The sequence below is a fragment of the Chanodichthys erythropterus genome, chromosome 19 (genome assembly GCF_024489055.1).
Source record: "Chanodichthys erythropterus isolate Z2021 chromosome 19, ASM2448905v1, whole genome shotgun sequence".
Classification (NCBI taxonomy): Eukaryota; Metazoa; Chordata; class Actinopteri; order Cypriniformes; family Xenocyprididae; genus Chanodichthys; species Chanodichthys erythropterus.
Genome location: NC_090239.1, coordinates 11356471 through 11428559, shown reverse-complemented (window position 1 = coordinate 11428559; position 72089 = coordinate 11356471). Strand labels below are relative to the sequence as shown.

Below are 72089 nucleotides of genomic sequence, written 5' to 3'. Positions count from 1 at the left end.
CTGGATATCTAAAAAGAGGAAGCGGCGACAGCCGACGTCATACAGCCAATGTAGACGTCATAACGCACACAATTAAAACCTCTATCCACGTCATACAACCACGAGTAGGCTATACTTTGGTACTGGCACATATAAAAACAGTGTAATCGAAAAACAAAGTAAAATCACCTTTGCCTCAGGGATAACCAAGGCCACGGACACGCCACAGCCCCTTGTGATGATTAGCTGACAATGACAATTGATATTCATCGCACGCACTCTCCAGCTTCCAGAGCCACCAGTGCGGTTACCCTCTGACTAAATCCCTTCTACACAATCTCTACCATTTTCAGAGATTCAAAGACAGTGCGTCGACTAAACGTAATTGAATAAAGTTAATTTAACAGTGCAGCGATATTGAACGAGCGTCTGGCACTACAACAAATGGATGCTCTTTCTCTGCCCCTGAGAAAATGCAACGTTAATCTATGATGCGATGCCATTGTGAGGCATCGCTTTAATTTCGTATATCACATCGAAGATCAATGTTACTGCCCACCGCAAACGCCCGTTTGTTGTGTGAAAAAAACTCTCAATTCACTGCTATTACTAAAAAGTGAAACAGTTGGTCATATCAGCGAAAGTTTGTGTGTGTGTGTGTGTGTGGATAACATAGCTATTAAGAGACAGCAAAGTTTTACCTCGTAACATGAACAGCCCTAAACTGTAACTAAAAATATAAATTAGGTGCTTGGAATCACTCACCATCAGATCCGCAAAGTTAAGGTCCAGCTTTAGTGCAATAGTATCAAGTATCACAGTCGGTTATGATGTGGCCATCTGGCGCGTGGCCCTTGTGCACGCGGAGAGAAACGGCATTCCGACAGGAGCTGAGGGGGGGTCATTCTCCAACAGGAGAGGCTGCAGAACATCCGAGAAAAAGCAAAAAACAAAGCGAACATCAACACGAACCATTCCTCGTTAAAAGTAGGCTCAGAATTATTGAACTTAAGTCCTTTGCGGCGATTTCCTTTAGGCACGTGCGCATTCGCCGTGACGTAAGTCTTTGTAAATATCACTCGTGCAAATGTTAAAGCACAAGCATCCCAGAAAAAGAGCAAGATGACCTCTTCACAACGTAGGCAGGTTTTAAAAATAGTCTTTCTGCTATTTGAGAGCCCTAAGAACGGTTTGACACTCTCGTGTCTCCAAAATCGTAATCCTATGACGAGCAAACAAAGCCAACACCCCTTACCTATACCAAAATGGCACACTCAAGACTTTTATCGGAAAATGTTTTTAAATGAACGTAGGTGCGTGAATTCGTGAGCTACCCTATTTTGTGAATATCACTTAGGCTACAGTATCAGAACGACATTGCCAATGCTATCTAAAACGTAACGTTTACTGCATCCTTACCTATTTTAAAGAGAGCAACTGGTGTCGTACCCCATCTTTACGTCCCGCTATCTGAAAGGCTTGGCGAGCGTGAGCCCATGTAATACACTCCATCTCTAAGGAAGACAAAAATCAGGTCTTGGGTTGTGAACCGAGAACCGAAGAACCGGTTCCATTTTTCAAACAAAACAGCAGAACCAAATGATTTTCATTTCCGTTAACGGTTCGTGAATCTGCATTGTTCCGCCAATGCAGAAGGAACACCGTGGCGAAATACTCTGACAGGGTTTCCCGTACTATCATGCACAGCAACACCGCCACTGAATCAGCAGGAGACATGCTACAGCGCGACCAATGTTTAACGAAAGAGCCGGTTCTTTTAGTGATTCAAAAACGTATACCACAAGAGGCTAGTTCGATTCTCGAACAAATGACTCTTATGAGCCGGTTCATTATTCTGAATCAAAACACTTTTGATCATTGTTACTGAAATTGTGACTCACTTGCTGAACCCCAAGGTAATACTTTCCTGATGTCCGATTAGAAATGAACAAAGAACTGTTAGTTAGTAGGCTCGTGAGACTGGTGACTTGTTCACATGATGCGTTTGATTGTAATCAGTAATATTTTACAAAAACTTAATGAATACATGACAATGTTATCACATGTTTTGTATTCATTTGTCACCTCTAAGAACCTGTAAAAAGGTAACTTTGAAGTAGGCCTGTTCGTAAACATACCTTATTTGGATTAATTCTGATTTGGCTATCTGTTTCTGGAATCTGAAAAGATCCATCATTAGCAACAGGCTGCCTTGAATTTGAAATGGAAACAGCTGCTATTAAAGCAATAACATATGAAGGGGAGAAAAGTAAAACAGTTTCTCCAGAAATAGTGGGTCGAATTCTTTGTAAATGTATTCTATCCCCCTAGAAGGCGTCTGATAAGTTTTCACTTTAGCGTGGGATCTACCTATCTGTAGAAGAGAGAATGTGAGTGGAAACTGAATGTCATCGGTCGCGTGAGAGGCGCTGTTGAGCGCGCGCGATTAAAGTTACCCACTGCAGAGGTGGAAATGGTTGTAACCATCTAAGCTCGCGGGCACTTCAGCGCTGATTTAAAGAGACAACCTACCAGGTTTTACCCTTCGCAAGCAGCGCATTTTGTAGAGTCGCATCGGGAGGTTTCACCCCACACTGTTATTGCTTAAAAGCCACACTGAAGTGTGCGTTTCTTAATCATCCTTAAGATTTCTATTTGTGTTTGCCTGCTTAGCCTATATATGAAGTGACATGACATGTGGCCAAGTATGGTGACCCATACTCGGAATTTGACATACAGCCTATGCGTGTGTGAGTGTAAAAGTGAGAGAGGGTTTTTTCGGAAAAGTTTGCGTTACATAGTAACTTTTGGCACCAGCTGTGCCATGCAAATGACACAGCTGACTTAATGTCACCATGGAATCAAAATGGACTTTTTATGGAGTATTGCAGTTTTTATTGTAAATTATTTATCTGTGCGTATGATTTTTTTATTTTTTTAAAATCATGTGCCCTCATAAACTTTAATCAAAATAACTTCCCCTCCCTCTTGCAGAAACATCTCTTCTGATGACGTGTTTTTCGGCTAGTGGGCGGGACAACCTGTCACTCACATGAGATAGCGGCAAGTTCAACATTCAGGTTCCGGAAGTAAACTCCATTAATTTTCTCCATAGTAAAATTGATTTTTAATGATAACTTACTGTGAGCTACAAGTTTAATCGATGGTATATGCTTCTGTTGAAGCTGTAAGCCTGCATTATTTCAACTTATTTTTTAAAATAACCATGTTTAACAGTGGAGTTTGTGGTGAAAAACTACATTACCCATGATTCTGTACAGAAAATTCCACCAATCAGAGAGTCGAAACAAGCCAAAAGAGCTCTTGAGCTCGGTCTACTCCCATGAAGCACTGCGAACGACGTAATCGAGTTGGTCTCCCTACACTCAAAATACTGAAATATTTGTATGTATATGCATATTTTGCATAGAACTTAAAATATGCTGTTTCCATAGATAATCAACATTTTTTAAATGAGTAATTTTATATTTCTACATCGTTTTTAATTTGATAATGTTGTTCACTATGCTTCATGGGATTGTAGTTCTTTTCCTCACTAAGGTTGTTAAAGGTTCTCTAAGCAATCCTGGCTGGAGTAACTTCCTGTTGACATTCGAAGTGTTATCAAACAAAACAGAGGCTAGCTAGACCCTCCCTCCTCCTCCTCCTCCCCCTCCCCTCCGTGCTTCCTGAAACAGTCATGAACATGCATTTAAAATCATTCTTGTTGGTTATTGGCTGGAGCATGTTTATTATGCTAAGTGGTCCAGGCTGCACCAGTTTGTTTTTATTGTCATTTTCGGAGCTTGTGGTGACTACAAAGACCGCGTTTTTTTTTACAGTGTGTTCAGGGGACAGGCAGCTAGCGGATAGTGAGGAGATGTTTGCTGTATGTGACAAAAAATGTTTTGGCCTAAAAACGCTTGACATCACTTAGAGCACCTTTAAGCTATACACAGTCTTGTACCTTCATATCTTTGTCCAATTTTCAAAAAATGTTTGCTTTAAATCAAAGTTTGTAATGTTATGATTCACCTCATAGATGGTTGGCTTGGTTCATGGCTTTACGAAGCCTTACAAGCCAACAGTTAACTTTTTTTTTAAAAAAATCCCTATGGGAGAAATACTGCTGAAAAAATGGGCAGGCACTGTTGCACTGTATAGCAAACTGCAAAAATCCAACAATCCAATCAATTCCCAGTAGACAAAATCAAGCCCTGCCCTATTTTTTGTTGTTTGAGAAGGCGTTTCACTCAGATATATATCACAAAAGGGAAGAAAAGACATGCCCACTTTAATAGTAATAATAATATCCAATATCCCACAACAACCCACAGTTCCCATGTCACATGCCACCAATAACATGCAAAAACACAATATTAAATACATAAAGTAGCTTTATATAAATAACTCCTATAAAGCCGTAGAAAATAAGCAATAAACATAAGCTTATATGCTTGGGGAGAAAAGTTATTTAGGAATTTACATTCAAATGTGTAGCCTTTTCTAATCCATAGTTACACTCATGTGAGTAAAAGCTTCTTCCAATTATCTATAAGCTACTTAGTTGCTCAAAAAATGTGATAAAGTTGAACATATGCCAGAAGATATCTGTCATTCCATACTAAACTTTTATATCCAGTTTAAGGTTAGAAGCAAAATATAGATAGGACTACTACAAAGACATCTATATATAAACCACAGATGTGTTGTTGTTTTTTCCTGATGCGGTAAGTCTGTACCTTCTTTAAATTCCTCTTAAACTATGACCACCCACTTGTTCTGTACCATGTTAGGTATCAGTATTGCAATGGGGGCACACTTCTACCCTGTCACCCACGTCATTAAATGAAAACAGTCCCCAACTAAACATTTACCTGTTTTATCAGCAGTGGAACAGCTGCTAGCTTTCATGCAATGCCCTCATGATTTTTTCACAAGTGTTCCTAGTATTTTGTTGTTGTTGTTATTGTTTTCTCTAAGACTCATTATATGCAGTTACACTACAATGGCATTCAATATGGTTATATTAGCATGCTAATTGAAATTTATAAAGCAATTGCCCTAGAGAATGCTGAAAGGTCCCTGATCCAGTCGTTGTTGTGTTAAAAGCATAACTAGCCAAGCGTAATTAAACCCTGTAACTTGGTTTCTATGCCAACAATATCCCTATTGACTGTTTTCCATTTAAGACAAGATGAAATAATTGCTTCTAGGAAAATTCTTGGCAATTCCGATGTATTAGATTGTGCAAAAAGATATTAAATAAACTGACCTATCATTTTTCCAGACAAGCACACATTCAGATTGGTTAGATAAATGGTAATATCGTCAGTCTGGGTGAATCGAATCTGATTTTATATTCTGAAAGTGCTGTTTATATGAACTATAAACTTTGCAGTCCGATTCACATTTTTGTTTACATGTGCATTATATGTATTCTGAACAAAACTTAAGCACATGAGCAGTGCCCAGCACTTACAGAACAGGAGAAAACCATCGCAATAATGTCACTGGAGCTACAGTGAGTATAATTGTCATTTTTGCCTTGAGGACATCTAAAAAGAAACCTGACATAAATGACAGAATAGCTTTTATTAGGATGTAAATATTCAATCTCTAAACATAAAGATCATGGTGCTGCGTACATGCACAAGGTATTTTTGAATCCTATTGAGAAAATAGTCAGATTCAAGCATTTACATGCTTAATTTTTCCTGTTGAGCAGATTATTTTAGGTCTACACCATGCCTGCCAATCCGAAATTTAATTCAGATCAACCTCAATCAGGGCTGCGTTTCTCAAAGGAATCGTGGGCTAAGTTGATTGTAAAGACCATTGGTGCCAATGGTTCCACCATCTACTTAAGCTTACAATGCTTTTGAGAAACACAGCCCAGATCGATTTAGACATTTACATGAAGGCTTTTCAGTATTATCGAGCCATCAATGCTAATGGATTATTTGGTTGCATGTAAATTTAGCCATTGATGCATACCAAGCACAATTTATAAATCATTTGTTGACTTTGTTGATGAATGTTTTAAGAACTAATTGCCTTGGCTTAACTTGGCTCGTACTGATGGTTTTGACAGTATGAAATGCAGAAAAGAGTCAGTGCGCATGACAGAATGAATTGTGAAATTATTACATGATTAAATCCAAACTGTTTACTACTCAAACTGTGCAACATCTGCCAGAAAAAAATCTGTATTTCTTTTAGCATAATGGCTCATAAAATTCTTACTATATTGCTAGATCATCAAAATGGGACACTGACTGACATTCTAAAACCTCATTTGGAATTTTGTGGCTTATAATTAATCTCTGTTAGGTGTGAGAATTATCTACTGTATATATGCTAGTGTAAGCCTTACAGTCATTGTTTTAAAGGGAAACTAGACCAAAATGATGACTCTTTCCCTTTCCTTCGCCTTCCCCTTCGCCTTGCAACAAACAAACAAACATAAACAGTAAGCTGGTAAAATATCTATTAGCCTATATCAATTTGGTATTCTGTGGCCTTGCTCCTCCACATGAGGCTGCAACTCAGTGACAGCATTGTCTTGGACAGGAATTGCCTGTCAACTGTCACATATGATTTACAGGCAGGTTAAATATTTTGGAGAGGCTGCCTATTCTCTAGAAACATGCATTGTGCTACTGTTAAAATACAATAGGCTGGTGACTGCTGTGATGACAGGCTGGATGGGTCATCAACCTCCCAGCACAGCTCTGTGAGTGTCACACCCCAGAATAAAATCATTCTGTAGATATGGATCACTGTGCAAGCTTCAACAGAGAGGGGTGCAATTTGAAAGTTAGTTTAAATGCACTAACAAAACCCAAATGCAAACTCGCCTGCTAACAATCAAAATGCCATTATATGTTAAGCATGAGAGCTATTTGGTGTTTTGTTCATCTTTATCAGTAGCATAACAGTATTGTGGATGCATTGTTATTTTGGGATTTTCTCTGGAGACTGTGCTAAATGTTGGGCAGTAAGCCAAAGTAATGAATGCACAATAACTAGCTGGTGGCAGCACTATGAGTGTATAGGAGAGAATTTCCTATTCATCAAAGAATCCTAAAAAAAAAATGTATCACGGTTTTCACAAAAAAAAAAAAAAGAAGAACCCCACTGAAAGTCTCTAGAGCAAAGCTAAATTTTAGACTACAAATGTCTAATTTAACAAGAATTCAACCACAGGTGAGTCTAATTACTCATTACACAGGTGTCCAGCAGACAGTTGACTATAAAAGGGTGTTAAAACCCCTTCCCATTTCATGCTGTCAGCAATGGCACCACATGGAAGAGAAATGTCACAAGACCTGAGAAAGAAAATAATTTCTTTACACCAGAAAGGTGAAGGCTACAAGAAGATCAGCAAAGCTTTACTTATCAGTCAGAATACTGTTGCAAAAGTGGTACAAAAATGTTAAAAACAGAACTGCAACCATCTCACAGAGACGTCCAGGTCGTCCACGGAAGTTAACAGAAAATTGGCATGCAAGTTCACTGCAGTTATCAAAAGAAGTAGAAAGCCAAACTGGGGTGACACAATACGGTGTACACTGCAGAGGAATGGCATGCATGGGTGCCATCCACGAAAGAAGACTTTCCTAAAGCCTTTCCTGGTGCCTACAGTGAAACATGGTGGTGTCAGTGTCCTTATGTAGGGCTGCATGAGTGCTGCTGGTGTCGGGGAGCTGCATTTCATTGATGGCATCATGAATTCACAGATGTACTGCTCTATATTGAAAGAGAAGATGCCACCATCACTCCGTGCCCTTGGTCGTCGTGCACTTTTCCAACATGACAATGATCCTAAACACACATCTAAGGCCACTGTTGGATTTCTGAAGAAGAAGAGGGTGAAAGTGATTCAGTGGCTCCTGATCTGAACCCAATCGAACACCTATGGGGATTTCTGAAGAGACAAGTTGAGCATCACTCTCCATCCAGCATCCAGTCTCTAAAAGAGGTCATTCTTGAAGAATGGAAAAAGATTGATGTTGAAAAATGTCGCCAACTTGTTTATTCCATGCATGCCTAGAAGACTTGGTGCTGTCATTAAAAATCATGGAGGCCATACAAAGTACTAGATGTAGTAGTTTTTGTTGTGGGGTGTACTCTTTTTTGCATCACCCTAATTTAAGTAAAACTGAAAAATGTGTAATCTAAGTTATATTATTAACCTTACTTTCATGTTATAAGTTAAACAGATGTTATATTAAACTTAGTCTTGTCAACATTTTGGAATAATTGTTGTCAACAATTGTTTTTGTGTTCATTGAGATATTGTTTAAAATGTTACTTTTCAAGAGGGGTGTACTCATTTACGCTGAGCACTGTAATTTATGATTTTTTTAAACTTCAAACACTGATTGTTAATATCATCGTAACATATTCAGCAAGGATGAGCAGAAGAAGGGATGCGCTATAGTCTTTTAATCAAATGAAATGCAATTATCCAGAAATCATAACAGCTTGTATAAATATACACAAGACAATACCAGATGAGAAACAGAACCAAACTTGGGACATAAATACTAAGGAGATAACAATGAACTAAATAAGGCAAATCTTTTAATTATAAGTAACCATAGTAAAGAAAAGAGGGACATAATCAGGCTGAATCCAAAATCGCCCTCTAAACCCTCAATTAGTATTCCCAATTGTTAACCTTTTACCATATGTCTTGGAGTATCGCAAAAATATTGTTTTGTGAGTTCAGTATTGTGATATGTGTCGAATCATGACATGAGGATATCATTACACCCTTATAATCCATTAATTCATTTTACTTGAAAGAGTGAATGAAACAAGTGAGCACGCTCTAACAGCCATTTAGTGAAGATTGGTTGTACACTCGTTAGTTTGGTGCATTGTGGGATTGAATGAGTGCACTTGATAATGTCCACTTTAATTTTGGACACCACTACAAATGGCTGTCCCCTCAAATAATGCCCTAACTGAAGGAAATAGGGGGCAATTTCAGAATCAGCCTCAGAAACAAGGAAACCAAAACTAAACAGAGCAGGGAAACAGGAACTAAGGGAAACAAAATAGAACATCAAAATAAGAGTCCACAACCATGACAATCATCTAAAATTTCAAAAAAAAAAAAAAAAAAAAAATCAGTAAATTATAATGGATTATGACTAAAGCAGTTAAATTTAATTTCATATTATATTTAGCATTTGAACTGCACTTTTAAATGGCATTCTGCCTCGAGTTTTTCGATTTTGATATACATAACCTTAATACCTATGAGCAGCCAAATTCGTTATGGAAGACTAAATGGTTTTTTGGTCCTTGGTGGCTAAATATGAGAGCATTCTGAACTAACTGATTGCACACAGTTTCATAAATGTCAAGAATAAAAGAATCCCTTATAAATGATTCAAATTACTTTCAACGAAGCAAAGCATGTGCTGTCACAGTAAAACAGCAAGGCAACAGCATGACTGAGAGGTGATGATATGGTTAAGCGACAGGCAATGTCACCTGGGACAGTGAATCACAGTTCATTTTCTACATGGATCCGCACCTATCTTTGTTACTATGGAAACAAGGTCAAATGAGGTCAGGGGTCAACAAAGTTCGAGATTGATATGTTAAGGTTCCTTGTCAGATCAGATGGTGAAAACAAGTGCCATGACAACACTTCCCAAACAGTCAAAGAGCACTTAGGAGACAGCATGTGATTGAAGGGTTTTTACTGTACATCAGTCCATCTCAGTGATTTAAAAAGTCATTAATATTGTATGAGAAAGTGTTGAAAGATGCAATGACACACAAGCACGAGAACATACACTCTGACACATAAGTAAACAAACCCCTGAAAATGGACGTTACTCTAACATTTTAAGACACGGATAAAGCTTGAATGAGCATCGCCGCTGCACTGTCAGTAGTAAGATGAGTCAAAGAGATAGCTTGACAGGGTTTTAAAACCTCAGGTGAGATGCATCTAAAGATTTCAGAAGGATAAATCACCTCCAATAAAAATAAGGAACTCAAAGTATAAAATTAAACTCAAACCAACTCAGTAGGGCTTCTAAAAATGCAACATTGGGGACAGGAAAATCTGCTTAATGCAATAAGCAATTTTCTTTGTAAACAGAGTTAACCCACTTTCTACAAGGTATTTGTTATCAGATTTCACAATGATTCATGCTGATTACAATGAAGAGTGCAGAGCTCTCTAAACATATGTGTAATGATTTCTGTGGTATTATTCCCCTAAGCACATCAATTTAGAAAGCTCTTTGTGGATAAATTGTGTGAACTTTTAGAGAAATATAATAAAACAATGGTGGCTCATCTAATCAGAATTTAGGCCTCTTTTATAATGTAATTAAAGAGTGATGAATCACTACTAAACATTATTCAAATGTTGGCTACCTAGTGAATAATAGCACTGTACTGCTAACATTAATACTTGTACAATTCTCCCTTTTTCATAATTTGGTCAAGAGGACTGATATCCTATAATGCAGATACCCTGCATTTTGGCACGGAAACAAGAAAGTACTCTTATTCTTCAAAGAGAGAGAGAGTGAAAGAGTGCTGGAGGGCAGAATGTACATCACCATGCAAGTGTCAGTGCTGATGGCAGATAAGTGCACTGATAGCTATGCACAGTTTTACTTAATCATGTAATGAGAATGGTGAAAGGGGGCAAACCCTGAGAGCAGCAGCAGCAAGAAATTAATACAAATGAAGAGCTTGTTCAGCATACAGCAAAATATAGCCACTGACATGTTCCCACCAATAAAATTATAACAAGAGGTTCTGTAAAAAGTGTTGTATCTTCAGTGGTCATTATTTTCAGGTTTCTTACAGGAAAGCAAAATCTATTAGCAGAATTAAACAGTAACAAATTCTTATTTGGTAAATGTTTTTAACACAAAAATATTGAAGGGAACCGGACTGTTGACAGTAGCCACTGACTTCCATGGTATTTATTTTTTCCCCCCAAAAAAAATAGATTTTTTGATGCTGTTCAGTTTATTTAAACAATTATTTTGATTCAACACCATTGTATCAGGTTTCTGGTTTAAATGTGATTGATTCATGTTAAATTGACTTGAAACGATTACTCTTTGACTTAACTTGATGTTTTCATATTGGAATAACATGTTTAAATCAAGTAAACCCAACCAGGACTCAATCAAACAGGATTTTCACTTCCCATCATGCTTTGCAAAGGGACCGAACTAGGAGTGTAAATGTTGAAATAAAGTGTTATTTTAAGCAGTTTTTAGGAAGATGAGAAAATGGAAAGACTTTTGAATGTTTACTGTTCTATTATGTTGGTATTTAAAGTTTCTGTTAATTAATAGTTTTGGGGTTACCATTGTGGTGAATTGTTGCACTTGTGCTTGGGTTGAGGACCTGCTAACAAAATTTCAAATTACTTCAATAAGAAAGTAATCACTGTAGGAGTGCTTTGGGTTGCATTTCCCAAAAGCATTGTAAGCGTATGTCGATTGTAAGTCCATTGCCACCAATGGACTTATATGATCAATTTAGGTTTTGCAATGTTTTTGTTTAAGGCAATTTAGGATGAATCCAGTATCACATCTAGATTTCTAACATAAAACATCACAAAAGTTATATAAATCACAAAATTAAACAAGAAGGTTTTTTTAAAATATCAATGTATATGAAAACTATTTATTTAACTATTTATTATTTTCCAAAACATTGCAAATTAGTTGGGCTGACACTGTGAAATTAAGCTGTGTCCAACAATAGTAAATAAGTTGAATCAACCTTTATAAATTAAGTTGACCCAACGTAAGTACATTAAATTGGAATAACCGAATTGCATAATGCTGAAATAAAGCAACTTAATCATGTGGAAATCCTTTCCATGATTTTTTTATGTTCGTTCAAAGAGTTATTTTTTTGAGTGTCCTATTGAAGTCAATGGCAACCGTCAACTGTTTGATTACCAACATTCTTCAAAATCTTCTTTTGTGTCCAACAGAAGAAAGAAACTCATACAATTTTGAAACAACTTGAGGGTAAATGATGACAAAATGTTCATTTTTGGGTGAACTATCCCTTTAATGACTTATCTAGAAAAGCAATTTTGAAGAATGTTTCAATTATATTTTTGTCTAATGAAAGTCAGTGGGGTCCAAAACAATATTGGACTTTTGAATTTCACAGAAGAAGCAAAGTCCCACATGATAATGACAAATGTTTCATTTTTAATACAGCCAAATTGGAAACCGACTGCCTGAGAGTTAATCATACAGTTTCTTTTTTAATTATTAAAAAATATTTTACCTCAGAATGCCACAACTGACCAATCAGAATAAAGTATTTCAGTGAAAAAATTAATAATATCTTTTAATTTACTCATATGTTGCATCAAAATTTCATTTTCATGAATCATTAGCATCTTTGAAACACTGGCTACACTGCAGTGGTGGACAGCTGATAATATGTTAATCTATTGATTTGCAATGAGCTTGTTAACTGTAGTTAAACCATATTGTGGACCAGAGCTGGGGCTTCTGTGGGATTTCTCTCATGGTGCCCCGAAAAAAAGTACATTTCTATAATGTACTTAAAGTGCTCTATTTTCACACACTAATTTTGTAATTTAATATACTAAAAATTTGTTTTTTGTACTTCTTAAGATAATCTTAAGAACAGTACTCAACTGTGCTATTTTGAGACACCATGAAATATGAACTAAACCCTGGACCACAAAACCAAGGGTCAATTTTTGGAAACTGAGATGTTTAAATCATCTGAAAGCTGAATAAATAAGCTTTCCATTGATGTGGAAAATTTGTTAGGAGAATATTTAGTCGAGATACAACTGTTTGAAAATCTGGAACCTGAGGGTGCAAAAAAATCAAAATATTGAGAAAACCAAAAAGTCCTTAGCAATGCATATCCACTCACAAAAAAATATATTTTTTATATATATATTTACAGTAGGAAATTTGCAAAATATCTTCAAGGAAAATGATCTTTATTTAATATTCTAATGATTTTTGGCATAAAAAAAAAATTGATAATTTTGACCCATACAATGTATTGTTGGCTATTGCTACAAATATACCCATGCGACTTATGACTGGTGTTGTGGCCCAGGGTCACAAATGTGCTTTTAACATACTATCTCTGTATTTAAAAAATGTATATAGCTACCACTTATAGTACTCTTGAGCCCATAGTGTACTACAAGTGGTAACTAAATACATTTTTTAATACAAATATAGTATGTTAAAAGCACATTTAAGTTCATATACATGGTGTCTCAAAATAGCACAGTTGAGTACACTTAGATGTTCTTAAGATTATCTTAAGAAGTACTAAAGAAGAATTTTTAGTATATTAAGTACAAAATTAGTGTGTGAAAATAGAGCACATTAACTAGAATTGTACTTTTTTTCCACTTGGGTGCAGGAGAAGCGTTATAGATTAGATATTTGCATTGGATAATGTGTGAAAGGATTATCAGTGTCCTGTGGCAGTCACAGCAATCAATTCATTAAACTATCAAGAGATGTTACTTGTTTTCTTTCAGAAATGCAGTTGGCAGAAGCTTGGTAATTAAGGAACAACATCTGTTCCTGTTGTTATGAGGTCAACATCATGCACAATCTGTAGCATTAGTTAAACCTCAAAAGAGCACAGAGGTGCTAAAAGGTTGTGACATAATGCCAGAGGGCCAGGTTTTGTCTTAAAAACATCACTTGGTTGCAGAAAGAGAAAGTAGTGGTGAATATTACAAAATTGATGTTCAAATATTCAAATGATATCACAGGACACTTTAATTAAATTATTTGGATGACAGAGTCCTTTGATGCAAAGCAAAATAAAAACAGTAGTAAAATGCAACAGGAAAAAGTCAAGATAACGCTTTATACAATACAGATTGTTTCAAAGCATTTTTACGGTGGTAAACAGGAAAATAGTGATGCAACCGAAATTCAATTCTGCAGCCTTAAAAATACAATAGTAAACGGTCATTGTTCAGTTGCATTCAGTTCAGTGTTGATTCAGTTTGGTTCAATAACTGTGTCAAGTTCATCAATTATGGAATGAGTTCAACTAGAAAACAGTGATGTCATCATCCAGCTTAGTTCGGTTCTCATCCAATAGTGTCAGTGCATTCAGGTCAATAATATTGCAGAATATTAACTGTCCCCAACTAAGCAAGCCAAAAGGTGACAGGAACCCAAAATCCATTAGTGACCAAAAACCTTGTGAGAAACCAGGCTCAGTCCAGGGGGAGGGCAGGGGGTCAGTTCTTCTCTGTCCAAACGAACGAACATAAGCCCTATTCGTACAGGATTAGTTTTACATGGAGAGGTGGGGTAAAGTAATTATTACCAGAGCTTCACAGTGATTTTAGCTCTGTCCGAAAGTGCTAACTCAGTAATCGTTATGGACAATGTCAGTACACTCTAAAAAAATGCTGGGTTGTTTCAACATAAATTTGGGTCAAATATGGACAAACCTAACCGCTGTGTTAAAAATTAAATGATAAAATTTAACCCAATGGCTGGGTTTGTCCACAATTGATTTGGGTTGGGTTTTAGAGTGTTCCAGTTTCTATGGGAGATTTAAAAAAAAAAGTCTCGGATTTCATCAAATATATCTTAATTTGTGTTCCGAAGATGATGAAAGAAGATCTTGCGGGTTTGGAATGACATGAGGGTCACATATTGACAGAAATTAATTTTTTGGTGATCTAACCCTTTAATTTTCAAAGTACGGGTCATTTTTAGAAACATATTAGTATTTGTTTATAGATTCGCAATAACTACAGCACTTGGCATATATGTACAATATTACACAAGCATTAGATAGATTTCCCGACTTTCTCATGATCAGGGTCATCACAGTCATTCCAACACAAACTCTAATGCCCTTAGTTCAAGGGCTGTGACAAAAGCCTTCGGCTCAGCTCTGCTAATTAAATTAGTCTCAACCTCGAAGCGTGCAGAGAGGCAATGAGGGAACATTAGTTATTTTATCTTGATGCCTCTCCCTTCTGTCTCTCCCTGATGTATTAATTGGAGGATTGAGAGAGTGAACAAAACTGTTGTTTTTAACACTGTATCTGGCAGATTCTACAGGATGGTCAGCTGACATTTAAAATGATCTCATCAGCTGGCATTTTTTTCAGCCCTAGATGCAATGAGTCATAGACCAGGATGGTCAGTCATTAGATCAACCAAGAAATTCATTGCAAAACTAAATGATTTCATTAACTACAATAAGTCTACAATCTGATGCATATTGCACTATGGAAAGTGCTGGCTGAAACTGCCAGTTTTAATAGAATAAGTTACAATGAGGAATGGACTTTATCCAATTTTTTCAGAATTCTGGCTACCTGAGCCTATACGCTGAGTGTAGTACTTGTGAAAATATGAGGTGAGTCCTCAGATGGGTTTACAGTAAGTGTAACTGCATTACTTCTTGCACTCCGGTGGTACCCACAGTGTTCTGCATGTTCCCATCACTTCTGTTCAATTCATCCAATGCAAGAAACATGTCTCAGCTAGTTACCTTTGCAAGTCCAGCACATAGTTTAAGGGGATCCGCTGTCATCATCTATCATTAGACATGTCGTACACGATCAGTCATATAAATCTCTCCATCACTCTCTATCTGCATTCTCTTGCTCCTGTCTGCATTTATATATGCTGTTTGCAAATATAAACACATTTCTGGGTCAGTACAAAGAGTCAACATGAGGGCAAGTGTTCAGACATTCGCATGATCAAAATCTGGTCTGTGCTCTTCCAAAAATAACAACACAGCCACCCTGACAGAATGTGTGAGCTTAAGTGTGTGTGTGTGTGTGTGTGTGTGTGTGTGGGCAATGAGCATCTATGTAATGTTATGCATGAAATAACAATAAACTCTTTCTCTCTCTTTGGACTCGCTCCTACAATGGTAATGGGAGCAGCCCATGTCTCTTCGCCTTTCTCCTTACAAAGGTTAATCTCTTCATTTGGTGCTGCTCTAAAAAATAAAGGTCTAAAAATCAGCATAAAATGCCATTTGCAATCCATTTTATTTATATAATATGTATTACCAAGTGAACTAGCGTATTAAAAGAGAAAACATAAATCATGAATTAATTTTTCCCATTTTACATTGGCTGGTGAAAAATGGGGGTTATGTACCAGAATGGAACCTAAAACGCTATAGCTATTCAACTGTTGCTTGAAATAGGCCTATGTGTTGGTAGTCAAAAACAAAAATTTTTTGCTGCTGTACTGAGGAAACATACATACACTTACGACACAAGTCTGAACGCAAAGCTGAACAGGCAGAGGTGAACAAACAGCGCTGAAACGTCTTTTGTGACATTTGAATTTTCCACTGTAATGTGATCTCACGCATAATACAATGCAGTAATTGGATTAAAAGAGTTCATTTAAGAAACTGATGACGTAGACACGTACTCTCCAGCTATGCCAGCCAATATCCACCAATCACCAAATTAACACATATCTACAGTGGCATGAAAAAGTATGTGAACCCCTTGCAGAATCTGTGAAAATGAGAATTATTTTAATAAAATAAGAGGGATAATAAAAAATGCATGTTATTTTTTGTTTAGTACTGTCCTGAGTAAGATATTTTACATAAAAGATGTTTCCATTTAGTTCACAAGACAAAACAATAGCTGAATTTATTAAAATAACCCCATTCATAAGTATGTGAACCATTGATTCTCAATACTGTGTGTGGTTACCTGATGATCCATGACTGTTTTTGTGTTTTGTGATGGTTGTTCATGAGTCTCTTGTTTGTCCTGAGCAGTTAAACTGAGCTCTGTTCTTCAGAAAATTCCTCCAGCTCCTGCAGATTCATCAGTTTTCAAGCATTTTTGCATATTTGAACCTTTTCCAGCAGTGACTGTAGGATTTTGAGATCTGTGTTTTCATACTGAGGGACTCAAACACAACTATTAAAAAAGGTTCAAACATTCACTGATGCTCCAGAAGGAAACACGATGCATTAAGAGTCGGGGTGTGAAAACTTTTGAACAGGATGAAGATGTCACAATTTTTCTTATTTTGTTTAAATATCATTGTTTTTCATTTAGTACTGCCATTCAGAAGCAACAGAAGATACTTGCATGTTTCCCGGCAGAAACATTAAGTAAAATTTACCTTGATATTTGAATTCAAAAGTTTTCACACCCCGACACTTAATGCATCGTGTTTTCTTCTGGAGCATCAGTGAATGTTTGAACCTTTTTTAGTAGTTGTGTTTGAGTCTCTCAATTGTCCTCAGTGTGAAAAGATGAATCTCAAAATCCTACAGTCACTGCTGGAAAGGGTTCAAATATGCAAAAATGCTTGAAAACTGATGAATCTGCAGGAGCTGGAGGAATTTTCTGAAGAACAGAGCTCAGTTTAACTGCTCAGGACAAACAAGAGACTCATGAACAACCATCACAAAACACAAAAACAGTCGTGGATCATCAGGTAACCACACACAGTATTGAGAACTTATCGGTTACTAACGTAACCTCGGTTCCCTGAGATACGGAACGAGTACTGCGTATGGGGGAAAAGTCTCCCTTTTTCCCCGCTACTGAAGCCTTTTCAATAACGCAGTGCAGCTGCATCGTCATTGGTTCACTCATTGCAAGTCGTTGAACCAATGACGGCGCAGCTTTGCTGCGCAGCCTATGGCGACAAAGCGCGTGAACTTTCCCGCCGAAATGGGCGGGGAAAGGCCCTATATAAGTGAGCATTTCGCCATAGGCAACTCAGGCCATATCGACTGAAGCGACGACACTGAGCCGCAACCTAGTGGCACGGCAAGTAACGAAGTACTCGTTCCGTATCTCAGGGAACTGAGGTTACGTTAGTAACCGATAAGTTCCCTTTCGATACTTCACTTGTACTGCGTATGGGGGAACGAATTCAACCACGCCGTGCCACTGCTGGGGGAACGACTGGACTTGACCGGACACCGCGAGGGGACCGAGTGTCAAGTGAGAAGGCCGAAGCCGCCGTAACCCTTGTGCACTACGAGGGAGAGACTCCCGGGTTTTGCGTAAAACGCAGAACTATGATGGCTGCGTAATTACGCCGAGAGGACCCGAGCCTGTAAGGTCGGAATGTCCAACTGATAAAATCTGGCAAAAGTAGACGGCGAGGACCAGCCGGCCGCCTCACAAATGTCTTTTCCACTGGACCAGGCCCAAGATGAGGCCATACCCCTAGTGGAGTGGGCTCTTACTCCTATGGAGCAAGGGGTCCCCACCGAGGAATAACAGAGCGTGATAGCGTCGACAATCCAACGCGAAAGACGTTGCTTTGAGACCGGAAACCCTTTGGTGCGGCCGCCAAAGCAAACAAAGAGCTGATCAGACTGCCGGAAGGGTTGTGATCGCTCAATGTAAATGTGCAGTGCCCTGACAGGGCAAAGTAATTCCTGCTCCTGCTCGCCCGGTATAGGGGGAAACGCAGAGAGCGAAATGACCTGCGATCTGAAAGGTGTGGAAAGCACATTGGGAATGTAGCCCACCTTAGGTTTCAGCACGACTCTAGAGTCGTCTGGCCCGAACTCGAGGCATGCAGGGCTAACAGAAAGGGCCTGCAAATTGCCAACACGCTTGATCGACGCCAGTGCGAGAAGCAGGGCGGTTTTAAGCGTCAGGGGCCTAAGGTCTGCTTGGCGCAGTGGCTCAAAGGGCGGGCCCTTTAGAGCTTTGAGGACCAAATGGAGATCCCAGGAAGGAACTGTAGGGGTCCGTGGTGGATGCAACAGCCTGGAACCCCTTAGAAACCTAACAACGAGGTTGTTCCGACCTACAGACTGGCCAGCAATAGGAGCGTGAAACGCTGCGATGGCTGCTACATACACTTTGAGCGTGGAGGGGGCTCGCCCCGCTCCTGGAGGAAGGACAGTATATCGGCTACGTCACATTCCTCACGGTCTATGCGGGGGAAAAGCGTAGAGAAGGGTGTTGGGCCAAGAGTGGGCCAGCGCGTCTTCCTTGTTCGAAAAATAAATTGGGCAATGAGAGTTGTCTTGAGAGGCGAAGAGGTCTACCTCTGCCTTCCCGAATAACTCCCAAATGGTGTAAACTATCTGGGGATGGAGCGTCCACCCGTCTGAGGGGACGTTGCTCCAGGACAGCATGTCTGCTCCCAGGTTGTTCTTTCCGGGAATGTGGGTCGCTCTGAGCGACCGAACCCGTGAAGAAGCCCATTCTAGCAGTCTTTTCGCCAGGGCGCATAGGCGGCTGGACGAGAGACCTCCTTGGCGGTTGATATATGACACCACTGTCATGCTGTCCGATTGGACTAAGACGTGGCGATCCGTCAAATGAGCCTGAAAGGCCTGTAGGGCTCGAATTACTGCCAGCATCTCGAGGCAGTTGATGTGCAGATGGCTTTCCTCGTGGGACCACGAGCCGAAGGCCGGACTGCCCTCGCACAGAGCGCCCCAACCCAGGTTGGACGCATCCGTGGAAAGCACCGTCCTCCGTGACACCGCCTGTAGGGGTACTCCAAGACTGAACCAAGAGGGGTTCGTCCAGGGCCTCAGGGCTGCTACACAGGCCTGATTGACCTTGAGGCGCAAGCGGGCGTGCCGCCATGCGTGAGGAGGGACCCGAAATTTCAGCCAGTACTGAAGAGGCCGCATTCGTAGCAGGCCTAGCTGCAGCACCGGGGAGGCGGAAGCCATCAGCCCTAGCAACCTCTGGAATAGCTTCAGAGGGTGGTAGGCTTTGTTCTTGATGGAGGCCACGAGCTGCTGAATGGTCAGAGCACGCTCTGACGAGACTACTGCCGTCATACTGACAGAGTCGAGAACTGCACCCAGGAACGAGATACGTTGAGTGGGAAGCAGCGAGCTCTTGGCTAAATTGACCCTGAGACCCAGACACTGCAGGTGGCTGAGAAGCACGGATCTGTGGTGCTCCAACTCCGACCACGAGCTGGCTAGGATGAGCCAGTCGTCGAGATAGTTCAGAACGCGTATACCCATCTGTCTGAGAGGGGAGAGCGCAGCGTTCATGCACTTCGTGAAAGTGCGAGGAGCTAGGGACAACCCGAAGGGAAGGACCGTATACTGGTAAGCCACACCCTCGAACGCGAATCTCAAGTATCGCCTGTGCTTGGGGGCTATCTGGATATGAAAGTAAGCATCTTTCAGGTCCAGCGAGCAGAACCAGTCCCCGTGACATACTTGTGCGAGGATCTGTTTCAGCGTTAGTACTTTGATCTTTCGCTTCATGAGGGAAAGGTTCAGAAGTCTGAGGTCCAGAATTGGTCTGAGACCGCCGTCTTTCTTTGGAACCAGGAAGTAACGGCTGTAGAAGCCCGACTCGCTCTGCGAAGGGGGCACTAATTCTATAGCGCCTTTTCTCAGAAGAGTTAAAACCTCGGCCCGGAGGACATGAGCGTCGTCCGGTTGTACCGTAGTTTGAATCACCCCGCCAAAGCGTGGGGGCCTTCTGGCAAACTGGAGCGAGTAGCCTAGGCTTATGGTTCTCAGAATCCAACTTGATACACCGGGGATGGCTCGCCAAGCCTCGACCCGGGCATCAAGGGGTAGAATGACATCGGACGGCGACCCGCTTAGAAGGGGGTCGCACACCGGTATGGTAGGAAGTGGAAATAAGCTCTTTTGAGGAGTGTGTAAAAATTGGGTCGCCGTGATAACGGCGGTTGTTAAGGACGCAGCAAGTGTGGGTCCTGTTACTGCAGGTTGCATTTGTCCCACGCCCAGAGATAAACAAGGCGGAGGGGAGCATGTGCGAGCGAGCTTTCGGGGTGGTCCGGCCGTGGCGAGACGTGCCCCGATTCTCTTCCTTTCTGGCTGATCAGGATGACTTCTGAGGCGCCGGGTCCAGCACGATCTTGGGCCGGGGTCCCTGGCATTTCGGGAAGGTTGTGCGCTTAGCAGAGCGCGAGCGGTGGCGGTGCTCTTTGGGCGGCGCAGCCTGAGAGGCAGAAGGGGCTGGTTTCGTCTGCTGAGCCGGCGCAGGCCTGGGGCAGCTAGGAGCAGATGCTGAGCTTGAACGTTTGGGCAGGAAGTGTCTCATCGCTTGAGAAGACTTCTGTGCTGCCGTGAAACGCTCTGTGAAACCTTCCACTGCCGGTCCAAAGAGTCCTGACGGGGAAACAGGCGCATCAAGGAAGGCCGTCTTGTCCTGATCTTTGATTTCCGTCAGGTTAAGCCATAAATGGCGCTCCAGCACCACCAGGCTGGCCATCGATCTGCCGATGGCTTGGGCTGCTGCCTTTGTGGCCCGCAGGGCTAAATCAGTTGCGCTGCGGAGATCCCTGAAGGCGGTCTCTTCAGTGCCAGACTCGTCCATGGTGCGGAGAAGTTTTGCCTGGAAGACCTGGAAGATGGCCATAGAATGGAGCGCTGAGGCGGCTTGGCCAGCAGATGCATACGCTCGTCCTGCAAGGGCGGAAGTGGTCCTGCAGGGTTTAGATGGAAGGGAACGCTTCGTCTTCCAGCCCACGGCCGCGGGCGGACAGAGGTGAGCGGCCACTGCTTCATCCAGGGGAGGCAGGTGTTCGTAACCCTTCTCCTCCGAACCATCAACTGAGGCGAGGACTGAGCGGTGAGAAGTGTGCAGGCGGGCTGAATAGGGGGCGCGCCATGACTTCGCCAGCTCCTGATGAACCTCAGGAAAGAACGGGGCCGAGCGTTACTGAGGAGCTTGACGGCGGCCTGGGAGGAACCACTCATCCAGGCGGCTTCGTGATGGCTCTTCTGGTGGAGCCCAGTCGAGGTCCAATTCCTCCACGGCTTTAGACAGGACGCGGAAAAGTTCGGCGTCCATACCCGCGCCGCGATCAATGGGCTCCAGGGGAGGCAGGGGGGCGGGGTCGTGAGACTCGCCCAGCCAGTGCTCCGGCTCAGAGGCTGCCAGAGACACGGAGTCATCGAGCTGCTCTTCGTCGGATCCGCCGAAGGAAACAAGGTCGCTTGCATCAACCGAGGGACGTTGTTCAGGGCGGGAGAACAGCACTGGGGACTGTTCTCTGCTGAGAGAGGGCGAAGCACTCGGGCAGTGGGCCGGCGTGAGCTCGCTCAGCTCAGCGCGCTGAGCCGGTCTTCCCCGCTGTCTCTTCCTAGTCGGCTCGCGGGAGGAAGGAGAGAGGAGGGCGTGATCGACGGGGTCATTTTCCATGAAGAAAGAAGCCCGTGAGCGCAACAATGCCAGGCTCATAGACTCGCAGTGCGAGCATGAGCCTCCAGCAAGCGCGTCATCTGCGTGGGGCTTGCCCAGACATCCGACGCACTCGCCGTGGCCGTCTGCATCGAGCAGAGGGGCTCTGCACGTAGTGCAGTGGTGAGGCATTGAAAAATGCCGGGGCGCCGTGAAAACGGCGATTGTGGTGCTCTTAACGGCGAGGGCCGTAAGCGGTGAAAACCGCTGTGGAAAGTGCTCTCAATGCGGTGTGAGAACCGCGGAAAAATGCTCTATAGATGCGCCGGATGGCGGCAGGAGACGCGCTGAGTCCGGGCCGGAAGCGGGAGGCGGCGGCTCGTCGACGGCGAAGGCGCTGGCGAATCCGGCGACTCAGCTGGGTCCGCTGCGGGGCCTCTTCGACGGCAGCAGAGCTTCTTCTCAGGCGGCGAGCTTCTTTCCAGGCGAGCAGGCTTTTGCGAGGATCAGCGAGGAGAAGACGAGTCGTCGCTGAATGAGAAAGGACTGAGTTGCCTATGGCGAAATGCTCACTTATATAGGGCCTTTCCCCGCCCATTTCGGCGGGAAAGTTCGCGCGCTTTGTCGCCATAGGCTGCGCAGCAAAGCCGCGCCGTCATTGGTTCAACGACTTGCAATGAGTGAACCAATGACGATGCAGCTGCACTGCGTTATTGAAAAGGCTTCAGTAGCGGGGAAAAAGGGAGACTTTTCCCCCATACGCAGTACGAGTGAAGTATCGAAAGGGAATCAATGGTTCACATACTTATGAATGGGGTTATTTTAATAAATTCAGCTATTGTTTTGTCTTGTGAACTTAATGGAAACATCTTTTATGTAAAATATCTTACTCAGGACAGTACTAAACAAAACATAACATGCAATTTTTATTATCCCTCTTATTTTATTAAAATTATTTTCACAGATTCTGCAAGGGGTTCACATACTTTTTCATGCCACTGTACCTCACTTTTCGCGGCGTTGGTTCAGCTTTACTTTTTAAACCGGAAGAACAAAATAGTTCAGAAAAATGAAAAATAACCACTTTTCCCTTAATAATATACATAATAAGTGATATTGTTGTGTTCATTGATCTGCAATGTGTACATATCTGTTAACATCTCAAAAAAATGTGTTTTAGGGTTTCATGAAATCATTTGTGACATAATATTGATTATCATAATTGTTCTGTCTTTTCTTTAAATTAAAAAAAAAAAAAAAAGAATATTCTGGGTTACAGTAAGTCACTTTACAATGGAATGCCAATTCGCAAACATTAATGTTGTGAGCTATGTAACACGTTACATAGCTCACATGTGTAAGTTCCAATTTTACAACTTTGTCTCCATGACAATAAAATGCTGTAAAGTGTAAACCAAAAAACTACTGCAAAAATGACTGCTCAAATAATACACGTTTTAACAGAAGAATTAATGTTTTTTGTTGTTGTTGTTATTATATGCTTCCCATTTCTCTTTTTAAATAATCCAAAACTTGCCCCATTCATTTTCATTATAAGTGCCTTGCTGTAACATTGATTTTTGTCTCTCTCTTTTTTTTTTTTAAGAAAACAAGGGACAAGTTAAAATGATTTTTGTGCTAATCAAAATATTACCACAAATGCTGCTGATTGAGTTTAATTTGTACCGAGATTTACTGTTAACATTTTCCAATAGCTTGTTTTCCAATAGCTTAAAGGATGTCAGATAAAAATGAAAATCATTTCAGAGGAAGGATTATTGTATTATATTTTGATTAAAGCTTATAAAGATTTTTTCCTTTAGAATAAGCAACATAACCAATTAATCGTTCATAATAAGACCAAGAGCATGCGCTAAGACAGTAAATAGGTTCAATTTTGATTCAGCACTCTGTTATACCACAATAATGGTTTCCATTTATATAACAAGACCTTTTAAACGCATTTTTAAAAAAAAATCGAAATGTGTGGACCCCTGAAAGATGATGTTCTGATCTGAAAACATCCATGAAATCAATGTTTCACAGCCTAGGAAAAATGCTTACAGTTCCAGTGAGGCAATTACTACAGCGCCCTCAATGTTATAGCTCAGTTTTTCTTTTCATTAAAACAGAAAACAATATCATAAGCCAACGGTCACCTATGCTCAATCTAATTAGTATAAATATCCAATATACTCTGATACCCTAAGATATATTTTTACTACCCAGGCAGATATACTTCCTCATATGAATCACCATTTGCAGTGGTGAACCACACTGACTTCCTTCTAATTAATACTGTCCTGCTCAACAGTGCTCGCCCCCTCCCCCGTCCACAAAATGTTTGCATCATACTGCACAAGCTAGAATGTCGAGATATATCCATGGAAACAGGGCCCTCCATGTTTGGGCCCTCTGGCTCTTTATATATGCACTTGCTGTGTTGCCCATGGACTTTCTGAGTGTGTTCAAATGTGCTAGCGCATGTATGTGTGCCTTTGCCGGACAGCCGATGGCCTAGATTTACAGCGTGCCAAAGAACACCACCCCCTGTGTGGGAGCAGTGTGCTCTGAAGCGTACGCACCCTGAGAACCGCACCATTCTTTTCATCATTCACACATTTCTCTATATCCCTTGCTGTTTCTCTTCCTTTTTTCCTTCATTTTCGTTCTCTTAAGTGCCTTGTTTTGCATTCATGAACACGTGATCAACTGGAAATAGGTCAATGTGTTAATAGTACCAGATAGTGATGCAAGACTATATAATGCTTACAGCTCTAACCTAAGATTTATCTGCATGCCATTACAAACATGAGCTGTATGCATTACAGTCTCTGTATGCCAAGTGTAAAACAGACATTTATGGTGCACTGCAGTTATGTGCTAAAAGCTTCTGAGAATGTACATGTATAATAGTTATTTTTGCATTTGTGAATCTCTTCTCATAAAAACGGGGAGATGAATATTCATGAAGACCCTTAGGGATAGATTGCTGCGTGTCTGAAAACTAAAAATAAAATGAAAAAAGATACAAATGTGCTGGGATCGAGTTCTAAACCTTATGTGAACCCTGCATGCTATGGCAGTGTTTGAATGAACAATTCATATTATACACTCCTCCATATCTACACCTCAGAATCCAAACAGCTTCATCAGATGATATGTACCAGTTAGGATCTACTGGCAGAGGAAATTATCTTGAGGAAAAATATTCTGGGACTGTGTTTAGCCAAAAATCTGCCTCTATGGCTACACCTTCACCTTACATCTTAGCTTAGGGTTTTCATATCTGCCTAGCATATCAACTCGGTAAAACACATAGGAGTGAAGAGTGACTGGATTGGACATGATGTGATTACCAGCAGTTGAGTTAAGGACCTTTTAGCCTGCGCATTTAGACTTTCATGACAGAATTTTGTATTTTTCTTTCATTGCATTGCTTTTGTGTCGTTATTTGGTGGTTGAAAGAATATCAGTGTGTGGATGTCAAATAGACAAAGTTTTTGAAATCAGTCTTATTTGCATTTTGGACCTGTTTTTTGACGTCAATTTGATGGGGTTTTTTTTACGACATCAATTGGACATCAGTGTGAGGACGTCAAATTGATGTCAAGTTTTTGACGTCAGTGTGATTTGCATTTTTGACCTGTTTTTTGGCATCAATTTGATTTTTTTTTTCAGTATCGATTGGACATCAGTGTGTGGACGTCAAATTGACATAAAAAAATTGACGTCAATTTGATGGGTGGGGGTTTTTTCAACATCAATTGGACATCAGTGTGTGGACGTCAATTTGTCGTCAAAAAATTGTGCACTTTAATGTACAATCAGTTTAAGGGGAAAAATATAAGTTAAAAATATTTAACTTATGGAAAAGGTGTGACTGCAGCAGTCTAAGTGGAAGGGAGGGGGTATGCAGAAGAATGTTAAATGCCTCAAGGGGTAACGCAACTGTAAAATGTTTGAGAACCACAGCTGAAGTGAATTTAAAAACAAGCAGGCAGCTATGATGCATACTTAATTATTAGTTTCGCAAGTCATCGTCATTGCAAAAAAAAACACTGGTTTATTGTTTAGGCATACTATGGATTCTTTAGGACAAGTAATAAGTTCAAGAATGGGAACATGTCTTTTTTTTTTTTTTTTTTACTGACACCTATGTTGCTTGTTTTTTTTTACATTTTCCATTGTTAGCCCAAAATTTGATAGTTACACTATAATAAAAAAGTCTGAAAATGTGATGTTGCAAATCGCTATACCTAAAGTAAATAAAATGGCCTTATTTGATCCTACAGTGTTGCTACTCTGCACATGCTTTTTGATCATTATAAATAATAATGCAAAATAATTATATTAGAATAAAAGATATGCTCTCTCGCATCACATAAATTATCAATAGTTATGTATGTGGTCTTGAAGAGGATTCTTTTTTTTTCTGTCTCTGTCTTGACTGTCTCATTTGAGCTCGGCCTTGACTTGAACTCAAACCTCTTTGGAATCGGTCTTGACTCGGTCTCGACTAGTCCTGGACTTGGACTTATCTTGGACTCGACAAAGGTGGACTTGACTACAGCCCTACTTCATAACATTAAGGTTGAACCACTGTAGTCACTTTGATTATTTTAACGATGTCTTTACTACTTCTCTGGACCTTGAATGTGGTAATTTCGTTGCTTTTTATGGAGATAAAAAACACTTTCAGATTTCATCAAAAATATCTTAATTTGTGTTCCGAAGATGAATGAAGGTCTTGCGGGTTTGGTTAGACATGATGGTGAGTAATTAATGACGGAAATTTCATTTTTGGGTGAACTAACCCTTTAATGGAAAATGTAAAAGGTAACATAAAATATTCATTGTTTTTTATAACAGCTTACACCAATGAAAATGTGACAACCTGCTCTGATATACCTTCATCATAGTGACCATGGAAGGATCCTGGTGTGTTTGTTATGAGTTTTATCTCTTAACACAAAAGCTAGCTAATCTGCAACCCAAGCTATTTGTTTTCTTGTATTTTAAATCCTTTCTCATCCAGCTCATTGTGCCTCTTACAGGTTCCTTGTGTTTCCAAGCAATGTTTTTATTTCGTTTTTGAGCTTCGATTTATGTTTACGACGACAGCTGTGCTGAAGCACTCCCGGGCCATCTTTAACACAGTTAAAGACATTCGGATGCAAGATGGCACTAACTTGCGTTTATATCAAAGAAGTTAATTTATGATGTTTGTTTAAGGGTGTTTAGAACTATGTTTGGTTGAAACCAACAAAAAAAACAAAAAAAAACACTACTATACTTTTGTGTAATTGTAACTCAAAACCTTGTAGCTGCCAAAATACAACCCTTTTGACAATATTACCTACTCATGTGACAGCTAGGCCCGGTTTCAAAAATATGAAAACCCTGACTGAGGCAATTCAGCTCCACTGTGCATTAGTGTGAATCTGTCAATCAAAAGTGTGTCCAGAGTTGAGAAAGCTCATTTTAAGAGTGTAAGAGTCTTCTATAACTTTCAAGGAGTGATTGAACAACTTTGTCTCCTGAAGACGGACACTCAGGCATATTGAGACAAGCCATCCACTTTTACAAATAAACCATACGGGAATATGGTCTTGCTGACAAAATCAATAATAAATTGTATATATAAACAAACATTGCTGGAAGTTGACCTCATCCATAATTCAGTTCTCTACTGTATTCTTCAGATAGCTCACACCCAACAGATACACAAACACACACAATTCTTTGTATATACATAAGTTGCTGCACACTTGAATACAAATGCTGGACATTCTGCTTAACTCGCACATTCCTTTGCATCATGTAGACAGAATATAAAGTGACTGGTGCTTCACATGTGACCTGAAATCTGGAAATAGAGCAGAAGGGGCAGGGCTTTTACCCTTAACGAGAGAGGAAAAAAGGGGTAAAAGTGGAAAATGATCCATGTTGTACAGCTTCTGACCTTCCTGTCTCTGAGCCACATGCATACCACCTGGCCCTCATTGCTCCTGGTGCAGACAGAATGTACTGGCTCTTTTTCTTTATTCGCCAAATGTGCTTGTTGACTGAGAGAGTTTAGAGAGTGTGGTAGGGGAGTAGAGAGCAGCTCATCTGTGCAGAAAGTGGTGTGACTCAGTGACATAATGCACCGTGGCTGCACCTCTCAGTGTTCCGCTGAGCTAAATAAATAAAGGCCAAAGCTCAAACATTATACGTGCTTCACAGATTCCCTCTGGATGATTTGTATGAAACCAGTTTCTGTGTTTCATCAAACGAAATCAATTAGGCCTATACACATACATACACACACATTATTTTATATTATATATATCATTTATATTATTATTATTAATAATAATAACTATTATATTATTATTAATATTCTATATATATATATATATATATATATATATATATATATATATATATATATATATATATATATATATATATATATATATATATATATATTTGTGACACCAAAATTTCAGATTATCCTGTTGTTTGGTTAACATTAAACGCAAAGGGTAGCATTATTGGGATGCTGTCACGGATCATGCGTTTTGCGTTTGAGTTCACTTAAGACATAACCGACTATGTTTACTAGTCCATACTATGGATATTCGCTGAGACAGGCGGGTTTTTTATATATATATATATTTTGTGTGAATTTGTCCATTGAAGTGCAGGAAAGAGAGCTCAACTTTGCGCGTTGTTTGAGAGACGCGGCTTTCAGGTCGCACACTTCTGATGTTAAAGGTGCCATCGAATTGAAAATTGAATTTACCTCAGCATAGTCAAATAACAAGAGTTCAGTACATGGAAATGAAATACAGTGAGTCTCAAACTCCATTGTTTCCTCCTTCTTATATACATTTCATTTGTTTAAAAGACCTCTGAAGAACAGGCGAATCTCAACATAACACAGTCACAGTTTTATGTAACAGTCGGGGTGTATGCCCCCAATTTGCATATGCCAGCTCATGTTCAAGGAATTACACAAGGGCAGGCAGTATTAACGTCTGGATCTGTGCACAGCTGAATCATCAGACTAGGTAAGCAAACAAGGACAACAGCGAAAAATGGCAGATGGAGCGATAATAACTGACATGATCCATAATTACATGATATTTTTAGTGATAGTTGTAAATTGTCTTTCTAAATGTTTCGTTAGCATGTTGCTAATGTAATGTGGTTAAAGTTACCATCATTTCTTACTGTATTCATGGAGACATGAGCGGTCACTATTTTCATTTTTATACACTTGCAGTCTGTATAATTCATAAACACAACTTCATTCTTTATAAATCTCTCCAACAGTGTATCATTAGCCGTTAGCCACGGAACATAGCCTCAAATTCATTCATAATCAATGTAAACATCAAAATAAACACTGTACTTACACGTTTAGACATGCTGCATGACGAACACTTTGTAAAGATCCATTTTGAGGGTTATATTAGCTGTGTGAACTTTGTTTATGCAGTGATAGAGTCGAGAGCTCGGGAGGGGGCGGAGAGCGCGTGATTTAAAGGGGCCGCAGCATGAATCAGCGCAGGAAAAGTTACAAATTCCCTTTCGCATGTTCCAGTGCTTGAATATTTACATTGGAAAGGCTGAAACTTTCGTAATGATGAAGCACTGAACAGAAATCAATATTTTTTTCTTTTAAAAATTCTTACTGGCGACTGCCACCATTTCATTCACTCGCTACGCAGATTTCTGCTCGCATTTGCCCTTGGCGAGTTTAATTTTAGGCCCTGTATCAGGGGCGTTTCCTCCAATGAGACAAGGGAAGCAGTGCCTCCTCAAAAAAAAAAAAAAAAACTGTATGAGAAAATAATTGATATTACAAAAATAAAACAACGCAAATGTTACAAAAATTGTCATTAAAAAGTCTACAAGTCACTCTTTTTTCTAAAGACACACTGTCAAACAGCCATACCAGCAGGTGAAGTTACAGAGGGAATCCCTTGTGCCTCCCTTTAGCTCATAGAAACAATGCACAGCCCCCAAAGCATGCGGTGTGTTTAGTGGGGGGTTATTGAGAATTAATTGGAGAAAGTCACGTGAGAGGAGGCAGTGCCTCCATCGCGCTATGATTGGATATGATCGGTTACGATTGGACATGATTGGTTCGTGCGATAAATCCCGCCTCTTGTTTTCGTGCGCGTTCTCATCGAATCTGGCGAATGATGGCGTTAATGGGAAGACTAAAAAGTAAGTAAACAGCTGTCACATACATATCACCGCTTTATTTCATATCAAAATCAAACTCGAAATGGCCTGAAAACATGATGACTCGGGGGGTTTAAGTGAGCAATCAGCGTGGTGAAATTAAAGGTACATCTTTGTGTCTGTGAGTGAGTGACCAGTGTGTACAAGCTTGATGACTGCTGAAAATAAATTGACTATTAAAAAGAAAAGAATATTAGTTTATAATAATGTATATTATTTAAATTGTTACTGCCTTTAGTTGTTATTTTGGAATAAATGTAAAAATGTGTAAAAACACTCAATGAAATTTAAACTTGGTTTTAATAACAAGAACATTACATAGTGTAAAAATACAAAATAGAATTGTATTTGGTTTTATGTAATGTTAACTTAAACCAGGAAAATTGTCTAACAGGGACATAAATGAGGATGTTGCCTCCTAACTTTAAAACCACCGCATACCATATATATATATATATATATATATATATATATATATATATATATATATATATATATATATATAGATATATATATATTGGCATGGCAGCCCCTGCTTTTCCATTCCCCTTTTGTGTGAACCCTGATGGAGATGGAGAAAGAGCCTAAGCATGGCTGACTGGACATCTCACTGAGAAGTTAACAACACCATGGCCCATATTCCCATCTCTTCATCTATTTAACCATCTCTGACATGCTGTCTTCTGCATTAAGAGACAGCTGATTATACAGGTTTGGGACCAAGGTAATAGGTATTGGGTCGTACTCAAGAAGAAAATGATTGAGACTGAGATTCTTCTTAATCGAGAAAATCAGTGAGAATTGCTGTGATGTCTATTTTGATCTGAGCCTTTCATTGTGAAGTTGACATCACAGCGCCACCATGTGGTTTGGTGTCATCAGGATATTAATAATGAATGAAATGCTAGTAAAGGAAGGTAAGAGATCACATTTTTTGGGAGGTGAAAAACAAATAAAACAACAAAAGGTACAAATATTTAGATTTTAGTAAAAATATTTTATTACCCTAAACATTAACTTTACATGCATAGTGAGACTCACTAAGATATGAGTATCATACTACATAATAAAACAAAATAAATAAGCAAAATAAAAAAAATCTACAAAAAAAATATTGAAACATTAATTTTATGCCATTTAAGGCTCAGTTTTTAAACGCAACATCATTGTACACATTAACAGTGTTAATTTAATTTACATGCTGAAATCAAATTTGTCCAGTGAAAACAGCATTTAATAATATATTATAGGCTACTATAAATACTGCAAAGGAATGTGCATAAATTGAGTAAACAAACGGTTTGCTATTTCCATTTTTAAGGAAATGCTAAAGACTGGATGTTAAAACATTAGCTCTTTGGCGTCAGGATCAGCACTGACAACATACTAACCTAAAGGCAGTAATATGCAGCAGTGACAGATGTATTGCCAAGTGCGTCTTTCTATATCAAGTTGGTTCTGGATTTAGATGAGGATAAAAATAAACGTAGAAAGCGTTCCAAGAACTGGACTTGCCAGTAAGGGGCAGTAGGACTCTAAGATGCCACTGCCATTAAAGGATTTTGAGGCAGGGTATTACAAGAGTTTGCTAAATTTCACTACCATTATTTGTTTTTTACAGTACAGAGAAACCTGGCAGCTGACTGACCTGACAACTAAAATTTATTTTTTAAACAAATATTATGTTCTGTCTCGAAATATATTATTTTAAGCCAGTCTTAACTCTTTATTATATCCAAATCTCTGAAAACAGATGCAGAACTCTCCATGCATTGAAAAACATAGCAACATGGCCTGCTGTCTCTTTGTATGCAACTTTCATGCATTACTAAAATAACAGTATTAATAATAAATATTATTTAGTGAACATCATTTGCAATATTTAGCCAGTATATATACAAAAACAAAATGCTTCTTGGCAAAATAATATTGCCTTTGTAATTCAAAATCTCAGTGCAAAAGGATAACATAAAAATAGCTTAATTTGAGCACAAAATATATTCACCTGTAAGAAGTATGACATTCACAGTAAAAGAAAAAAAAAAATACCCACAAAGGTCAGGTGAATAACATGTTCTTGAAAAAGATAAACCAGAAGGTTCTCTATGACATATCGATAACAAAACATGTTTACAGTGGAAAGAAATGTATATTGCAAACTATATGCAAATAATAGCAATTCAGACATCAACAATGCATAAAAATCTGCCAAGAAATCGTGTAAATGTCAGTGTTGAATATGCCATTAGCAGATATGCATCAATGTTTTAGTTTTGGCATTTGCCCAAAATAGTCTGCAATCAAAAATACTGTAGTGCAGTTCTTAATGGCCAAACTTTAACTAGGTCAAAGAGCCTTAGATTGGATAAAAGCATTTCATTAACGGAAAAGAAATAAATAATTAAATACAACAATATACGCAGAATAAATAAATGAGCATGCAAATAATACAGAATCATTCATAATTAGAGTTTTTATCCCTAAGAGAATATTCTGCTACGACTCACGCAGATAAATCATCAGGAGAAAATGAATAAAACCGACTTGATTCCTGTTTGCCAGCTAATAACAAGACATATGACTGCTGAATTTGCTAAATCATACAGCATATGCCCCAAAAACAATGTATAACTGGTGCTCATTTGAATTCAGATTGTGATTCTGAACAATAGATACACATTAAATCTTTGGTCAGGTTACTTATTATTACTATAGCTGTCAAACATGCTGATACGATTCTGATGTTCATTTCATTAAATTAAACATTTTTTTCCAACTTTTCAGTTGCATGAATTTCTTATGGTTTGTTACTTGTGTCAACAGTAATTTATAAATCATGCTTTTTCTGTTAAACGACAACGTAATCATACTTACATTCAAGTCAATTTTAATTTGTTGTACGGACATCATAAAATCATACTGCAATTTACAGCTAGGCCGATTTTTGTTGTGGATTTGAGTGGATCTAAAGCTCCTCGGAAAATGAAGGCCACATATTCCTGACACAGAGATGTAGATGCATCATCAAGGTGTAGACATAGTAGAAATCTGCATATATCTGTGCAGTCCAAACTCAGTCAGATCCCGCATATACCACAAGAAATGACGCATATTTGGGTGACATGAACAGTCATTCTCGGGTGACATGAGTTGAACTGAAATGCATGCTGTCATGTAAGAGTATAAACCCTTAGGTAAACTGTGACACAAAAAGGGACACACGCTTAAATCACTATAAACCCCTCAACAAACACACACACACACACACACCGACAGCAGGAGCTTTAGAAGTACAAGTAGTAGGTCCAGTAGAGAAGGTTGATGAAGATGAAGGAGAGAGGGAAGGTCAGCCGTGAGTAGTTGTCGATGTAGTGCGGGTTCTCCACTTTGCAGCAGTACAGACAGCGCACGATACGACGTGTTGTTGACATACACTTGGTGCAGCGGCTCTGTGGCTGAGAGGAGTTGATCTCCTCCTTACTTTCACTGGGGGTAGGGTTGCTGACGCTGCCCATCCGGGACAGCATCTCCTCCCGTTTACGGGCCCGTAAAGTGTGGCTGCCGATGGAAGTCACAATACCGTTCATCTCGTCCTCACGGTCCTGCATTTCCTGGCCATACTAATGCAACAGTGAGACATAAATGTGTTTGATTATTGTCCTGACTATGGCAAGGTGAAGATGATCTTATTCATGGCCATTATGATATTGTTACTTGGCCTCATTTATTTAAGTAAAGGTTCTCACCATATATGCATTGGCAGCATTTGGTTGGTGTAATGTGCAGAAATGGGCAACTGCATATTCAATCAGTGCACCAAATATGAAGCTGAAACAGATGCCCAGATACACGTCGATGGCTTTAATGAAGCAGTTGGCATTGGGTAGAGAGGTGCGGGCTCCCATCATCAAGGTGGTCATGGTCAAGACTGTGGTCACTCCTATGAGTAAACACAAAAAGTAATAAAAGTCATAAAACATTAGAGAATCCTGTACTCTGTCAAAGTAATTTGGCAATATGATTCCTTACTGTAAAAAATCCAACTTTCAAAAATGTAAAAAGTAGCTTTAACAAAGCTTTTTTTTGTAATAGGAGCAGCCAGTTTCACTTTGTATTGCAGCTTGAAATAATAATAATAATTAAAAAAAAAAAAAAAAAAAAAAATGGTAAATGATCATTTATTTACATTTTACCGTCTTAATTTATGCTACTGTTTGAGATTTGTGTGTTAAGGTATACGCTATATAATATATTTGCCTACCAAGATAATATGTTTGCCTCTAGTTTTATAATGATTATATCATACAGTGGATTTTGAAAATCACATGTAAAGGTGAAAGAACAAGGTTTGTATCTCCTTGCATTGCTAAATCTTTAGTCGCCTTGACAAAAATGTTAAAATTCAGAAGACTTCCTGGTACTCATTAATTTAAATATTTAAAGTTTTCAGTTGCTAGTTGAGTTTACTTAAATCAATTGTAATAGGTTGAAAACCTTTTTACAGTGTGTAATGAAATTAATCATTTCGTGTGAGTTGGTGTCTGAAACATGTTTACATGGTGTGGCAACCTGACGCATCTCGTTTCCCTTTCAGGGAACCAGGTTACATACGTAACCTAACACATTCCCTTTTGAGTGGAACTCAACGCCACGTCATGGCTTGATGCTATATGAACTTTACTACCAATGTCGCCATGCCACAGGACAACACCTGCCCCACAAGGCTGTGTATCTACACAGACAATTGTTGAACGCAAGCTGAGACAGGATCAACCAAAAACCTGATGAATGTCTGTCAAAAGGACCATCCTGCAGCAGCACTAACATCTTGTAAGGGTGCACCCCTAGCAAAAGCCTTAGAGGACACAACACTCCTAGTGGAGAGGGCCCTAACTCGTAGAGGTGAAGCCACTCCACACGCCTTATAGGAGAGGGTGATAACGGCAGTGATCCAGTGTGTGATGCACTGCTTGGTGAACACATTCCTTCTATTGCAGCCACCAAAGCAAACCAGAAGTTCAGAGAACTTACACCACTAGGCCACTAGGACACCGGACAAAGAAAATACAGATTTTCTTTCTCTTTCTTTTCATGAGATGGAGAGAAGAAAGCATGCAAGAGCACTGGCTGACCAGCCAGAGAAGTAATTTTGAATATAGTCCGGTCTGGGCAGCTCTGACATCATCTGGAGCACAGTCTAAGCAGGAAGAGACAACTAACAGGGCTTGCAAATCTCCTACTCTCTTAAGCAAAGTCAATGCTAGTGAGAGAGCCACCTTAGAAGATTCAACATTTTTTTCAGAAACTGACTCCATTGGCTCAAATGGTGCTTCTGTTAATGCTCCCAGGACCAATGCTAGGTCCCATGAAGCAGATAGGCCTCAGCCTTCTGGCACCGTGCAAGAACTGAGACACCAGACACCACTAGGAAAACGTGGACTCGGTCTTGGCAAACCATTGCTAGAACCCACAGGAGCAGAGCGATTGGAGGAAAAGTGTAGAGATGCAGCATCGTCCAAGTCTGTACTATGGCATCCAGCCCCAGAGGAGCTGGAGGTGTGAGGGTGAATCACAGGACACTAGGTCATCTCCTCGGAGCCTAAAAAAGTCCACTTTTGCTTTGCCATACCTCTGCCTATGGACTCCACTACTTGTGGATGAAGTCACCATTCCTCAGGCCTCAGCCCCGTAATCGACATGATGCCTGCCCCCAAGTTTGTATGCCTCAGAATGTACATTGCTTTTAGCGACTTGAATTTCTCTTCTGCCCAGAGCAGGAGCTGCTGCGCCTGCTTGGAAGGGGGGTGCGAATGCAGTCCGCCCTAGTGATTTATATAAGAAACTACTGATGTGTTGTCTGTACAGACCAACACATGCTAGCCCCTCAGGTGTATTTACCAAACACGATGAAAGTCCCTCCAACAACAACTGGCTGGGCGGCCATCGAGAACCGCACCCCATCCCATGAGGAAGCCGTCTGTTGTTAAAGTCTTGCGGTAACATGCCCCGAGAGCCTGGTCCTTGTTCAGGAACCATGGCTCCTAAAGCCGTAGAGCATGTTACCTACAGTGCGTGACCTTTGCGACCCTGGAGAGATGGTTCAGAGGATTAAATCCTCTGCTTTTGAGCCAGAACTGGAACTGTGGAGAAGGCCTAACGGAATGATTTTGGCTGCTGATCTTGATGTGAAAATAGGCGTCTCATAGGTGTGTGACGAGATCTCGTGGCACGAGATCTCACAAGACTAATATGTGACGAGATTTATCGTCGAGGCGAAAAGTAGTCTCGTGGTGTTGCCATGACAGAGTGGTTAGGTTGATTATGAAAGAATATGCCACCGCTTAGTTTTCATTAATGCATCCAGTGTCATTTTTGCTTTGTATTTAAATAAAAAACATTTAATTCAGTTGGATAACGGTTGCCGCCGCCATATTTACAGAAATGGCCCTTTCACACAGGATGCGGTATGCGCTGCGCTCGCCGCTGGGGTCAGCGCAGCCCTTCAAATACAAAGCGATTTGCTCTGCGCTGGCCAGAGCACAGTAGGCGGAGTTTTCCAAACTTGTACCGGGAGTCCTATACATAGTCATTTGATTGTTGTTTCACCTTTCGGTCAGCAGCAAAGTATATGTCCCGTGCTAAGAAGTGAGCAATAGCCCTGCTTGTAAGAAGAAGAAAGAGAGTGTTTGTCATGTCTCCATGACAGCTTTTCTCCTGATGTCTCTATACGACCAGCAAACTTGTATTGTATAGCTCTGGATATTCCAACACAGTAAATAGCTGTTCATCCATTTTGCTTTCCGATTGTTTGGATGCCCCGTTGCTATTGGTCGCGTGGGTAATCGTCACAGAGCGCAGCGGCAAACGTTGAACTATTTTGAACTTTGACCGCGGCGTGCGCACAAGCTGCGCACAAGCTGCGCACAAGCTGCGCTCCGCTGCGTGTGCGCTTTGGTCGACACAGTCCTCGCGCAGCGCAAACCATTGAAACAAATGGGTTTCATAGCGCAGCACATACCGCGTCCTGTGTGAAAGGGCCTTTAAGCGCAATCGTGAAAGTAAACGCAAGTGCGCATTCAAACGCGATGTCAATACCCCGCATTTTGAAAGCGGCTCCCTGATGAATGCAAATATCTCTCAATATGAAAGCTATTTTAGGCTGGGCAGTGTAGTTAACCATCTCTTAGCTCTGTATCAAAGAAAAATGTTGGTCTTATTTGCACTTTACAATAAGTGCAACCATAATCGCACTCTCAATATTTAAAGTACCATAAAAATGAATAACAGTTTTCTCTTAATCTTATTAAGCACAAACAGTAAGGTTTAATTTGTTAACATTAGTTTATACACTGTGAACTATCATGAACTAACAATGAATGACTGTTTTTATTAACCAACATAAAGATTAATAAATACTGTAGCAAATATATTGCTCATTGTTAGTTGATGTTGGTTAATACATTAATGTTAATAAATGAGACCTTATTGTAAAGTGTTACCATTTTTATTTATACTGTTTTTATTTCTATGATCAGTTTGTGGAAAGGAGTTCAGTTAGGAGGTCAAAAGTTGTAGAAGCTCATAGATCATGTACAGTAAGGTCCGAAGAGACTGAAATCATACAGAAGAGAAGTCAGTCAGAGTGTGTGGCAAAACCTTTTACAGTACTTGAGTATTGTTGTCTTTTACTGCATATGATAATTCATACTCAAAGTAGAACTGAAATGACATTTATTACAAGATGATTAGTTAAAACATTTCAAATACACCTGCAGACTATTTTTTCTAGTCATATATTTCGCCATTGAGGATTTCTTAAAATAGTGTGTAAAAATCTTGTCTCGTCTCGTGAACTCAATCTTGAGTTTCGTCTCGTCTCGTGAGATACCGGTCTCGTCACACCCCTAGCGTCTTATAGATCTATCGTCACAAACCAATCTGCGGATTGAATTTGTGACATGATTAGTTTGAGGGTTAGCATCTTGAACCGTTATGTCCAAGAGTACAGTTCAGACCCCTTAGATCTAAAACTGGACACAACCCCCGTCCTTTTTGGGCACAATAAAGTCCCAGCTGTAGAACCCTGAATCTCTCTCTGTGAGGGGTCTCTATGGCCCCTTTTGCCAGGAGAGACTAGTTCCTGATTGAAAAAGACTTTTTCCCATTCTTAAACATACCACTGTTGCTACCATGCCATTGAACGGTTACCTGTAAAAAAAAATTTACCTTTTCTTACAGTACTCAGGACTCACTTGGCAGTAGTAGCTGCCAGAATTTTTAATTTGAATTTTTTGATGGAACTGGCCTGACTTGAATCCGATAACTGGCAGGGACCAACCAAGCAGGCTGAATGGAAAGATTGCTCATGTGTGAAGATGTGTGAATGGCCCGTTGGGCGCCTCCACCCCCAAACAATGTTAGTGGCAGGGTAAGTAGAGATGCCTGCCGAGGGCTCAGAGGAAGGTCGGGCACATGATGTTGTTGTGTTGTCGCCCTTAGGGGCCAGGGCCCACGACAGTCAGGACTTTTTCTTAGCCATCCTGGAGGACCTAAGGTCCTTTCTGGATGGCTCTGTCCGAGCGCACTTCCTGAATTATATTTGCTGTACCACCCAACTGCTGCAGATTAATTTAGGTGTTGATAGTGTTGCCATTAGTAACCCATAATTCCCAGACTGAGGACGTGCTCAGAATAGAACGTCACATGTTGGCAATTTGAAAACATGGTAATTACAACATTTTACAACATTACAACATTTTTAATTTAATTTGGCTATAACTACAAAAGCCATGGTGTGAATTGATTTTTATGTTTGGTTTATATTGGAAAGTTACTGTTTTTGGGGAAGAAACACAGACCTGTTAGCGCTTAACGTTCTTGAATAATGGAGATTCAGAAGGTGGTTATTGTGATGATGAAGAGAGTCTGTTGTTAGGTCAAAAACAAGCTATTATTAGACGAGAGTGTTGCATAAGTTGTTTCGGTGAAAAATTAAATCTAGTTCCACTGCATTAGCTATGTCGTTAGATAATGGATTATGTGATCTGAAACTATTAATATAAGAACAAAATTTGTTCTTTTATTAAGCAGTTACATCAGCAAAGAGAACACTTATTTAAAATGAGCAAGTTGTCCACCAGCGAGAACACAATAAATGAAACAAGTACAGCAAAACAATATCAACAACACTAACTAAAGATAATACTTTACCACCTTTGATTCTTAATCATAACTATACATGTTCCTGTCAGTCCCAGTCAGAATGTGTTCAAATTTAGATAATAAAGCTGGAATTTAATTTAAATGGCCATTTTCCACTCTTTCAGTCTGTACTTTGAGGACATTTCAATTCAAAAGTTTGAGGTCAGTAAGGTTTTTAAATGTTTTTGAAAGAAGTTTCTTATGCTCACCAAGGCTGCATTTATTCCATCAAATATTTAGTAAAAACAGTAATATTGTGAAATATTATTACAATTTAAAATAACTGTTTTCTATTTGAATACATTTTAAAATGTAATTTATTCCTGTGATGGTAAAGGACCTCTGTTGACATTTGTGTCATTCATTAATTTTGTGTCAATCATATAAGTTGCTAAAGACTAAGAGGTGTTGATGTTTGATGATCATTAATTTGGCAATGACTGCTTTACGTTCCTACCTATGCAGATACGAGCAGGAACTGAAGACTGACTGATCCAAAATGAGACCCAGGACAGGACCACCAGAGCACTGGAAGGAACATACGTCTCCAAAATGAAATATAAGATGCTCCGCTTGAGTTTGAAGTGGAAGATCAACTTTGGATAGTTTCCTGTTACATTATTATTAAATAAAAGAGAAAGTAAAAACATCAATACAGCATGTAAAGTCTTCAAAATATCTGTGTGTGTGTGTGTGTGTATACATACCAGTCTCGTAAACAGCTTCAGATTCAGAGGTGTAGTGATCCTCAAGGGTGTACTGAGCCAGCTGTAAATTATCAAGGCCGCTAACTGATTGGTTTCCCCGTGTCCAATAGAAAACAACATCTTTCACGTTATATCCCCCTGAGGAGAACATAATATAAATCGAAGAGCCAGTTATCACTACATAATAAGTAATTCCAATGCTGAGAGCTACTGTATTTCCACCAAATTACACTTACAGTGCAGTAAGTAAGCATTCGATTACCCCTGATTTTATATGCGGTGCTGCTAGAGCACTATGCCATAATACAGGCATTACCATAAATTCAATAATTTTCAACAGAGCTGTTCAGTCATTTGTAGGCCAACCTGAAATGCTAATTCACCATATAGGTTCCCAAAGGAATTTACAAACAGTTGTCTGACTCACCTAAACTGCTAGATAATAAGCCTAATTAGTAAATATCCATTTTCAAAAGCACAAACATAAAACATATTAAACGTTTTAAACAAATTGTAATTACTATATTCAGTATATACAGTATATTCTGTTCATGCATGACTGTGTATTCTGTTGTAATACATAATCTACACCTCAAGATGGCACTGTGTCATGCAAAGTTTAGTGTGCAAAAGAGTGTTCTCATAAAACAAAAACCCTTATTTGCAGATATTAAATATTTTTCCTTCATCTACAGCATAAAACATTGTGAACCATGTTGCCCTGATTCCACCCAGTACTTAGTTATTTCATAAAAAAAGAAGCATATCTGTGAAGAGTAGGAAATAAACTCACTGCTGTCACACTGTTTTTATAAGCCTAGCTTGTGTTGCTAATTTAAAGTCACCATGAAATCTAAATTGACAGTTCTTATTTTTTATGGAATATTGCAGTATTTATTATGAATTATTAATCTGTGCACATCTTTACTTAAAACATTAATGTGCCTTCGTAAACTTTAATCAAAATAACTCACATCAACAATAGCAAACCACAATGATTTAATAATCCAATCAATATTATATTATGTTATATTATATTATATTATATTATATTATTATATTATATATTATTATATTGGACAAAATCAAGCAACGCCCTACATTTTTTCTTGTTCAAGAAACCGTTTTACTCTGATACACGTCACAATAGGAAAGAAAAGTCTAACGAAGCTTTAGACTTTAAAGACTTTAACTTTGTTTATATGTCCTGCTGAAAATATTAGTGTGAACAACAATGAATTAACATGCCTGTCCAGGCTGGTTTATGCTTTTGGTTTGGAGATGGTCTGGCTCATTTATCTCCTGTCGCATATTGTTTGAGTAACCCTGGACCTAAATGTTTGGTTACATAAATGTTTGGTTAAAAAATGCAGCAAGCATATTATTAAAAACTGCTGATGTGTCTCATATGGAACATAAAGTAAACCCAACCTCACACAGCAGTCTTGGGTGAGTGAGCATATGCAAGATCCTCTATGCAGATTAATTTTTTACAACTTAAGGGACATTTATGGTGTGTATACCTGGAGCATTTATCATTATGAAATTAATATTTCACAAGAGTTTCATACATTTAAAAAGGCTTGAAACATGCATGTATCTTAAAGGGTTAGGCACGCTTATGCCTGCCTCACAGCAGTGTACCAAATCACAAGCAATATGTAGTGCTGATTAATGGAGAGACTAGAAGCACTGTAAGGTCAGCACATAACACCATATGCTGGTTAGGTATGTTTTGAAGCATGGCAGCTGGTTTGAGCTGGTATATGCTGGTCCTTAGTTGGTCATGAGCTGGTTTAAGCTAGTCCTGAACTGGTTACGACCAGCTTAGGACCAGCACTTGACCAGCTCATGACCAACATAAACCAACTGCCATGCATACCTAACCAGCATATGCTGTTTTTTTTTCAACAGGGACAGAACACTGAAAATTCATTAATTGGGTCTCATTCACTAACTGCGTACGTGTGTGTGTACGTGTGTGTACGTGTGTGTGCGTGTGTGTGTGTCCTGGTAAACCTTACATTATGGGGAATTTTTCCACAAGGATAGTAATACTGGTCATTTTGACCATATGGAGACATTTGTTTGGTCCCCATGAGGAAAGAGCTTATAAATCATGCAGAATGATGTTTTTTTTAAAATGCAGGAAGTTTTCTGTGATGGGTGGGTTTAGGGGTATAGGGTTAGTGTTTGGGGTTAGTGTTTTAGGGTATAGGGTTAGTGTTTTTTTGTACATTATAAAAATCATTATGTCTATGAAAAGTCCTCATAAAACATGGAAACCCAACATGTGTGTGCATGTGGGGGGAACTATATGTTACAAATGTTATGTTTGCATGATTTCTATTTCAAATAAATACTGTTCTTTTGAACTTTATATTGATTAAAGAGTCCTAAAAACATTATTGCAGTTTCCACAAAAATATTAAGCAGTAATAATAAGAAGAAATGTTTCTTGAGCACCAAAACGGTATATTAGAATGATTTCTGAAGGATCATGTGAAGCTGAAGACTGAAACAGTCATAAAGCTGAAAATTCAGCTTTGCCATCACAAGAATACAATTCAATGTAAATTACAAATTAAATAAACGCAGTCATAAGTGAGCTTCCATAATGGCTACTGATACATAATAATCATTATTTAAATATAATGTGTATAAATTCTAAATAAATATTAATGTAAAAATACATCCAACCCTACAATGAGTCTTTCTTATTTCAGAATAACAAAAATGATGCATTAAAATATGGTGCATTCATCTGGTATGGTTCTGCATAAAAACGAGGTCATGTGAAGTAGGCATATATAAGCGTTGTATATTGTGAACACGTACACAATTACTAGTGAACAAAACCCATTGAGTTGTAAATGATCTCAAATCTGGCTATGGTTTCAAGAGAAATAGAGAATTATTTGAGGCCTACAGCTTTCAAGTTGAAGCATGCACGTCTGCCTGTCCATGGGATATTTGGTTAGATCCATACTGCAGGCCACTGTGGTGGTAATTCTAGAGAAACAGAGGTAAAAAAAGAGAGACATACTTGAGAGAATGTTTGTTGCTTATATAACACTGTAAATCAGCTCACTGTTTGTAGATGTTACTTTCAAGCTTAATTTTTGATGCCAGCTGCCCATCTGTACACAGGCTCTGCGTCCCCTGCCACCGCCTCTGTTCTTACCCTATTTTCCACCATTGTGATCTATTCCACTGGCCCATATTTATCCCTGCCTCTTTCTAGTTGTCCTCTCATGCCCCATCCCTCTATTAACCCTCCAGTCAGTCCTTCAACAGTAAGCCTGTTCCTCAACAATCATACAACCCCAGTAACATCTGACTTAAGAACAGGTCCTGTGAATGACACTTCACTACCTCAGGGCATACAGCACAGTTCCGTTGGGGAATATCCGGATCAGTCTGTTTTCGACAGTGATGTCGTGCAGGAAGGACTTCTTGGAATCCACAATGAACGTATCAGGGACCCAAAGGAGTTCTACCAGTCTTCCATCCAGACTCAAGCTCTTATTGCCATCAAAACACAAGCGTTCATCTGTCCAGCGCTGACGAAGAAAGATGGTGGCGGTGTAATCCTGGAGGGGTTGAACAGAGATTCTTAATTCAGCTATGTGCACCACAAGCTTAGATTTACATCATGCACTCAGCTCTTATACAACTCTGTCCACAGATCAAAGAGGCTCTTTGAAATATGGGCCAATGATGTGACTCTTTTTTTTTTTTTTTTTTGTCTAGATCTATTGAGATAAAAAAAAAAAAACGACATTAAAATGCAGCTCATACAGAAAATGACTTTGTACACGTCTTCTATAATTCAAAATTCATTTAGCAGTTTTTTATTTACATAATATTATATTATATTATATTATATTATATTATATTATATTATATTATATTATATTTAGAGCTTTTAATGAAAAGTTAAAAGTTAATTCAGGCAAAATAGAATTGCGCAAAGAAAACCGACTTTGAAAACACTTAATATAACTATTATAAGGATGCATTCTCTTAAGCGTATTTAAAGCATAAAGAAAATATTTTATTATTTTTTACTTGTTTTACCACAAATCAAGTTGATATTTTATTTAAAATCAGTGTTAATTTAAAAACTCAATAAAACAAAAATAAAAATAAAAAAAATAATAAAAAATGTGTTAATTTTCATGAATGAATCATGCAAAATAAGATATTTAATAAGATACGTATTCAGAAAATATATATGATATTGATACAATGGATGAGAAAAGATGTTCTTATTTCATGCTGACTTTTATTATGTTGTTTTTTCCCTTAAATGTTACATGCATTTTTAAAATACATGAACTTGCGCTTGCATTATGAACAAGTTTCTCTTCTTTTCATCACCTAAAATGATTTAATTATTTATTTGTTTGTTTGTTATTGATTTTATATGCTTTTATATTAGTTGCATATTTAGAGACAAATGTTTATAATATTAGTTTACAGTATAATATAATTTGAGTTCTGTCATGACAACTCTCAAGAGTGTTTGACATTGTAATAGATAAGACAATGTCAATATGTTTTTCTTGGCGGAATAAATCTGCTACACTGCTGCTGCTGCTGCTGGTGGTTATTGCTGCTGCTGCAGAGCAAGTACAGGACTTGCTACTATCAATACATACACAACATGTTGCTGTGAGCAAGATATGCTGCTGCTGTACAATAGCATACATGAATTAGCATAGCAGATCTATACAGGTGGAGCTGGGGAAGTTGGAGGGTTTCTGAAAGTGCACTGCAAACTGCTACAGCAAATGCTAACCAAGTATTTGAAAGTTAAGCTGTAAGCTTATTGGTTACTGATACAGCAGGAATCAATCAGCGGTCCCCTAAAGAGAACAATGTGAATGCAAGCAGTATGAGTTAAAAGGTTAGTTCACCCAAAAATGAAAATTCTGTCATTAATTACTAGGGCTGGGTAAAAAATATTGATTTCTCGATTTTAATCGATTCTCATTTTTACGAACCGAAATCAATTCTTAAATCCCAAGAATCGATTAGTCTAGTCTGTTTTCAGTTGATGAACGAGCAGAATATGTAGCGCCTCTCATCCAATAAATCGCAATAATCTTTGTGCTTTGTTGCTTTTGATATGAAGCAAATGGTGCGTCCCAATTCACGTACTTGTGCAATATTCTATGATGTTTTTAAGTATAAATAGTGCGAGTAGTGCGTTCACACAGAAAATTACAAAAAGAAAAAGTGCACTTTAAATACCCAGATGATGCACTAAATTAACAGAAAAAACGAAGTGTGGAATGTTGGACACTTCGTTCACTTGACTGTCACAGCTTTAATTACGTAGTGGAGGGGAATGGAGGATCGGACTCCGTTGTTAAATGACAAAATAACCTTATACAATTCACGCACTACATGGATGAGTGCATAGTGCACAAGTACATAGTGTATAAGTGCATAGTGTATAGTGCGTCATTTGGGACGCAACTCCAGTCTCAGATTTCAAATGACGTCCATCTTATTATGAGAATAATTACCGTTTTGGTGCTGTTTAATGTGGCGTGACAGATCGCTTCAGTTAAAGAGAAGCAGCAGCACGGAGCACATGTGAACAGCTTCTCCTCTGCTTTAATACCAGTTACAGTGCGAAATAAACACAACTAAACATCTGAAGGTATGTTAAAATATACAGTACAACTTACTGAAATCCGTATCATGTTTCGTGTAATAGCTCAATCAGTGTTTCAACTTTGGAAAGACGTCAATAAAACAGCTTGTAAACAGAAAAACACCTCAGAAAAACATATTTAGTGACCATAAACTCATTAGTCAGCTAAAAAAATGAAAACTCTATAGAGAGCAGCATTCTGATAAATATATGCACCATTACATATTCATTATAATTTTTTAATGTTCTTCAATATTTAATGCATGTTTGAATAAATCAGTTATGACAGCCGCGATTTAAATGTTTTTATTTAAAAAAACGACGAATTGGAGTAGAAATATGATTATGTAATTCTAAACTTTATTTATAATAAAAACATAATTGAGTGTAATTTAAGTGTTTGTGTATAAATAAGTTCAATATTATTATAGTAGTACCAACTGACTACATGTGTAGTTTACAGCATTAGTTGAGAGATTTTTCTCCTCTACAAATGTACTGTAACTGAAATACTACATCCAAAATAATCGATATTGAATCGAATCGAAAGCATGTGAATAGTAATCGAATCGTGAAAATTGTGTCAATTCCCAGCCCTATTAATTACTCACCCTCATGTCGTTTTACACCCGTAAGACTTTCGTTCATCTTCGGAACACAAATTTTAAAAGATGTCTTTCATAAAATCCGATGGCTCAGTGAGGCCTCCATTGCCAGCAAGACAAATAACACTTTTAATGCCCAGAAATCTACTAGAGACTTATTGAAAACAGTTCATGTGACTACAGTGGTTCAACCTTAATGCTATGAAGCGACGAGAACTCTTTTTGTGTGCCAAAAAAAACAAAAACAAAATAACGACTTTATTAAAAAATATCTAGTGATGGCCGATTTCAAAACACCGCTTCATGAAGCTTCGAAGCTTTATGAATCTTTTGTTTTGAATCAGTGGTTCAGCTTTCTAGAGTTTCATGACAGAACTTTGTATTTGTCTTAGTAAATTAGATATAAAATTTGGATGTTTGTAAGAGTATCATACCATGTTGATTTCTGATATGGTGTCTATGCTGGCGATATCCAAACTCATGCCTACAGTAACAGGGCCATCTGAAGAAAAAAACAAAAAACACGTACTGCATTAACTACAGAGTGACGAAACTGCTAACAGAGAAAGACAGTAGAAAAGGGTTCTTAATTTACATGCGTTACAAGAGTGGACTGCATCAACTCAAGCCTGGAGCGTTTCCGCTGAATTTAAATTTGTTTTAATTGCAGTTGTTGATGATGATAGGACTTTAAGACAAGATAAAAATCCACTTATGCAAGATAATAGTTTGTGTAAATGTAAAAGCTTTGTTCATCGTACTGCCAAAGAATGGCCTAAGGTATTTGTTGTATCCCTTCATCAGTTTCTGAATGGTGGGAGGCAAAATCTCCTCTGTGCTGGCGACGGAGCCATCCATGATCCTGTAAAAGCAGCAGAACACAAAACACACACACATTAAGCACTGCGCTACCTCAAAAGTCAATGCAGAAAAACAGAAAAGAAATATTACTTCCACCGAGTCAAGGCATGTTTTGATCATGTGGACGTTATTGCCAAAAACATACGACCTAGATTTGAAAATACTGTGTATTTTTAGGTTTCATCTTTTCGCTCATTAAAGCACTGCTGCTGACTGTGGCATGTGCGATTTAATCGTCCTTAGTGATGGTAGAAGCGACTGTGTTCTTTCCCGCAGAGCAAAGTCTCTGTTTCTACAGTGTAAAGGACCCGTGAGCTTCAGATATTTTTCAGATTCAGGGTAACAACCCCACAGAGCACAGCAGCACATGTAGAAAATACTTCAAGAGATGTCTGAAGAAAAAAACCTGCATGGATGACACTACACAATACACTCATAAATATTCTAGAATGGAGAGAAACAAGTACTGTGGGCCAAGCACAGTAGGGGGACAGAGGTATACATGGATTTTTACTGTTTCTCAATGCGGCAAATCTCTTCCTTCCCTTCTGCTCTCAGACATCGCCCTATCCAATATTCTTCTTCTTCTGCTATAAATACATACAGTGAGATCCAAAAGTCTGAGACCACATTGAAAATCTGGCATTCAAAATCTAGTTGAAACCTGGAAATAAACAGAAGGTTTAGGGATTTCAAAACAATTTGAACAATAAAACATTCTGATTTAAAATGAATAGGAAATGTTTAAAATCTTTGGTCACTATCAAAGTAAATTTGTGATATTGATCATGTGACTCCTTTATACTGATAGACTATTCAAATGTTTTTGCTTTCACTGAAGCTCAAGGTGCTCTTTGGATCATTTTCAACATACTGGATCACATGATCATCATGTGATCATCAGTCGAGTGCAGCTGTCATTAAAGCAAAAGGTGGACAGGTAACACTTTACAATACGGTTCATTAGTTAACATTAGTTAACTGCATTAGTTAACATGAACTAATAATGAACTGCACTTATACAGCATTTATTAATCTTTGTTAATGTTAATTTCAACATTTACTAATACATTATTAAAAGCTTGTTAACATTAGTTAATGCACTGTGAACTAACATGAACAAAGAATGAACAACTGTATTCTCATTAACTAACACTAACGAAAATTAGTAAATACAGTAACAAATGTATTGCTCATTGTTAGCTCATGTTAGTTAATCCATTAACTAATGTTTAACAAATGAACCGTATTGTAAAGTGTTACTGGTGGACAAATCAAAACCTAAGACATTCTGAATTTTTTGTTAATTTTGCACACAATATACATTACTTTTTAGAGGGGTGGATCATTATGATTTCACTTTTTAAACTTTAGTTAGTGTGTAATGTTACTGGTAGAGCACAAACAACACCTGCAAAGTTACGACACTCAAAGTTCAATGCAAAGGGAGATATTTTCTTTTAAAGAATTCTCTGTTTAAGGACTACAACAAACGGCTGGTACAACAAGCTTCTTCATGGGTTGGTGACAACACTAACCCTAAAATTTACATAAACCCTGCCCCCGAGAACATGCAACAAAGGCAGTAGCCCCTCACTGCAGAACACACGAGATCCAGGGGTCGGAGAGGGGTAGGTTTCAGGATATGTAAAGTGTGAGGAGTTGGATCTAGATCCAACCCTTCCTCCTGGATCTCGTGTTCTGCAGTGAGGACCATCTCAACAAAGGGGTTATTGCAATACAGTGCGTAACACAAATGCAATAGCATGTCATAAAAGCAAGATAACAACATAAGTTACCATAATTAAACTAAACGATACCTGTTCTATCTTCATGCAGCATATATTCTCTGGCTCTGTAACGTTAGGCATATTACAACAGTTCCCAAATGAGCGATTTATAGATTATCATGACAGAATATGCTAATCAATGACTTTAATGCTGCATTCACACCAAACGCGAATAGAGCGTCAAATTCGCGTCTACCGCGTCTAGTTTGCCGCTTGAACATTTTGAATACATTTGCGCGTCTAGAGCGAAATAGACGCACGTAAGAAAACAAGCGTTTGAAGCTAAATTGACACGCGTCCGAGGCGAAATTCACTTCTTGTGGGAGGGGCAAGTGCTAGGCGGTTTGCAAGATGGCTGATGTTGATCGTGCACTATGGCATTCATCGAGAGAGCTACCGCTTTGTATTTGCTCTGGAGAGCAGAACATCGGCGTAGGGGTCAGCGTCGCGGGAATGCCGCGGGTCGATCAAAAGTGAAATGTGTAACTTATTTACAATTTACCAGGTAGCCCAATCTCCTCACCGACACTCTTCCAAGCGAGGTCCTTTTTATTCCTGTCTGAAGTATGAACTTGTGTCGTAAATCTCTGGCTGACTGCTCACTGATAATATGAGTCGTTCCTCCATTTTGAATGAGTGACTCCAGGCGGGCCAGCCGCCACAGCAGCAAGCAGGCTCCTGATTGGTTAACGCGGCGCGAATTTACGCCAAAGTTCAAATTTTTCAACTCAGGCGTCAGGCGCGAATTAGCACCATTCGTGCGTATTCAATGAGGCGAATTCACATCTTCCGCGTCGCACTAAACACTACATACGCGCCGCGAGACCTCCAGACCCGCGTAAACGCGTCTTTACATTGACTTAACATTGAAATCATTCGCGCCAGATGCTCTATTCGCGTTTGGTGTGAACACAGCATAAGATACATCAGCTACATAAATTCATCAACTAACCATTCAAAAAAGTCCTGTTGCATTCTACATGTCACTTCTTCTTGAGTCTCTCCATCATTGTCCGACTTCGGTTTAAACATAAAAGTCTGAACAATTTTCTGACATTTTCAATGAGTCTTCGTGAGGTAATCAGTGCACTATCCCTGCGTTCCAATGTCCATACTATCCATCCTAAATAGTATGTGAGATTAAAATAAGTGTGTCCCAAAGCATAGTATGTTGAAAAGAGTATGCCAAAAGTCCCCGGATGGTCTACTATTTCCGGTAGATTTTCGAAGTGTGGATCCGTGCACACTATAAAGGCTAATATTGCCCACAACCCATTGCACATTGGACAAGGATTCAGTTCAGAACTACAAACACGAGTAAAAAACTACAAAACATGGCGGATATACGCGATCGACGCTGAGAGATTTGAGTGACTAATAATCAGTTTAACCTGATCGAAAATATATATTTAATGTTACCCGTGTTATTTTTCATCTGCAAATACCAATGTGGACTTTTATAAAGATCTGAATGGCCATTAACTTTTAAATGCATCATTATGCATTAATATGAGGACTGCAGATCAACATGCTGCATTTCTCTCCGATACGGTAGGAAATTAAATAAATGAAATGTGGAGAATGTAAGATGATTGACAGGCCAGTTTACGATGACAGGATGCGACAGAGAGAAAAGACGCGATTGTATGACGTGTTAGTATGTCCCAAAGCTTGTCTACTCTTTTACTACACTCTCAAAAGTAAGTACTTTTTGTTCACAGAAAGAGTACATACTTTTAGGGCGTAGTATAAGTAGGCGAATTGGAACGCAGCATATGTGCTAACATGAGCTCTTGAAACCTCGCCCATTGCTTAGGAGCAGCAGCTCATTTAAAGGGACACACACAAAAACTGAGCTCATCCTCAAAAAGTGACAAATTTAACATGCTGTAAAAAATTATTTGTGGGATATTTTGAGCTAAAACTTCACATACACACTCTCATTTATCACAGTTTCCACAAAAATATAAGGCAGCACAAATGTTTTCAACATTGATAATAAGAAAAGTTTCTTGAGCACCAAATCATGATATAAAAATGATTTCTGAAGGATTATGTAACACTGAAGTAATTACTGCTGAAAATTACATTTTAAAGTATATTAAAATGGAAAAAGGTTTTTTTTATTGTAATGATGTTTCACAATTTCACTGTTTTTACTTTATTTTTGACCAAATATATGCAGGCTTGGTGTGATCGTGTTGGAGCATAAGAGTCTTCGTTCAAAAACATTAAATGATCTGACTGAGCCCAAACTTTTGAATATAATTTGTCATATAATTTGTTACAAAAAAAAAAAAAAAAAAAAATTTTGGACCACAAATTTAAACATTCTCTAATTTAAAAAAAAAAAAAAAAAAAAACTGTAGCAACACTTATCCAAAACTTTCATATGAAGCATTTTGTCCAGATTTGATCAACCATATGATGTACAGAATTATGCATGCTAAAGTGCACACACTTATATGAAGGAGAAAGACAGAGAACGACTGGGAAAGATCAAAAGAGAGGAAGTGAGACAGATGGTGAGAGAGAGAGCGAGAGAGACACAGAGAGAGTTTGGAAGACAGACGCAGAGTTTCAGGTCACTGACATGATGTCTCTATTATTACTCTCATTAAACTGTTACTAAAATCTAAAAAAAAAAAAATAAGTTAACCATGCAGGTCAATGCCTTTATATTAGCCCTTATAAACACAACATGGAACATTGTTCAAAATATTCCTCACCTCTCAGACACATTTGATCACATTCTGCATCACTGCACACTTGGCAGAAAAAAATGCTCTTGCTTTTTACATGATGTACAGCTATTTTCACTGGTAAGTACAACTAGCATTTCAGAACATTTGTTTTTAAGTATGCTCCACCAGATAAAGTCTGTCTCCACATGCCTCCCATAAAGCTGAAGTGTGCACTATTTTGATGTTACAAACTTACAATATTTTCTCCTATCTCAGCTTAATATGCAGAGACAAGTAAAAGTAAGCCATTTGTAGGTTGTTTCTCCCAGAAAAAGTGCAACACTGTGGTGTTAGCAAAACATTGCTGTTTGTTTGAGCTTCCAGACACAGCATAATCGGCTTAACCAATGACGTGACTTTAGGGGCGGAGATATCAGACAGTCTGACCAATGGCAAACGGTCATTATTTTTGTAATTATGTTAGGTGACACCATTGGCCCAGAAATTACACACTTAAGCTTTCATTGGACCATCCTAGTCAGAAAATCAGGATGATGTCTTTACAGAAAACAAGTAATGCAGGTCAAATAAGAAATAGCCAAAGCAATGCCATTTGTCAAAGCAATCAGATCAAAGCAATGCCATTTGTGTTGTTTTATCTTATCACACATAAAAAACTGTGTATTTCAAATGAAACAAACTTTTTCTAAGTGGAATTGAATTAAACTAAAAAGCATGAACATATGCCAAACTTTATTTATGATTAGACATTTTTTTTGTGTCAAATGACAACTCTCTGGTGCTGCCCCCTTCAGGCTGAAGTCCAGTCATGTGTGAAGGGATGCTGGGTTATTGGTCTGTAAATGCTGGGTAGACTCAGTTTTTCTCTGCTAATTGTGTCAGTTGATAAGCATCCATCATACCCTTACAGGCATCTAACACCATACTGACACATTCTTTTGTTACATGCTTTGATTCTTTATGTCATGCTGCTGTCAGTGCTAATAGATAAAACTCTGCATTAGGGAAAATGAGTCATTTACAGTAGGTACAGAAAGTATTCAGACCCCCTTAAATTTTTCACTCTTTGTTATATTGCAGCCATTTACTAAAATTATTTAAGTTCTTTTTTTCTTCATTAATGTACACACAGCACCCCATATTGACAGAAAAACACAGAATTGTTGACATTTTTTAAAGATTTATTAAAAAAGTAAAACTGAAATATCACATGTTCCTATGTATTCAGACCCTTTGCTGTGACGCTCATATATTTAACTCAGGTGCTGTCCATTTCTTCTGATCATCCTTGAGATGGTTCTACACCTTCATTTGAGTCCAGCTGTGTTTGATTATACTGATTGGACTTGATTAGGAAAGCCACACACCTGTCTATATAAGACCTTACAGCTCACAGGCATGTCAGAGCAAATTTCTGCTGCACTTAAGGTTCCTAAGAGCACAGTGGCCTCCATAATCCTCAAATGGAAGACGTTTGGGACGACCAGAACCCTTAGAGCTGGCCGTCTGGCCAAACTGAGCTATTGGGGGAGAAGAGCCTTGGTGAGAGAGGTAAAGAAGAACCCAAACATCACTGTGGCTTAGCTCCAGAGATGCAGTCGGGAGATGGGAGAAAGTTGTAGGAAGTCAACCATCACTGCAGCCCTCCACCAGTTGGGGCTTTATAGCAGAGTGGCCCGACGGAAGCCTCTCCTCAGTGCAAGACACATGAAAGCCCGCATGGAGTTTGCTAAAAAAAACACCTGAAGGACTCCAAGATGGTGAGAAATAAGATTCTCTGGTCTGATGAGACCAAGATAGAACCTGTTGGCCTTAATTCTAGGCGGTATGTGTGGAGAAAACCAGGCACTGCTCATCACCTGTCCAATACAGTCCCAAAAGTGAAGCATGGTGGTGGCAGCATCATGCTGTGGGGGTGTTTTTCAGCTGCAGGAACAGGACGACTGGTTGCAATCGAGGGAAAGATGAATGCGGCCAAGTACAGGGATATCCTGGATGAAAACCTTCTTCAGAGTGCCCAGGACCTCAGGCTGGGCCAAAGGTTCACCTTCCAACAAGAAAATGACCCTAAGCACACAGCTAAAATAATGGTGTGGCTTCACAACAACTCTGTGACTGTTCTTGAATGGCCCAGCCAGAGCCCTGACTTAAACCCAATTGAGCATCTCTGGAGAGACCTAAAAATGGCTGTCCACCAACGTTTACCATCCAACCTGACAGAACTGGAGAGGATCTGCAAGGAGGAATGGCATAGGATCCCCAAATCCAGGTGTGAAAAACGTGTTGCATCTTTCCCAAAAAGACTCATGGCTGTATTAGATCAAAAGGGTGCTTCTACTAAATACTGAGCAAAGGGTCTGAATACTTAGGACCATGTGATATTTCAGTCTTTCTTTTTTAATAAATCTGCAAAAATGTCAACAATTCTGTTTTTCTGTCAATATGGGGTGGTGTGTATACATTGAGGAAAAGAAATTAACTTAAATGATTTTAGCAAATGGCTGCAATATAACAAAGAGTGAGAAATTTAAGGGGGTCTGAATACTTTCTGTACCCACTGTATATCTGCACTTTTCTCAAATGCATCATTATTAAAATAAAGCCAACATCAATTCATCAAAATGAAGCCTACATTTAAATTTTTCATTTAGCAGATGCTTTTATCCAAAGCGACTTATTTGAGATATGAAAAGTTATGAATGGGAAATGAGATATGAATATGAAACAGCATTTGCAAAAGATTTTACTTCCATAATGCTACAAATTTCAGTGAGAAAAGATAATTAACAGCAACCAAATTGTTCTTTTGAATTTAATCTTTTTAATGAACGGGTTCAAACAGTTCATGAAATCGGTCTGAGCGATTTGTTAAAGGGCTAGTTCACCCAAAAATGAAAATGCTGTCATTAATTACTCCCCCCTCATATCTTTCCAAACCTGTGAGACTTTCATTGATCTTAGGAACCCAAATGAAGATCTTTTTGATGAAATCTGAGAGCTTTCTGTCCCTCCATAGACGGCTACGCAAATTCCTCTTTGATTCTTCAAAAAGTTCATAAAGAGATTGTCCAACTAATCCATAGGAATTGAGTGGTTTAGTCCAATTTTTTTGAAGAGAGACAGTCACTTTATTTGATATACAGTTTGAATTTAGGCTTTTATTCACATATAAACATTCATCAACGCACACATCAGTTGTGGTAAATGGAAGCTCAAGCATGTTTGTTCCAACAAAAGACTCAACTTTTTACTCAACTCACTTCACGACAGTTGAGCATGATGTGGCTTCTTACACAGAATAAGGCAGTCGTATGAGCGTTTCAATCTTCTGTTTATTCAGCTACAGCGACAGTATTATAGGGATAGGGATTTCCTGGAATGACGCATCTACTTCTGCTGCAGGGCATATTTTGAGCATTTACTACTGATCACGGAGCCGTACAGCTCTGACAAGCTGCGCATAAAATAATCGCAGCCTTTACCAAATCGAGTGCGGTTTAATCACGATAAATCGTGTAGCCCTAGTCAAAATGTCAGTTGAGTAGCTGTCTATGGAGAGACAGAAATCTCTCAGATTTTATAAAAAAGATCTTCATTTGTGTTCCGAAGATGAACGAAAGTCTTATGGGTTTAGATCGACATGAAGGTGAGTAATTAATGAAAGAATTTTCATTTTGGGGTGAACTGTCTCTTTAACAAATTGGCCTGGTCGATTTGTTCATGAATCTGACTGAATGTGTTCTCAAGTTAACTTAAGTCAGTTGAAATGGATTGTTTGGACATAATCTCTCTGGCAGTGATTCGTGAAAAGGATCCAGACTAAGGATTATTTAGTTTTCTCATGTCCTTCCTTAGCTCCGAACCAACCTTGAGACTAAATCCAGCCCACGTCTCTGGTGTTTAGGCTGACTGACGTGTTGTGTATGCAGTGCTCCTAGCAGGACTCTCTCGCCAACTGTTGCTTTGGTCCACAGAGACAGTTTCTCAAGCTTGTATCAACTCCATCTCCCCGTCTACACACATCAGTGGCCATAGAGATATGAGCCCCAACATCGCAACTCATTCTCTGTGAGACCATGTCCAGCACTGAAATATTGAATAAACTTAGAAAGTTTCAGAAGAAAATAATTTAAGTTTGTATTTTTTTTTAAACTGATAGAAAACAGATAGAGATCAGCAATAAACCAACCAACAAATAAATAAATAAATAAATAAGCAAGCCAGCAATGCGACAAGCAATTTGTTTATTTATAGTGAGTTCAGAGTGATGATGACCTAATTATTTTCATAAATCTGTATGCGCTTTTGATACCACCAGTGTGATCCCCTCCTGTGGTTTGGATCTAGTATGGTTTATCCAGAAGTATGTGTCAAAGAAATTGCTTACTGTACTGAGGAGTTCATGCATTAAATATGGCTTTTAAAACAGAGCATTCAGCTGTGTCTCTCATCTACAAAACAGTCAGTATATTTATATATAGATCTCTGGCAACTGACCTATAAAATAAAACTTTAATCATGAGGAGTTTTCATATAAAAGACTTATTAAAAGGGTCACATAATAAATATTTTTCTCTGAGGTCCACTTATAGTATTAGTATTTTTTTCAGCCAGTATTTTTTTTGGATATTACAATGAAACAGACATATGAAATGAGAAACAGCACTTTCTCTGCCAAATCCTAAACCTTCTAACAGTGTTGTCATGTCTGCTTACTATAATCAACTTTGGGTTTGTTTTTCATACACTCTAAAAAATGCTGCGTTAAAAACAACCTAAGTTGGGTTGAAAATGGACAAACCCAGTGATTGGGTTGTTTTAACCCAACTGTTGGGCTAAATGTTTGCCCAACCTGCTGGGTAGTTTTATTTAACCCAACAATTGTTTGAAAATGACTATATGGCTGACTTAAAATGAATCTAAAATGAAATTAAAATGTTCATTTATTAAACATATTAATAAATGTAAATTTTCAAGATATTTTGGGTTCATTTTAAGTAAGCAATACTGTAATTTTTAAACAATAGTTGAGTTAAGTAAAACTACCCAGCAGGTTGGGCAAACATTTAACCCAACTGCTGGGTTAAAACAACCCAATCACTGGGTTTGTCCATTTTCAACCCAACTTGGGTTGTTTTTAACCCAGCATTTTTTAGAGTGTAGTCACTTACAAATTTGCGCAGTTAAAGATTAAATTTTTTATGCATTTATTTCCAAAATACGCATAGGTATTCAAGAGAGAAAGAGAGAGACTTATTGATTGAATTTGGTTGACTATTTGTATGCAGTAAATGAAACTTTTTATTTTTTGTAAAAGAAAATAATTTGTTATATTTTATGCACTTTATGCTACAACAAATCAGATTTAAAAAAAAAAAAAAAAAAAAAAAACATGCAATGCTACTTTATTTAAATTAATCCAGAATGTCTTTTCAATTATAAAAGGTCTATCAAATCTCTAAAAAAAAAAAAAATCTTTCTTTCGTTGTGATTTTAGTTAGGTTGTTAGAAAGATAACTGATAAGCCTGTAAGTTATTTGCATGATATCAGCAATCACCTAATATAATCACCCAGTAGATTTCATCAACATGTAACCATAAACATCAACTCCTTCCAAGTTGCAGAAGTACAGAACAAGTTGTTTTTGCAGCTAGGTTTCAATAAATGCTTTTTGGGGGGGTGGGGGGCTGGTAAGTATGTTTTGAGTTCTGAAAGTTAAGGTATGATTTCATAGTACCTCAAGCTCTTTTATCTAAAAAGATCAAGGACCATTTTTTTATGTCGTGACCCCTTTAAACACTATTGGTTCTGTACAGACCTCATAAACCAGTAGTATTAGATTTCAACAAACAAAACATTGCAAGGCCCTTTGCGAGACTAAGCCTTCAATAGCGCATCCTTATCTTCATGTGCTAAGAACTAAGAACCCAAAAGGGAGGTATTGCTCTTGTTGTGGTTTAGTCTGTTATGTGATGGAAGCTGAATTCCAGTCCAAGCTATATGTACACCCACTAAAGTGTCCCATCTTGCCAGGAAGAGAGACTGGAGATTGGAGGGGAAATGAGGACAGGAAGGGGGTGGGAAAAAGCAGATGGTGAGGTGAATTGATGTTGGCACACTTCTTCAACATCCCCCTTTGATCTACTGCAGAATCGTCCTGACCAGGTCCTATACATCTTCCCTATCAAATTTCGAAGGTCACGCCAGAATACCAGCATCTATGATGAGATGCATATCTCATCAAATGGAATCAACCTGAACTTTCATTGAACATAGCTAAGCGACGGCAGTTCCAGTAAAATCAATGTCTTGTTTCGACACTGTAACCAGTAATCGCGTTAGCATTGCAGCTACTGTACTGCTGCATGGAAAGATAAGCTCAAATGGGCAAAACGGAGAGGAGACATGATACGAGGGCTGGTATTTCCATCTATAACCCATACATTGACTCCGACAGTCTCATTCAGGCTTACCCAAAAGTCTACATGGATTAGCTGTAATTCCATCCTTCCTTTAGCTACACCTTTCACCAAGCCCACATAATCCGTTGTGAATGGACACTTAAGGCATATAGTCTTTTATTTGCTGCCAAAAGAGTAAAACCTAAATTATACAGGCTTGTCTTTTCGGAAAAGACGTCACTCTGAAAGCTTATCAGTCGGGAGAACTTGTTGACAAAAATAGGTTTACCGCCTCAGCTTTCCTGCGAGGGTCTAGAAATGCTGTGTTTATCGACTTTACAAAGTTACTACTGGAGTGAATACACATCTTATACACTCTAGTATTAAATAAATGAAGAGGGAACAACATGAAAGCAATAAATAGTGTATGTTGCAGTCATATTTCGTTAGCCATTTCACAATAAGGGTAGCAAAAGTGAGTTTGTAATAAGCCACCAGGAGTTTCTTACCTGCTGATGAAAAGGAGGAGGAGCAAAGAGCCCACAAAGCTACACAAATGCATGGCTGCTTGAGCGTTACGGGTCTGACTGAGAAATGAGAGATAAAGAATGAAGAGATTATGTAGAGACTCAACAGATTTGTACATAGAGATTAAGCATTACTGACAAATTTTGCAGTTAGTTTCACAAACGCTCAACATTTTAGCTTGATGAATTAGGACAGGTTTTCTCAATCCTCCTTAAGTGTATTGACTGTTTAGTGAGAAAATATACCCTTTTGATTGAAGCTATAAGGTGATACCCTTAAAAAAAAGGGGGGGCTTCAAACTGCTATCAATAGTTATCATCAGTATACTATGAGAAACATTTTGACCAGCTAACCAATTGAGATATATATGGAAAAAGGTTGAGAAAATGTGAAAGTGAAAATGAAACTTTCATACAGGTTGTTAACCTCAGACTTGTATGTGTAAATTTAACCATTGAAAAGAAGCACTCTGATACTGAATATAATCCCAGAACACATGAAATAATCCTTCAAAATGTTTTAATGTTGGAATCCACTCTAAGAACAGATTTACTGATGGTGACATAAAACTCAATAGATACTGTGCATATTTCTGGGAAATTATGTAAAACCACTTTAGCTATGTGACTACCAACTACGCAAAGACGACAAGATACAACAGTATAAGTAGTATTTAGGTTTTAAAATGATTCCCTAATTCTTGAATACTTTCCAGTTGGCTCTGAGCCTTTGAGTCTTGTAAATAAAATAGTTTTTTGTAGCCCTATATGTTTCACAGATACTTTTTTATCTTCTCAATGTCTATTTTGAGCCTTGATGGCAAAAAAAAAAAAATAGTCTGTGATTCTTTGCTCAGTCTTCCAGCACCATTGCAATCTGTGTGCAGCTGTGACGGCGAGTTTGAGACAACAGACGTCTGCCCCGCAGCATGTGTTCATATACGCACAATGTGCAGAAAGATGTAAAAATGCATTCATTTGGATTGCAAGGATAGTGCTACAAAGTATTTAAAGGGGGCATCTTGTCATGTTGACGTGGTTGTCATGTAGAGATGGCCAAACAAACACAAAGCTGTCATATTGTTAACATGAAAAAGAAAAAACTGTTCTTGACCCAGATTAATATGTTTTTTTCCCCACACAAACCAACACAAACAAAAAAACACTGAGATGTAATACTGTTGTATTCTGCCTGTCAGTGTTAATAAATCCAGATTGCGCCACATACAGCAACCCGTCTCTAAGATCAGAACATTTTAATTTCATTATTTATTATTTCAACACTCCTGTCTCTTTTATGCTCATCGGCTCTTCATTGTAGTTTGTGATGAAGTTGGGTAGCAGAATAAGTACCACTGTACAGAAGTACAAAATAGGTTTTCTTTTAAACTGGGGTCCGCAAAATTGAAACTCACTTAAAATATCTTCTTTTATGTTCCACAGAAGAAAGAAAGTCATACAGGTTTGGAACATCATGACGGTGAATAAATGATGACAGAATTATTTTTATGCGAACTATAGCTCTTTAATTTTTCTAAGCACAAGTCGACACATCCTTACTAGGAGAAAATCTTGACATCTCCAGGCTTATTTGTACCTGCATACATGAAACACGCAGTCTTCCCACACATATATATCCCACACTCCGAATTTCCTCAGTGCGAAAGAGTTCCTACCCACGTGGTTTGTGACTCAGTGGCTGCTTGAAGGATCCTGGTCTTAAGACTGAGATGTCACTCATTTAGAGTGACAGATGACATCTTAAATGAGTTCTGGACCTTGATAGGGAAGACCCTATGGGAAGGGTACACTGGACTTGTACACTTAACAACCTTACCAGGAAACACAAATTGCCTGAAGCTGGGAATGGTTTAGTGGTTATGGCTATTGGATCTCCAGTGCTACAGATAACTGCTCTGCCCTCTTGACTCTCTCATGTAATGTACTACCAAAACTAACATTTGGGTTTAAAAATGTAAAAAAATCTCTTATGCTCACCAAGGCTGCTTTTATTTGATCAAAAACACAGTAAAACAAAGTCCTTGCTGAATAAAAGCATCAATTTCTTTTTAAAAAACTCACTGCTGAACCCAAACTTTTATATAATTAGAAGACTTGACAGCTGGTCTGACACTGCTAAGCTACATCCATCTAAAAACCAAAGAGCCTCAGCTATTTTTCTTTATTGGCACACCTTCTTACATTGGCTTCAAACGGCAGATATCTCAGTGAGAATCTAGGTCAGAGAATGACTGAGTTCTGTATCTCACAACGGCAGGGTCTAATTACTGTTCTTTGACAAACTGAAAAATATCTCCACGAGAACCTTCTGAATTAATCATGAAAGCAAAACAGAAGCATAATGTGAAGCATTTTATTTTTTAAAGCCTTTCTTAGCCTTGTAATTTACTAAAAATCCTTATTTATTTTTTGCTGTGTATTTGTGTGTATGATGTAGCAGGGAAAACATCTCATCTTTCCTCTTAAAATATTGTAAATAATAAAATATGGATGTGGAAGAGAGACAGTTTGTGTACAGGGTAAATGATCATCCTGCCTTTGATAGAGATTATCTGGGCATCTCATGGCACCCAAGATAAACCGCTTTCAAAACAACTGATCATTTACCAGTTAACAGGGCGCATGAGAAATGCTGATTTGAAAACCAATGGGGAGCTTATCCTTAAGCCATTAGCTAATCACAAGAGTTTTTCAGGCCACAGTCTATAGTATTGTATAGCAACTGAACAAACATCAATAAGCCATTATGATACTTGAGGATGTCAAAATAATCTCAATTCAAGGGCCAAAAATGAAAATTCTGCCATTACTGGCTCACCCTCATGTCGTTCCAACATTTTCCAAACATCCAGACATTTGTTCCTCTAGGAAACACAAATTTTTAATGAAATTTGAGAGCTTTCTGTCCCTCCATTGACAGCCTACGCATTTACCACTTTCAATCCCCGGAAAGGTAAAGACATCATAAAAGTAATCCATGTGACCCACGTGGTTTAACTTTAATTTTATGAAGCATTTTTGGGTGAGCTAACCCTTTACACAATCCCTACAGACACAATATCTGTCCCAGTTTACATCACTTTTTGGAAGTCAATCATGAGTTTTTACTAAAATACAATGAACTAATGAAATGAAGAATGGTGTTCTATGACACAGGGCAGAAAAATATGACATATTCCATAAATCATAAATCATGATGATCTTTTACTTTAATAGTCATTGTGTTGAACAGTACTGTAGGTCTAAATAAGAAAAAAAGACCAAAAACAGATCTGATTTTACTCATATCTTCACCAAATCTTCAGACCATGCCTGTCAAAAGTTATTTTGTATTCAAAACTGTTTTTTTTACCAGTAAGTTGTAATGTTCTTACACTTTATTTGTTCACTACAAAATGCTAGTACATTTTACAATTACAAAGAAATGGCAAGTAACACATTGAATTAAATAAGAAATTTTAAAGTAGAAAGACAATAGTAGCCTATATAGGCTAGTATTTTTTCGTAGCAGCTTTATCATAAAACATTATCATAAACTGTTTTTTATTGATTATCATGTGTGCCTGCATTTATTGTAGAACTAAATCCTGGTTATATTTTTGTATCCCTAAAACTTTGCTCAAGACTTAAAGGGTTAAATCGGACGATCTGTCTGACAACGTTAAATACAAACACAATATACACATTCGACATGTGGAACTATTCACATTAATTATCAAACGCATTTAATATTTTACAGTAACACAAACTATCCTCTATAATATAAAAAGCGGGTTTAAAACTAATTTCACACTAGCTAATAATCAATCAACAAGCAAGTGATTTAAACAGCAAACATGATTGCGAGTAGTTTTCTTTTCTTTTTTCAAAGAGTACTAAACCACAGCTAATAATAAATCCATCGTCCAGTCCCGACTTTGTATGTTATCAAACATCAAAATATTTCATTCAAACGCATAAACGTAGCCTACATTATATCACATATGACTCACTGCGTACTTACATTTAAAGCCGGTCAATCCTTTGCATTTCCCAAACGCTTAAATAATATCGAATCACTCATATGGTGTATCGGTTGTAAGTCCGAGCCATTTAGTTGTGTGAAAAGAAAGACGTGACTTTAAGCGGTTTCCAATGCGCTGGAATCCGTCAGTGATGCGCAACTACTTCACAGCAGTCAGTCTAAACTACTGGTTGCATCCTAGGCACAGTATGCGCTGTGCTCATAGGAGAACCTATCAGTGAAAGACTGACGATTCAGTGGTGATTGGAGGGAACAGGCTTGAAAAGTGACATCTCACGTTTGGAAAAATATATATTGAATCACAGTGGCATGTAATTATCATATAGGCACACATACTCACATCACCCTGTCTGTCAACGCTTTCTTTATATGTCATGTCACTTTGACCATGGGGTTATTTCCTTTCAGGCATGACATTCTTTTTTCACATGCACGCCCACTTCTGGCAAATAAGAAATGTTTGACATTGCATCATACAGAGATTACGCCGTGGCACTCATAATGCAGTATCAAGTGCAGAAATGCATTCGCTTCTTCTAGCGGGTTGTTAGAGGCTAGATTCTAAAATTTCGGGGTAAGCTCCAGTTCCAGCACCCACGGAACTGGCAGGTCTTCATAATAAACCCGCTTACTGCTGCTCTCCAATATAACTGCCAACAGGCACAGATCTGATTGTAAGAGATTTCCCTTTGAAACTGATGGATGTCTTCACGGCATGTTTCAAAAGCTGAAAATATGTGCAGATCATTGTACTTTTGGCTGTAGGCTGCTGAAGTTTTGAGAAGGTAAGTTAACTAGCTAAAAATAAAATCCCAGAACTTATTTGCTGAAAACTGTGTTGACTCTGATCTATCTTCATCAAGTCCGTTGGTGCCAAAGCTAATTGACTGCATATATGCACATCAGCATGTTGCCTGTCAGATCAAACATTACACAAGATGCATTCAAATAGGATCCTCCCACATTGCTGCAGAATAAAAATTGTTTCAGGATTGCATGGCAAACGTTTTGCTGTTCCTGTCCAAAAAGTTCTCTGCTCGCTCATGCAAATACAAGCATTGAAGGCTTCCCGCAGCACTCCCACTCAAGACATTTAAATATGTCCTTTGGTGTATCACCCCATGAGAACAGAGCAGAGAATAGTGAACCTACGAGGGATTTAATCCATTATTCAATATAAAGAGTGACTTGAGACAAAAAGTAGCCTACATTAAAACAGACAAGACATTAATCGTGTAAATTTACTGAGTTGAAAAATAAACAAAGCTAATTTGAGACATGAGACATGTAGATCAACTGAACAGGATCTTTCAGATCATCAAGCAAGTAAGTAAATGGCATAATCAGTTCGATTGGCAGTCACATTTAAAGGGATAGTTCACCCAAAAATGAAAATTTGATGTTTATCTGCTTACCCCCAGGGCATCCAAGATGTAGATGACTTTTTTTCTTCAGTCGAACGCAAATTATGATTTTTAACTGCAACCGCTGCCGTCTGTCAGTCAAATAATAGCAGTGATTGGGAACTTGAAAAATAAGAGTCGGAAAAACTTCCATAGACAAATCCAAATTAAACCCTGCGGCTCGTGACGACACATTGATGCCCTAAGACACGAAACGATCGGTTTGTGCGAGAAACCGAACAGTATTTATATCATTTTTTACCTCTAATACACCACTATGTCCAACTTCGTTCAGCTTCCGGCTAGTGAGGTCTGATCGCGCTCTGACAACGGAAGTGATGTCTCGCGCTCATTGAAGTATATGGGCGAGACATCACTTCCATCTTTAGAACGCGTTTTTTGACCTCACTAACAGGAAGCTGAACGAAGTTGGACATAGTGGTGTATTAGAGGTAAAAATTATATAAATAATGTTCGGTTTCTCGCACAAACCGATCGTTTCGTGACTTAGGACATTAATGTGTCGTCACGAGCCGCAGGTTTTAATTTTGATTTGTCTAAGCAAGCTTTATTTACTGTTATAGTTGAAGTTCCCATCCACTGCTATTATTTGACTGACAGACGGCAGCGGTTGAGGTTAAAAATCATAATTTGCGTTCGACTGAAGAAAAAAAGTCACCTACATCTTGGATGCACTGGGGGTAAGCAGATAAACATCAAATTTTCATTTTTGGGTGAACTATCCCTTTAACTATGGAGTCTTTTACTGCAGGATGGATGGTGGAACATACAGAAGATAAGCAGATGAAAGGATCAATGGTTAGATGTAGACATGGAGTTCAGTAGTCACATGTAGTTAGTTGGGAAGGTGCACTCTCTTGCATAGACTGACAAAACTGGACAACAGGTGAGTGTGGGCTGTGTACTTATAAAGGGTTCCTGATGAGGATGTGACAGGTGTGGCAGGTTAAAATGAGTGAGTGGAACTGAAGAACCTGGTGCTGATGGCATGCTGACTGAAACTGTCATACAGAAGAAATGTATCAATCCTATCTATAACAAATAACTAAAATCTGAACATAGTATTTTGAATATGCAAGATAACATAAATCATTAGTGTTTTACTAAACCAAAGTGGCATGGATTAGATACGCTTGTCTTTGTTTTTGTACACTAAACAAAATGTTAGTTTCATTGTGTTTTGGTTCTGTTTTCCCTATAGTTCTACGCACCTGTTTCTGTTCAGTTGATTACTTTCCCTTGAGTTCTCTTTATTTCATGGTCCGGTATTGTTTAAAGGTGCCCTAGATCGTTTTTTACAAGATGTAATATAAGTCCTAGGTGTCCCCTGAATGTGTCTGTGAAGTTTCAGCTCAAAAAACCCCATAGATTTTTTTTTAATTAATTTTTTTAACTGCCTATTTTGGGGCATCATTAACTATGCACTGATTTTTTCAGAACGGCCCCTTTAAGAGATGCGTTCCCTCTGCCCCACGAGCTCTCGACTATAATACAATGCATAAACAAAGTTTACACAGCTAATATAACCCTCAAATGGATCTTTACAAGATGTTCGTCATGCATGCTGTATGCATGCTTCGAATTATGTGAGTAAAGTATTTATTTAGATGGTTACGTTTGATTCTGTATGAGTTTGAGGCTATGCTCTGTGGCTAACGGCTAATTCTACACTGTTGGAGAGATTTATAAAGAATAAAGTTGTGTTTATGAATTATACAGACTGCAAGTGTTTAAAAAATGAAAATAGAAACGACTCTTGTCTCCGTGAATACAGTAATAAACGATGGTAACTTTAACCTCATTTAACAGTATATTAGCAACATGCTAATGAAACATTTAGAAAGACAGTTTACAAATATCACTAAAAATATCATGATATCATGAATCATGTCAGTTATTATTGCTCCATCTGCCATTTTTCGCTGTTGTTCTTGCTTGCTTACCTTGTCTGTGCACAGATCCAGACGTTAATACTGCCTTTCCATGTCTAATGCGTGGAATGGGCTGGCATTATGCAAATATTGGGGTCATACATATTAATGATCCCGACTGTTACGTAACAGTCGGTGTTATGTTGAGATCCGCGTGTTTTCCGGAAGTCTTTTAAACAAATTAGATTTACATAAGAAGGAGGAAACAATGGGGTTTGAAACTCACTGTATGTCTTTTCCATGTACTGAACTCTTGTTATTCAACTATGCTGAGGTAAATTCAAATTCTGATTCTTGGGCACCTTTAAATTAAAGGATTAGTTCTCTTTCAAATGAAAATTACCCCAAGCTTTACACAATCAGAGTTAATAAATATGCTGACACATTTAAGCTTTGTAATGGCAGTGAACGGGACCAACAAGTATAAAGCAAAACATACTCTATGGCTCCAGGGGGTTAATAAAGGTCTTCTGAAGCAAAGCAATGCGTTTGTGTAAGAAAAATATCCATATTTAACAAGTTATAAAGTAAAATATCTAGCTTCCGCCAAACTTGTTAAATATGGATATTGCATATATTGCAATATAACACATTGCTTCGCTTCAGAAGGGCTTCATTAATCCCCCGGAGCCATGTGGAGTACGTTTTGCTTAGGATCAATATGCTTTCTTGAGATTTATACTCATTGGTCCCATTCACTGCCATTATAAATCTTGGATATGTCAGGATATTTATTAATATAACTCAAATTGTATTCATCTAAAGAAGAAAGTCATATATTTTCATTTGAAAGTGGGTAACACTTTACATTAAGGTTCCCATTGTAAAGGGTTTATACGTTGTATTTATTCATACATATTTTATTTCTTGATGCAACAAAAATATACTGTATAATGCTGCATAATACTGCATCTTATCACTTTTTACTGTGTAAAAGTGCATCGTGCTTGATATGCTGTTTAAGCTGTTGATCTAAGCAGTGACCGGACAGCAAATACAAGGAAGCATATTGTTCATCTTAATGAAAACAGTGAAAAAAATGCTAAGATATACATGGATTAATCAAGCAAAATAAAAAGATCTCTCATGCAGCACTTTCCAAGTAGAGACAAGCTGTCAAGTGAATGCTAACTGTCAACTTCAAACTTATAAATGTTACTAAAAAGACATGTACAATGAATGTTTTATTCAAATGCCTCTTGCATTGCTGCCTGATGTCAGGCTACACACTGCTTTTTTTAGTTTAAATTGCCTCCAAGTAGTCCACTGAGACATTTCCTCATTTTGTTTGATAAATCTTTAATTGTAGGAAGCCATGCCTTCTGTTAAGTTGAACCTGGGCCTAATTATAACTAATTATAGTAAGCATGAATAATTGATTTTTTTTTACATTTTATACAATTATATAAAAGATGTAATTACTGTTTTACTGTTGTTTCAGTGATTGCACTTGAATTGCACACATATTTTTAAATAATGTAGCTGAATGAAAAGTTAAAGGGCAAAAAGTACAGATTTTAAATTGCTTAAAATATACAGATTGTTTGCTTTGTGCAAGAGCTGATGTCATTTCCTATGAAGACACATGGGATACTAACTGAAAAACAATGAGCCATAGTAAAAGAAGTGGGGGGGAACAGGATTACTGTAATAGCAAAAAGAAACTGAGGCAACAACTGAATGAATTATTTACTGTCACTGTTTGAGACCTGTCAAGAAAAGAGTAAAAGAGAAGAGGGAGAGAAATGGTGTTTAAAACTCAGCTAACATTGCTCAGTCAACACCTATAACACTGTCTTATTCAAGCTCACAGGAAGCTTGAAAGTAATCTGTCAGGCAATCCAGTGCCGCCCACTCTTGTCCTGGAAGGTACTTGGAAAGCCTGGAGTCCATGCCATGCACTCGGTGCTGTGCCATTCTCTTGACAAAATGTCAGCGACATCCCTGTTGCTGTCTGTCTGCTCGTACCACACAGGGCAGTTTCCTTCATTGTGGGGGACAGGAGTTTCTGTGTAGGTTGAAGTTTTTGAGCCTGAAGCCCGTAGCTGAGCGGATAGACTGCGGAGAGCGAGTGCGCCATATGGTAAAGCCTCAAGCCCAATTTTGACATGTATAGGGAAAAAGCACTCTGGACTTACATAAGGATGTGACGGAGCGAGGGCCATCGCTTGGGCCTCTGAGTAATGTTAATCAGGAGAGGGCAGGAGGTTTCAGGAGAGTCTGGTGCCAGCACTGCTGTCGACTGGCAGCAATGTCCTGTGTGTTGCTCGTGATGCACAAGCCCTGCCTCATTTTCTGGTCAGTTCCCGGGGGGATGAGCTTATGAAGTGATTTATATACAATGCTACACTGGTACCACAGACACTTCACAACAACAAACTCACTGCAAAAGGGAAATTGATGTGATATGTTGTCAGGATAGATGCTTGGAAATGTTTCTCCTCATTCTGTCATTAAACTGGGAGGATCAGTGTCTCAAAAAGCAGGGGGTGGTGGGAATGTGCAGCTCAGCATAAAAGCAACCCACAGTAAAAAAAAAAAAAAACGGAAAGCTCGATGTTAGGTGACAGCAATTATGAACTAAGAAACACAGAGCAGGGATGCCCTCCTACTATCGCTTACAACGAAATGGTTTAAGAATAATCAAGTAACTTCAATAAAAATCTAAATTTCCTCTTGCTTTTTCTCAGTGTTTAACAGATCTTTTATAAACCACAATACATGTCTTGATAAAGACACACCTGCTTATCGTTTTAGCTAAATTATAAACATAATTGAAAGAAGTCTTTGCTCACCAAGGCTGCATTTATTTATCAAAAATATCGTAAAACAATAATAATGTAAAATTACAATTTAAAACTGTTTTCTGTTTAATATATTTTAAAATGTAATTTATTCCTGTGATGGCAAAGCTGAATATTGCTAATATGCTGATTTGGTAAAAATAAAAAAATAAAAAATTTCTTATTATTATCAATGTTTAAAAAAAATTGTGGAAACTTGTTTTTTCAGAATGTTTTTGATGAATAGAATGTTTATTTGGAAAAAAGTACAGCATTTATTTGAAATACAAATGTTTTGTAACATTATAAATGCATTTACTGTCATTTTTGATTAATTGCCTAATGCATGATGGTAAACTGTCCTTTGCGCCAATGGGTGGTATCCACATGAGTTTTGCCTTGATGTTGAGAGTGGCGTGAGAGCTGTATCTCAGACGTGGGAAAGCTGTAAATTTTGGGACACATCATCAAAGCTGTAAATTTTGGGACGCATCTTCAGTAGTGTACCTTTGAATCAGGGGGTGTTTCGGCCTTTCAACACTAGACACCCTCATCAAAGGTGGCCAGCAACAGGGTGATCAAACCTGAGCTTGTGTCCCATGCCCAATCATGAGAATTGTCTGGTTGTTTAAATGGCGCAGCCCGCAGGACTATGCAAGGCAGGGGGCGTCCTCTTCCCTGTGTCAAGCCTAGAGCTGACCGCATACCTTGTTCACCCTCCTCCTGGAGGGTTGTAACCTGGGTTCTCAAGCGGGGTATGGGGTTGGGGGATTTTAGTGAACGGGTCATGTTGATGCTCTTTGAGCCCAAAAAGGGTTCTTCCACTTAATCCATATCCACTGGCTGCTTCTTTCGGCTGCTTCAGAGACTGATCTAATTGTCTGTTGCAGAGCCTGTCCATGGATCCTTAGGTCTTTCAGCAATCTGATGGTGGACGAAGCCACAAAACCTCTGCATCCCACTTCAACCGGATAGACTTTACCTTTCCATCCTCATTGTTAAGCATCTGCTGCCAGTTCTATGTAGTGCAGTTTCTTTTCTGTTGAACTCTCCCATGGGACTGTGAGCTCTATAATGTAAACAGACTTCAATGAAGAGGACCAGAGACTGGTCTAAGGGTGGTAACAGCAATCTCAGGTGGAAAGATTAGTTGCTGGCCAATATCAACTAGCATCTTCCAATCCCAGGCCATGTCTAGTTGTCCAGCTTCTGATTTGGTAGGGGGGTGGTTGGGCTTTTCCTGTCTCTCTCGAATGAAGGTTGGGGCCGTGATGGGATTGGTTGCTCTCAGGGGCAAGGAGTTGGTGGTATTCCTCTTGTTCTCAAGGGCTGCTGCCAGATTCTTGAGGACCTGGTTGTGCCTCCAGGTGTAGCCGCCTTGTGTATGGCTGGTCTAACAACCAGTCAAGATATGTTTGAGAGTCGATGGAGTTGGGCAGAGGGCACAGGTTGGGTCCTCGCCATACCACTGGTGGAGGTTTTTTTGAGATGGGAGCACATCATAGGTGGCTCTGATGATGAAGCTGATGTTGCTTGCCTCCATTTTCCAGAGCTCCCTCCAACTGAGCCTTCTCCTATCCAGGTCTTCCCACCTCATCCATTGTCCCTGCTTGACAAGAGAGACAGCCTTTGCGCTTCTTTCCGCCTCCTCCTGACGGCGCACCTCCTCGTGTAAATATCTGGAGTTGGCTTGATTTTCAATGGCTTGAATGTTTCAAATAAAACTAAAACCATCTAGTGTCACGCTATGGTTGTACAAAAGGCATGATGAACAGAGTTGTAAACAAAAACAAATCTTTATTATAATCCACAAGGCAAACACAGGAGAACATACACGTGACAGCTAGCCTAAATCACTGAATATTTATCTCTCTCTCTTTCTCTCTTGGGATGGGTGGATCATTTAAACTGTGCATCAAGCAGTTGTGTGGGATAGGAACTTTTTACCCTGCCCATCTGACCACAAGCAGAAATGCTGAAAGAAACACAGACAGTGCTAGCCTAAGATGCCCCATTCATTCAAACAGAGCAGAGCTTGCCAGAGGTCATGACAGAGAGACCGAGAAACATAATCTGGAGTTATTTCACACTACATCAAAGCAAACCATTCACTGTGCCATGGGGCCAGGCAATAGAAAGCTAGAAAAATATGCTAGAATATTCTGAAGTAATTGCACACCACAACTACCTATCATAGGCTGATAACATTAAAAAAGTAAAAGCCCAAAGTCGCTGGCCCTACAGGCTCTGTAAAGAGCAAACAAAAAAATCAGGGGATTTGTCTTCACTTTTTTAGTGGTTAACGCTCTCTGTCTGTCAAGCTTTCTGATGGGGTTTAAGAAATTTCTTGAGCTGTGATGTCAAATGCAGAATACAGGGAAAAACATAATTCAATTTCATGCCTTTAAGAGCCCTCTAAAAGATCTGTCACTGGTGAAGCATGTACTATAATTTAATATAAAATATTTTGTATTTCAATAGAAAGCATGGCTTTTCTTTAACTGTCAATAGAGAATATTGTAATTAAAGCATCTACCAGCATGCAGGACCTAACTGGCCCATATTAACCAGCCAAATCTTGACCCATTTTACTCTTAAAATTAAAGATTCTTGGCATTGATGGTTCCATGAAAAACCTGTAACATCCATGGAACCACTTAAAGTTCTTTATAGTGGGAAAAGATTCATTAGATTATTAATATGTTCTTAATTATTTGTCATGATTACTAGTGAGAGTGCCCTAATCGGCCACTAGAGGGCACTCCAACCCGGACTCTTGTTTCACCCCTTGGACTTCATTTCCCATAACACACTTCCTGGACTCATTATCCTGTCATTGCAACCAGCTCTTTTGTGTTTGCTCATCAGTGTCTGTCTATTTATACTTTGTTTTTGCTTTTGTAATCACGGTTTCATTTCATGTCACCTGCTTCCGTTTTGTGTTTTGCTTTATTTTGTTTGGACTGGTCTGTGGACTTTGACCCTCGCCTGCCTGGATTATGTTTATTGGATTACCCCATTAAAGCTGCACTTGGATCTTACCTTCTTGTCTCTGTGCTTATGT

The 72089-nt window shown here is 38.7% G+C and overlaps 1 protein-coding gene across 1 annotated transcript; it reads right to left on the bottom strand.

The window, feature by feature from the left end:
* Window positions 1-33660: 33660 nt before the first annotated feature.
* gabrz (gamma-aminobutyric acid type A receptor subunit zeta) lies at window positions 33661-68322 on the bottom strand. Its single transcript, XM_067370294.1, has 10 exons — window positions 68211-68322; window positions 48083-48137; window positions 47319-47419; window positions 46992-47059; window positions 43660-43877; window positions 43214-43296; window positions 40285-40422; window positions 40035-40187; window positions 34123-34316; window positions 33661-33996 (listed from the first exon to the last, which is right to left on the bottom strand). The coding sequence occupies exons 1-10, from the start codon at window positions 68320-68322 to the stop codon at window positions 33661-33663; spliced, it is 1458 nt and encodes a 485-aa protein (XP_067226395.1).
* Between the last annotated feature and the right edge of the window lie 3767 nt (window positions 68323-72089).

Coding starts and splice junctions, on each gene's coding strand:
- gabrz (XM_067370294.1), bottom strand. CDS start 68,322: ATGGCGCACTCGCTCTCCGCAGTCTATCCGCTCAGCTACGGGCTTCAG. Junction 48,138..68,210: donor GAAGGAAACTGCCCTGTGTG/GTACGAGCAGAC, acceptor ATTTTAAATCAG/AATGTTTTATTGTTCAAATT. Junction 40,188..40,284: donor TGAAGCTGTTTACGAGACTG/GTATGTATACAC, acceptor ATAATGTAACAG/GAAACTATCCAAAGTTGATC.